At 34.2% G+C, this 57787-nt stretch overlaps 2 protein-coding genes across 2 annotated transcripts; one reads left to right on the forward strand and one right to left on the reverse strand.

Moving 5' to 3' along the window:
* Window positions 1-6185: 6185 nt before the first annotated feature.
* Window positions 6186-29345, reverse strand: LOC124354101 (COP9 signalosome complex subunit 3-like). Its single transcript, XM_046804308.1, has 9 exons — window positions 29102-29345; window positions 19545-19826; window positions 16268-16485; window positions 13934-14128; window positions 11760-11911; window positions 10470-10629; window positions 9097-9210; window positions 8526-8680; window positions 6186-6297 (listed from the first exon to the last, which is right to left on the reverse strand). The coding sequence occupies exons 1-8, from the start codon at window positions 29154-29156 to the stop codon at window positions 8531-8533; spliced, it is 1326 nt and encodes a 441-aa protein (XP_046660264.1). The 5' UTR covers window positions 29157-29345; the 3' UTR covers window positions 6186-6297; window positions 8526-8530.
* A 1349-nt stretch (window positions 29346-30694) lies between these two features.
* On the forward strand, window positions 30695-56215 carry LOC124355663. Its single transcript, XM_046806824.1, has 5 exons — window positions 30695-30835; window positions 40661-40856; window positions 51949-52459; window positions 53698-54943; window positions 55268-56215. The coding sequence occupies exons 1-5, from the start codon at window positions 30695-30697 to the stop codon at window positions 56213-56215; spliced, it is 3042 nt and encodes a 1013-aa protein (XP_046662780.1).
* The last annotated feature ends 1572 nt before the right edge of the window (window positions 56216-57787 follow it).

The raw sequence follows: 57787 nt of genomic DNA on the forward strand, positions 1-57787 counted from the left end.
AATTTCTCAAAGTCAATTTTTAAGAGTTTAGAAATAAATTACAATCAGATATTTGCAATTTAAAAACAACTACTATAAAAATCTGTTTAAAAATGTAAAGTTTATTTTATGGAAACTTTGAAAATTATTAAAGAAGTTACAGATAAACGCAAAACAAATCAAGTATAATATCTATTGAATCAATTAATAATGATTTTGTCAGTGGCTGAAACAATAAGTAGACAAATTTTAGAACCAAGAAAGTACATGTTATTTTATCCCACAAACAAATTTAGTAATAAACCTGCATTAGAGTTCTTGGGACCAGTTCTTGAATGGGAAATATGTAATGGAATTAATCCCGTTGTTATTACGAACAGCTCCAAATGGATTTAACCTGTTTTATTGTATATTATTAACCTAATTTTCCAGTCATGAATTTTTACAGACAATATTAAAGGAGCTATGGTTATACATACATATTTATAAGGCTAAAAAGCTTACTTGTCTTCATTTTCAAACATTTTAAACAATACCTAGTAAAATTTCTTAAGTAAAAATCAATTTTAATTCAGAGAGGGAAGTAGCACAAAGTCTTTTCAGGGAGTTTTCAAGATCTTTTTTTCTGTATTAGTTTCTGTAAAATGTAGGAATCATGTACACACAACATATCTACAAAAATCTACAATGCATGTAGAGTTGTAACAGAATAAGAAACAAATTGTTTACACTGCTAAGTTAATCAGCAAAGTATAAATTTTGTGATAGTTAAAGAAACCTTAAATCACTTAAAGCTTATGTAGCTGTGAAATATCTTTACTTCAATGTTCCTTTAATCATAAACTAATCATCAACTACAATCATAAAAAAATGTTATATTAATCTGAATTAAACTGGAAGCTAAGAGGGATTGAGCGTGTACTTCAAACTGCATGCAGTTTTATTTTCAATTGTTGTAATAACTAGGATTTTTCTAGACGTTTGCCATCGTTCAGTGATACAAAAAATCAGTAAAGCTGCGTTTCAAGATCTGCAATTTGATCTCTTCCTCAGGTAAATAACTAACCTAGCATATTAACAATAACAATCTAGATTAAAATAAACAAATCATACTAAAGTATTGTGACACATATAAGTAAGAAATCACAAAAATCATACTGTGTGTCATCTCCATCCACAGTGTCTCTAAGAAATACACTAAATAAAAACAAAACACTAATTATTGAAACTGAACTAAAGAATACAGGTCACAATTGTATCCAATCTGGAAATTAGTACAAATACACATACTGTAACTGTACTCAAGTATTTGTACTTTTTTCTTAAATTTCGTAATGAAGTGAAACATTGGATTTTTTCAAAGAGGGAAAAGACTTGAATTCTGTTTGAAGTATAGTTTACAATAATAGTTTTTAGTATGCATGATTATAAAAAGATAACTTTTGAGGTAAGAAAAGTATTCAATGTAAAGTAGTTTTGTTATTTTAAAAATTGTATATTTCTTTATATAGCTAATTTGATTTTTTTAGTTATGATAGTATTTATTAAATGTATTAATTGTAAATGTTATATGAGATAAAAGAAGGCTTAACCCATTAGGAAAGACACATGCTCTGGTTACATATTGAGCGGTCCCGGACTGAATTCCAAGCTACATGCTGGTTACGTATTTTTTGTTTAGCCACTCTTTATTATTATGGGCAGATATAGTTCTGAAAATATCGAACAGATGTTATTGTCATGGTCTTTACTAAGAACACTGACAAAGATACATTTCATTACGTTGTTACTGGCAGCACTGAATTGACCACCTGTTTATAGGTATATTTCGTCATTGTTTTCGGTGGTCAGCTGCTAAATGCGAGGTTAGTTGTTAAGTTTTTGTTTAGTTGTGAGATTGATGACAACGAATGTAAAAAACTATAGGATTCTGTTGTTGCTTTATTGGACTGTGATTACAAGTGCCATTTTAATATCAGTGATAGTGATGGAAATATGGGAGATGTAATTATTTCCCATACCCAAAAAAGTTTGCTAATTCACGATTCGTCTGAGGATGAAAAACTTGAACGTCAAGAATCTGTATTATTTAACAATTGTACAGTATGTTTTATTATTTGTAAAGTAGTTTTGTGGACAGTGAATAAAAAACTCTAAATTACCTAAGGAATAAGAAGTTTGAGTAAATGTCCAGCAGAATTATAAAAAACATTACTCATATCTTCCCTTATTTTATTTTTGAGCGTATTATTTTAGATATATGCATGAAAATGTGTGTGTGTGTGTATATATATATATATATATCTCCATGAGGGAGTTTCCTCTTTTGTGACACATTGCATCATAAACCCAACATTACATATAGTTGATTAAGAAACAATACCACCCAAGTCACTTTTTAAAGTTGCAAAAATCGTGTGGGCAGGATAAAACTGGTTGAATATCTCAAAAGAAAAAGAGATTCCTAAGTGTGTCTCTCACACACAGGTGTGTCATGCTTAGGAATCTCTTTTGTCTTATATATCTCCATTGACATACTGTAGCAGCTGTAACACATTTCCAAATTCCATAGCTACTTTGCCATATTAAGTTCCGAACAGCACAAACACAGGATCACGCAAACTAAGTCTATTTCTTTCCCATTTTGCTTTGACAGGAATGTGCGAAAAAGGTCTCGGTCACAAAAAGATTGTTTATCCTTTTGGGATCCCCTACTCAAATTTAAAAAATCGGTTACCCTTTTAGGATCTGTTACCCTCAACAAACGAAACACGTTCAATGAGTGCCACAGCAAACTTCACTTTAAGCTATTGCTCTTGATATATTTGCAATGATATTTATCTGGTTTGGCTTCGGTTTGCCTCTTCAGCTGAGGAGTTTCGTCTAGAAACAGCAGATTTCCAATGCAACACACTCACCTTAAGACAGGTTGCAGATGGTTAACAATAACAAAAACTGTTTGTTTGCATATTGTTCTTTAAAAAAAAAAACACTATTTAATTATGAATAGCTTCTCTTAATTCATGTTTGGTATGTTACATTAAATTGTAATAACATAGACAAATGATTTGTTGGTTCCTTGAAATGTCAATTATAAGAAATACCAGCTTAAGTTGATATCTACAGATAATGATATACAGTAGAACGTCGGTTATCCGAACTAATTGGGACCTGAGGGTGTTCGGATAATCAAATGTTCGGATAATCAAACATAGTTTTAATAATGCATTTGAGGCGCTTACTGATAGGTAAATTGTTGATTTAAGCATGTGGAAATTAAAAACACAACATATTTACGTATACATAATACTTTATTATATTAATCAACTCTTTTTATGTAATTTTGTACTGAAGTTAATATAATATTCACACATTTTATAAAGAGTAATGTCAAATTAAAAAAAAAATAGAAACATAAAAATATGATAAAGTAACATTTTTAATACTGTAATGTATTGCATTGGAATTACTTTGTAAAATAGTCTTTTATTTTGTCTTTTGCTTTAAACTTGAGGACCGTTAAAAAACGGCTAAAAAGCTGCTAAGTCCCTAAGCCCCTCTAGCAGTAAAAAAGCTGAGTTGGGCAGCTCTCCTCTTGCTTTTCAAAGCCAAGACATCGCAGTATTAAATGCCGAAAAAGCTTCTTCATGACTTGGACGATTCTTGGTGCTTTCTGCAGTATCTGTGTTACAGTCTTCATCGCTGTCATGCTGGGTGGTATCTTCAGCCAGCACCAGAGAAACAATTTCCTCATCATTAAGGATCTGGAAACCTGGGTCATTGTCCATTGTTAGCCAATCTTCAGTATCTTGTATGTCACATTCTGAAAATCCAGGAATTTCTCCATACAACTCCAAAAATTCATCAACATCTTCCTGGTCTGTAAACTTTAGGCTCTATGTTTTTCACGAGTCTTTTCTACAATTTTGTTCCAAGCATTTTTTAAGTTGCTTTCTTTCATGGTGCTCCAAGAGTCTGCTATCATGTAAGAACAATCTTTGACATTGAGTTTTTTGGCAAATTGCACAACACTTTCTTCATTGGCATCAGCAAGTAACAAGCGACGAAGAACTTGCTTTTTGTACATCCTTTTAAGCTTTTCTATAAACGCCCTGGGTCCATGGGCTGAAGTAACGCTGTCACGTTAGGTGGTAAATAGGTCACTTTAAAGTCCTCGTCGATTGAGTTCAATATTTCAACATCCGGGTGGGTTGGGCATTGTCTATAACGAGAAGTACTTTCCCCAGCTTATTGTTATCTTTTTTGTACTTTTTTGACATCAGGGATATAAATTCATTAGTAAACCAGTCTAAAAAAATTTCACAATTCATCCACGCATTCTTTTGTGATTTGTAGGTAAGAGGTAAACAATCACATTTTTAAAACACCTAGGCTTTTTAGATTTGCTTATCATTAGGAGAGGCAATGCATGCGTACCAGTAGCGTTTGCTGCAACCATGATTGTTACACGCTCCTTGCTAACCTTAAATCCTGGCGCCGCCTTTTCTCGTTTTGATGCCAATGATTTACGCGGCAGTGCCTTCCAATTAAGGCCTGTTTCATCAGCATTGTATACCAAAATCCAATGAATATCCTTCATCCTTTAACAGTTTGGAAATGTCGCTCTATATTTTTCTGCAGCTGCAGAATCTCCAGATAATATTTCACCTTGTATGTCAAGCTCACGTATACCATGGCGTGATTTAAAATTCTTCAACCACCCTGTACTAGCCTTGAAGTCGGCTGACCCACCAAGTTTTTTATTGATTTGGATGGCTTTTTCACAAAGCAAAGGGCCTGTATTGGTTCCCCCTTTGTTCGCCTTTGAATGAACCATAGATACATCGCCTCTTCTAATTTTTTCATCTTGAGGTCTTTTCATCGATTTCCTTTTTCTAGATCCATCTTCGCTGTCCAGTTTGGAGGCAAATTTAAGGATTTCAGATTTTTTACTTTTTTATCTCTGATATTGTTGCCTTGCCAACGTTAAATTGTTTTGCTAAAGATGTCCCTGTTTTCCACCTTTTTTCTAGTTTTTCAATGATTTTTAATTTTGATTCAATAGAAAAACATTTCTGCTTCTTTTATTAGGTTTACTAGAGGTCGCCATGTCAAATTATAAACATCCTACGGCCTACAATATTACAACTAATCTAACCTTTAAAAACAACAATAATGTACAGAATAAAAGAAAAAAAACTAACTTACTGGATGTTCTTGAAACTACTGTACAGTCCAATACTATTAACTTCACAAATTATAAACTAAACTGTACTGTACTTTCCAAACAAACTTAACTTCACAAAATTATAAAACTAAACTGTAATGTACTTTCAGCGCTGCACACTATGCGAGTGAATGATTGACAAGGAAGCGACTGCTGTGAGTGCCGTCTAACGTCTGCTAGTACGTCGCACGGCGGCGCCGACTACCAAGGTCAAACTGACGACTGTTTATTACGCGGTGACGTTTGGGTCTAGTTCAGGTTACACGCAACCTTTTTTCGTGTTCGGATAATTGATCGTTTCGGATAATTGACGTTCGGGATAATCGACGTTCTACTGTACCACACTAAATATATAGCACAATTACCAATGTAAATCAAACTGAATCATCATAATAAAGAGACAGATCGGTATACCAATAAAGGTTGAAATACGAAACGAACAAAAGAGAAGTTTAACTATAAACAAAACTAGTTATTATATCATGTAATTTAGTATTAAATATGTAAAGTTGAACAAAGAAATAAAATACTTATGAAAGTGTAATGCAAATTTAAATATATGGTGTGAAAAGACAGAAAAAGCAAGAATAAGAAATATTAAAAAAATATAAATACACTAATGATTGAAAACTGGAATTTAAATCTTCTACACAGACTTGCAATGAGATACATACAAATAATATAATAGGTGCCGATAACAGACACACCAACCTCTTCCATCTAATCCTGTAAATCACACCGGAATGGTTCCAGATGTTTCTTAGAAAGGATCCAAATGTACTTAGCAGAGAATATGTTAACAAGGCAATTTTCCAATACAATTTTGTTGTTTTTTGAAATAGTATCCAAACAAAAATATACGTTTCTTTTAATTTCTATGTTGAGATAGACGTTAATTTTTTTTCTAAAATACTTAACTTTTTCTTAAATTGGACCTCACTCACATAGTATAGGAAAAAGACAAATAAGAACTAAGAGATATGTTATAATGAATATATTGATAAATTATTATAATACAGGAAACAACTGAAGACATTAAATCACTCATAAACATCTTCAGCTTTGAGAAGTTGAAGTGACTTCACTTGGATCTAAAACAAAAAAGAGGATTTAATTAATTTAACAACATTGAAATTGTCTTACAAGGTGGATTTATGTCTGCTCAATGTCAAAGACATGATGACAGTATTGATATATTATGTAAGGGGCTATTTTCAGTTAGTAGAATCATGTTTTGGAGTAATTAACACCAATTGTAAATCAAGTTGGATTGTTATTCTATGGATAGCACCAGTGTATCTCAAATCATAAATTAAGAAATTTCTGAAAACGGATCAAAATGGAGTACCAAGTTGGCAATCGAACTTAGACAAGATATTTATAAGATGAATTTTTGTACCAAGTTTCAGAAGTTGTTTTTTTTTAATCGTTGTCACATAGCTTATCACATTATATAGCATAGATTTTTATATATGCTAGCATTTACTCGTGGTTTCACAAACAATTTCTTACGATTTGCACGTGTATGAGCACTGCTGGATTGAGTGAATTATATTTCAGATACCGATGTTGAGTTCTTGTTCACTACAAGAACTTACACAAGCCAAAATTTTAAAAGGTTTTTATTCTAATGAACTAGTTATTAACAATTAATTATATTATACAACTGGTTAAATTGTGAAGATAGTTGGTCAGGTGTGTGGTAAGACAAACAAACAAAGGGAGGGAGAGAGTAGACCAATTGTCCACTCTTCCACGAGGACAGGAGACTCCATCATTTATACAAATTTAGAGATCAATACAATATTTAGTTTTGGCTTGGAACTATGTTACAGAGATAATTTACATGTTTACTTAATTATTATCAACTACAACATTCATATTCAATATCACCAATAAACATTTATAAATAATTCTTTGTACTGTGTGCCGTATAACATACATCGCCAAAGAACAACGTTACTTATTGTTATGCTAGAAGCTTTAAATAACTTTTAAGCTAATTTATACACAATTTTTTTACGGAGAGGGAGAGAGAACTTGACAACTTGTTTATTTATCCTGTGTAGGTTTAGACCAAAGGTCCACTCTATCACCTTTACCGGCAACAATTACACATGTTGAGGGAGAGAAAGATCATAATACTAAATATCAGTGTTATATTAAGTGAGTAACATCTAACAACCAATTTTCAGCATTGAATTATTTGATTTAGTACTTGTTTAAAAATGCAAGCTGAAAAGTCAGGCATCTGTTTCTGAAATTTTACTTATCTTTGAACAAAATCTTGCGCAGTCAAATGTTATCAATCAACCTAGGAGAAAGGTTGTATTCTATGGAACCAAATATAAAGAATAAGTGAGAACTACATCATATTGAACAACTATACCACAACTTCTAAGAAACAAGCTGGTATAAAAAAACTTTACTAAAGTGTGTACAGTTTTCTCACAAATATTTTTTCAATTAATGCAAAAATAACATACATGTGATAAGTCCAATATAAAATGTGATAATTTTGCCCTTTTTCCTGCTAGTTAAATATTATTCCTACGAAGTTCCCTAAAACAATCTTTATTATACAATCACAATTGAAGAAATAATCTTTCTCTTTTTGTGCACACTCTGATATGGCAACCCATTATTTACAGCATTCTTTAGGGTTTAGGTATGTAATACTAAAACCTTTTTTATTCTACAGACAATGGAAGTTCTCTATGACCCACTAAAAAGCTGCAAACTGTTATTTCAATGTATTAAGAAATGTTGTGGGATATTTCTGTTATTATTCGGAACAATAGAATTGTTAGAAAAGATACAATGTTATAGTTACAAAAATTTATCATTTAATTTATAGTCAAAAAGCAGTTTAAACACAGAATTAATACATGAAATGGAGGTTTTTATTCCATATTTAAGTGTAAAAACATGAAAGAGCATTAAATTTGAGTTACTATATCCTTATTAGCAGGTGTAGAATTAGATGTAAATCCTGTAAGAAATAAATTATTAATATTCCTGCTGTCACAAAATCTATTTACTTCTTCAGAATAATCTGGGATAACTATTAAATAAATAAACATACATACATATTCTGTCTTGTACATTTCTTTCCATGTAAGAATGTTTAATTACAGGAGACTGGGTTTAAATAAGGCCCAAAACTAGTGTAGTGTCTTCTAACATTGGAATCTCATCTCCTGAGTGAACCCTGTAATGTCAATGGCCATTATGCTATCCATTCAACCATCCTACACTGATCAAAGTTTGAATGAACTTGTATTTACACTAATCCTGAAAATGGGTTATCTTTACATACCCGAATTACATAGAGTAGGTAGAGATCTTGGAGCCCTGTGTGGGAGTCATATCATCATCCTGAGAGCCCACACATTTCTTGACATATTGAGGGTTTACCATCAGTTCTTCTTCCATGGTCTGGATACGACGGTTGAACTCCATACATACACTCATCTGAGGCAAACCAATACAATACATGTCATACACTATCTGGCAGATTAGACTAGCAAAGGATGGTTAACACAAGTTTGCCTTTGTGCAGAATTTTCAGTTGTTTGTGAAATATGCAAATTTTGAATTGTTGATTGTATTTTTTTGTTCAAAAGAATAGTGCTACAGTAACAATAAACCCAGTGTGCTATGTTAACATTCTTTCCAACTTTTTAAGACCACACCTCATCCCACATGGTAAACTCATTAAATGTTCCCTGTACCTCACAATATATATTGAACTATGTTTTCAGTAGATATATTGTTAATAACATGCAAACACACTAGATGACATGATATTATGGAAATTTGATATTAGAACATATTGGAAGAGAGGGTTCTTTTACATAATTGTATTAGTAAAAATACTGGTGTTTCACCTCATCTTCAAGTCGCTTGAGCATGGCTGGTGAGTTGTACTTCTCAGGATCATCGTGGAAACTAACCATCCCATCCTTCTGGTTGATAGCAGCAAAGATCTCTCCATCCTCTATCTGTAAATAAACACACTTCGATAAACAGATGATTTATAGTAGGTTAATTGCTGTTTTACTAGACCTGACCGTCACAGCCAATCAAACAATTAAGCCTTTATTACAGAGTGGTTCTGTGAGCAGAACTATAGTAAATGCTTCTCACTGAACAATTCCTTGATAAATACATGAAAATTCAAAATTTTCTGCTTTATTACGGAATTTTATAATATAATTTTTGTAAAAATTGGATGAAAACAACATTGCAGAAATAAATATTGTATATATTACAACAAATTATGTATCACACAAAACCATTCCGAAATATTTGCTTGTTTAGTCTTCTTAACTAGTTATATATTTTACAACACACAAATTTCTCTGTGATATCAAAGATACTTAAAGACTGACACAAAAGTGAATTATAAAAATTACTTGAATGGTCATTGTATGTAATGTACATAGCTAATTTTAATTATCATTTTAATAATAACAATTGAATGTAACATACAGTTTTATCTCATCTTCCAGACAACTAATTCAGGAGCTTGTCATAAAAAAAGAAAAAATAAAAGTTAATTTTGATTATATTTTTATTATGATTTGTAATTAAGTAATCCAATAAACACTGATTTTCTATGTAAAAATTATTGGTCTGTTTTAAATAAAAATTATCGAAACAGATAGACAAAAAATATATTGACAGTCGCTTTTAATTTTTTGATTTTCTTACTATAAAAAATTGTAAATATATAAAAAAAAATAAAAACAAAATTATTTGGAGAAAGCAGCAAACACTAATTGTAGAGCAACCAAATAGACTAAAACGTGCTGAAAAATTGACTAATTTATCTGTAACCAAACTCATTATATTAATATTTTAGTACACACATGCATTTTGGCCAAAATCAATTCGTACATTCAGTCCTAGTCAGGGTAATTGCTTCCTCAATGGGTTAAAGCTCACTGCAGACTCATTAATTGGTTATACAACCGGACTTAGGTGCAGCTCTCGTCGCCAGTTCGTGCCACAGTTTAGGACATTTATCACACTCTGAGCCCTATATCACAGATTTTAGAGCCCTAATACATCAGTTTGGAAAAAACATATGGATGTGAGAATTTATTGAGTAGTATATATTGATATTAAGCATTCTTAGAAATATATAGTATCCGGATATGGATTTATAATGACACTAGTGTTGGAAATGTAGATCTTTGCTATTGCCCATCACTGGCCATAGATGGTTGAGGATATGCAATGATGTTAAGCAACTCACCATGTTGAGGATGTATCTCTCTGCGTCGGCAGGACTGGCAAGGTGTACTCGGCTGGCGACATCAGTTAGTGACAACGTCAGAAAGGTCTTAGTGAGCCTCTGGATATTCTTCTTATAGAGGGAAGCAATAACTTGCTTTGTCAAACCAATATTTTTGTCCCTGTCGAACATATAATGCTAGTATTATACTTTGTGTTGAGTAGATGTGTAATTATTGCAATAACCAACTTGAAATATTTAGTGCATTGGGTTTGAAATCTATGTTCTCTTGATTGTATTGTTCCAGAGGAAATCACAATTTTTCTTATTTATTATGACACACTAAATAAACAAGTAACCCAAAATACACATATGCTAGTATTAAGCTCATTAAAACAAGCCGTTCTCAAATTAAAAATGGTTAAAGTGAAAAAAAAAAAAAAAAAAAAAAATGGCAGCTATTCGGGTAATTATTTAGTTTGTGAAAGTTTTAATATGAAATTTTGGTTTGTCTTTGGTCCAGTAATATACATGAAAATATCGGTAGAGAGTTTTGGGACACCCTGTACAATATCAGTATTTGACAAATCAATATCCTTCTTAATGAAGTGGACTTTGGTACTGGAAAAAAATCAGAAAATAAACTAGTAGCTTTTAAAAAAATAACTGTAAAGAAAATATTTGGTCCTATCAGAGTAGATGATAAAAATGTGGTTCGATTTTGTGGTTGAAGCTAGGGGTAGAATGTTACGGTAGGTACGACACATGATTAGAAGACAGAAAGGAATATACACAGGAAGGAGGCATTGTGGAACACCCAAGAAATGATGAAGAACCAAGTAGAGAAAGACATAAGAAAACTGACATGAATGGAAGAGGATGCTGTTGACCGATATGGGATTTGATAAGGTCAAATACCACCTTGGATAAGCATGGTCTTGGTAGTATATAAATAAGTATATATAACAAGTTAAATAATACTTTATTCAATTAAGAGATGGTAATAGACTGTTACCTAAGCAATAATTGCCATTAATTAACTAGTATGTCAAAGTTTCTTACGTGACGTGAATGCTAAAACTTAGGAAACTAATTAAACTAAAATACTGTAAATCTCATGATGGATTTTTAAAATAATGATATATAATATGTAATATACCAATTTAGTTTTGAAAAACACCTAAAATTCATAGGAACTATGAATTTAAAGTCAGTACATTTTATTTTAGTCAGCTTCAACTTAGCAGCACATTTGACAAGACAAAGATACAATATAACATTAAACAACCAAAACTAATTACTAGCACATACCTTGTGAAGGTATCATGGTATTTGGTAAGCAATGCCTGTGCCTCCGCAGAGTTGTTGGCCATGCAAGCAGTAGCTAAGTCGTGATACATCTGGCTCAACGGTTTGATGAACCGAGTCACCGTCACCGTCATGTACTTTGGCACATTCTGGATCTGGACCAGACTTGATTGTCACAAAACTAACCACTTTGATCAACAACTAAATACTAATTTTTAAATAACGAGACACTTATTTTAATTTCCTCTCAAAGCATAATGAGTTTTCCAAACTGACAATTTTCATCATAGTAGTGACTGAATAAATTTAGTCATCATAGACTTTTTTGTATTACCAGAAGTACAAACAGAAAGAAGCAGAAAACAGATTATAATAGTGGAGGATAGAAGGTATTAGCGTAATTATTGGTAGGACTTACCAATCATAATTCCAAAATTATTAACACATTCTGCTTGTCCTTATGAACAAAACTGTGTATGGTTTCATGGTGAGGAAACTGTAAATAATTATACTTTATAATAATGGAAAAGTAATTTTGATGGCATCTGTTACTCTCCTACCACACATTCAAGTATTTTAACTGTCAAGTAAGAGTTAACTAGTTAAAAAAATTACATATGTGTTTGAGTATGGATGACATTAACAGTTTAAATATTTAGGAAATTAATTTATTGTAATTTAATTAAACATTGAAAAAACAATAGAGTTTTTCTTGTTTATGGACTTGTTTTTAGTTACATTTTAAAGGAATGGTGAATTTTGAATCGGTCCAAAATCACCATTCAAAATTCACAGTTCTGCACTGACAGTGAAAAGTACAATTGATAACTGAACAGACTGGTGTTACTATGAGTTGTTGTGCTTTTTAAAGTGATAACATTGTATTTGGGACACTGAATGATTACTAATACATTGTACTGTTTAGGTTTTATTATAAAATTCTATTAGCTAATTTTTAAAAAATCATAAAATTTGTATTATTAAAAACAAATATATGCTTAATTTGAATTCTAATAAAAGGTTTTCAATATTTTCTTAAATTGTTAATAGAAACATTTCGTAAAACCAATTAGTCTATCCTGTCATGTTGTTGCTTGTTTTCATAACAACTGAAATGTTATTTCTGTACTACTAACTATTCTTTTTTAAATCTTAAGCTGAGAAGTAAATAACTTGACAAGGAATAAAAGAAATCTTAGGTTAGAAGTAGTATTCTTGTAAGATATTGATGTTTACATATATTATTAGGAGTAAATATATGATTAATAGTGATAAAGAACCTCCAAAGAAAGCCTCTTAATGTTTGCTAAACAATGTGAATTAAATCATAGCACTTTTGTAACACTGAGTGCTGTCAGATGAATCACTGTAAAGAGCTGTTCCCAACTGAATGAACTGTGATCACAGGTCGAAGAGTAGTAAAAAGATCACATGTAATTATTTCAGTTCAATCACTAGTTTCATAAATATTTTGTTTACAGTTCATATTTTCTATGTCTGCCTATGTTCGTGTATCGCTGCACGTCTGTTGTGTCTATGTGCGGATGCATGCTTCTCAATGGTACACTAACACACGTTTTTCCAATTTTTATTTGCTCGTAATTTCTGTATTTGTACAAATATGTCATCAATAAGAATAAAACATGTAGATCTTAAAATGTTTCATGGCTGAGGGTGTATGGTAACGGTTAAAGTATTATAAAATGGATTTTTTTTAAGTCCTGCAGGTTTTATTTTATCACCATTTTTGTTTGTGTCACACTCTACTGATAATGTGTATTTTATTAGAAAGTAATTAAATTATGACCATATTTAGATATTATTGACTTTGTCAACAATTTCTACACAATTGTATCAGTTTAGCTAATAAAGTTCCACATCAAATCCACTATGCCAAATAACTACATCAAACAGTTAACCTGATAAAACTATGTAAGTCCACAACAGAAGCCTTTTTATTGTTTCTAAAGGTTTATTGTTACAATAGTTTATTGCGTTAGGTTGTATGGAGAAAATGGTTTGATTTGTAAAAACTGTCTGTGAAACCTTCATTAAGATAATGCCAAAACTCAAAACAGTTTTGGGGTTTTTGTAGCTAGACTTCATAATATTAATTGTTAATACTTCTATAATTTTGATTAACTTAAATAAGTACAATTCCTATAATTTGAACTTACCTTGCCATACAGGATGAGCGAAACCAGGATGTACTTTTTATATGCCTCTAACATGACATGGCTCACTGCATAGGCAGGAGTTGTGATCACTACTTCTAGACAGTACAATGCTTGCTCATAGCGTTTCAAAGCTGTGTAGATCATGCCTCCATAGTAGTAGTACAGCAGGAAATGTTTGCTATTAAACTGACTGCCCTGCAAACATCAAATACAAAATTAATATACTTTTATATACATATGTATATATATATATATATATATATATATATATATACATAATCAATATAATGTAATATGTAATGTGTATGTATATGTATGTGTTGGTCTATGTAATTTATGTTACATTATATGTTATATTAATGTAATGAGAGTAACTAAAACCCTTTTAAAATCTTTTTATTGACATACACGTGTTTCGGTTTTTTAACCATCATCAGTGTACATTAACCTCTAAATAATAGGTTTTTAACCTATGATGATGGTTAAAAACCGAAACACGTGTATGTCAATAAAAAGATTTTTAAAAGGGTTTTAGTTACTTTAATTACATTAATATATATAGATAACCCTATAATTGGAGTTAATAACATTATATATATATATATATATATATATATATATATATACATACACGAGGGCTGTTCGGAAAGTTGATTACGTTTTGCGCTGTGGCGCCAGGGGCGGGACTAGCATGGCCATCTTGGTGTCAGGACGTCCCACAGCTCAGTGGCTATCCAGCCGTGCTAGCGGGAAGTTCGTGTTGTAACGCGTCTAGTAACAGTGCCTGTTTGAAATGTCTGCCGCAATTGAAAATCCCGCTAACTGTGAGGTGCGCGCAGTAATTAGGTTTTTGACTGCCAAAAACTGTAAGCCTATAGAAATCTATCAGCAGTTGTGTGAAGTTTATGGGAACAACATTATCACTGAAGGTGGAGTGCGACAATGGGTCATTAAGTTTAAAAATGGCCGAACAAATTTTCATGACGAAGAGCGAAGTGGAAGACCCAGCATAGTGACTGACGAACTTGTTGAGAAGTTGACGCAAAGGTCCGAGAAAATCGACGGTTAACCATAACGGAACTCTCGCTTAGTTTCCCTCAAATTTCACGAACTTTGTTATACGAAATCGTCACTGATAAGCTTGGCTTCCACAAGTTTTGTGCAAGATGGGTACTGAAAATCCTGACCGACGTCCACAAAAACCAGTGCATGGCTGCAGCGTTAACAATTTTGGATGCTTACGACAAAGAGGGTGAATCACTACTCGATCGCATCGTAACTGGCGATGAAACATGGGTGAAACATGTTAACAGTGAGACCAAATTGCAGTCAATGGAGTGGGGACACCTCACAAACCAAGAACATGTTTGCAAACGATGTCGGCAAGAAAGGTTATGGTGACGGTTTTTTGGGACAAGTACATTACTTAAATATCAGAATCAAACGTAGGCATACTGTTTTTCAAAAATACCACCCATAAATACTCTTAAAAGTAATTTAAGGAAATTTTATTTACTGTAATGATAGGCAATATTTTTTACAGCTGTTTAATGTAACAGTGCTTACGAAGAGGTAACTAAAAGAAACCGGAATAGCATTGCTGTGGGCAAAGCTTGTGTAGTACGCATTTCTGTCGCTAGGTATGTATAGCGTATGTCTGTATTGTAAATATGGCTTGTCCTGTTCATCTGCAGTGCAGTAACTGTTTTTGTTCTTGTTTAGTTTTTTATGATGGTATGTTTAAGTGAACAACGTACAGTTGTGAAATTAACAATATGTTTCAACTCAATGTTGCTTTTGATTGTCAGACAGTACCCGAGGAACAAACTTGGAAGCAACCCTTTTCGTTCACAAATCTTTCATTAACAGTTGCTGAACCGACTCTAAGATAACCCACTAATCTCTGACAGTGTTGTCTATCGACGGTCTGTGAGCACAAGCTGTCAAATTTTTTCAATATTTTCGTCGATTCGGGCAGTTGATGGATATTCAGAAGACAATGGCAAAAGATAATGGACTGTACTTGGATAGAGGTGGTAGGGAGTCCTAAATAAAGTTAGGGTTACTTTATATTTTTCAGCTAGAAAATGTAACATAAGTAATGTATTTTAATGATTTATTCCACTGCACTCATAGGTCAGTAAAAATAAACTAATGACTTTAGATTAGGAAATATAAACATATTTATGCTCCATATTACCCCAAGCCCAAAGTCACTTTTCTTAATTGACAGGCAGGTCAAAGACACCATCTGCACAGTTGTTTTGTATTAACATGTGGAGGTAAAAGATTCCCTATTAAACCCCTAGAAAGTTTAACTGTGTAAAAGCTGACCTCTTCACTGATGGTGGTGATGTCTGTGTCCAGGAACTCAAGTGCAGGTTTGAAGCATTTAGCAGAGAGACAGAGCTGACAGAGATCTGCATGTATTGATGTCAGCTGGCACTCGGACACCTGTATCTTACGGATCGCTTGCTTCAGTAGCTCGATACCACGGATAGGAGTGTTCAACTCGATCAGGTTCCGAGTCAGCAAGTGACATAGTTCTGCATCTATAATTTATCCAAGTATATTGTCTTGATTATTAATTAAAATTCACTAATTAATATATTAAAATCTATAGAATAAAATAATCCATATCACAAACGAGGAATGCTGATATGTCATGAGTGAATTCTTAAACACATAAATAGATCAATATGCCAAATTGAATAGCTGTTTTAAAACTAATGCAATTAAATATTTGGCATCTACAAAAGCTTTGGTTTTAAATTAAGATGCCAATGTCGACTATATTTCAGCATGGACGGCTTCAACTATTTCAGCTATTTACAGCCTCAAAAAACACATTTCTTTCTGTTACAAAACCAACAAATCTAGTATGTGTGAAAAATGTGCAAAATTGATATTTCTGTAAAAATTACCCAAATAGCATTTTTTAGTTTGATTAGAGTTAACATCTCTGAGCCCTGTGAGCATACTAGCAATTCAAAAGTATTTAGCCCAGTCAATAAAGGCCAAAAATTACCCAACGTAACAAAGTCCGGAAAAGCTGAAATTTTCTCAGTTTATATAATTTACTCTTATGAAAGGTATATTTTCTCAACAGTTCCCACTTGTATCCCTTGTGCTAATCCCCCCTTCCCCATTCACCCAAAGAATTACAGTGTATAAAAAGTATAGAGATTTACTTAATCACTATATTGTACTCTGTATTAAATGGTATAACTCTAGGTTATTACAAATTTGTCTCAAATTGTAGCAGTTAAAGAAAAATATATTAATGCTAAATATCACAATTTTTTCACTAAACTTATGCATTCTTTGGTCTGTAATTCTGTAAACAAAATTAGAAAATATGTTTTAAACAAAAGTTTAACAATAAATTCTTATCTATAGAATGATATCGGTTTCATATTGGTAGCATGTGTTAATTGTAGCATGGTTGAGGTGCCGGGAAAATAATCCCAAGCCAGCACCGCACCAGGCAGCTGGCACTATTTTGTTTAATACCGCGTTGTTAGAGAAGAGTGAATTTTTATATTTATAGTACAATCAAGCTATATTTAGAATCATAGTCTTATATCTCAAGAATTAATATAAATTACGTAAATATGACTTACTTCTATTTTTTCGCATCCTTTAATAATTGCAGTACATAATGAACAAGATTCTGTAATATATATACACATATATACATGTATTATGAAGCCAGTAATAATTCTAAAACAATTTATAAGATGCTACCTCTTCACTTTGTAGGGATAACTTATTCATAAAAGACTTTTTAATCTTATGAATGTTTAGTTATTTATTGCATTTGTACGAGTACGCATTTATACAATTCCATTGATTGTAAGGAATGGACAAGTGATTATTTAGTAAAGATCTACACCTCCAATGGTTGAAAGGGGTGTGGGGTTTACACAAGGGGGAAAAGTGTGGACTATTGAGAAAATATACATTTATAAAGGTCTATAACCTGAGAAAAATTCAGCTTTCCCGGAAGAATATATATGTACGAGGGGTATCCAAAAAGTAAGTTTCCCTGTTCTGTAAAAAGACGCGTACGTAACACAGCGTGCAGCTGTGGGTGGGGATATGTAGCGCGGTTCGGTTGGCAACAGGTGCGCCGGTCACTGGCCCATTGTCACGCTTCTCAGTCAGTTGCTGCCCAAACATCATGGAGACTCCACTGCGTTCTGCCGCCAGTTGCGAAGACCGTAGTGTTATTCGTTTCTTGACCGCCAAAAACGGAACTGCCGTTGAAATTCATCGTCAGTTGTGTCAAGTGTATGGTGAACATGTTATGTCCGTTCAGATGGTCCGTCGTTGGCGTGCAATGTTTTTGGAAGGAAGAGAAAATGTTCATGACGATGAGCGTAGTGGCCGACCGGCCAATTCTCGGCAACCTGACGTCATTAATGCTGTACGAGCAGTTATTGACAATGATAAGCGAGTGACTCTCGATGAAATTATGGATAAACTGCCGTCAAGTGATGAAGTTAGCCGGTCATCTGTGCACAATATCATGACAGAAGATCTTCAGCTTGCAAAAGTGTGTGCAAGATGGGTGCCTCGCTTATTGAGCAATGCCCATAAACAACAACGAATGGCTGCTGCCCAGTCTTTCTTGCGATTGTTTGACGATGAAGATGAAAACCTTTTCAGTAGAATAGTCACTGGTGATGAAACATGGATTCACCACTCAACTCCAGAGACCAAACGCCAGAGTATGGTGTGGCAAAAAAAAGGAGAGGCAGCTCCTCAAAAAGCCAAAGTTTTTGAGTCGGCAGGAAAGGTAATGGCTACAGTTTTTTGGGACTGCCGTGGAGTGTTATTGATTGACTATCTTCCTCGTGGCGAAACCATAAATGCAGAAAGGTATTGTGAAGTTCTCACCACACTTCGGCGGGCAATACAGAATAAACGGCGCGGACTTTTGTCACGCACGGTTATGCTTATTCAAGATAACGCCCGACCACACGCTGCTCGTGCAACAATGGAACTTTTGAGGAAATTTAAGTGGGATGTTTTTGGTCATCCTCCATACTCACCAGATCTTGCGCCTAGCGATTTTCATCTGTTTCCGGAGCTGAAAAGACACCTTGGCGGTTGGCGATTTGCCAACAGCGATGACCTTCAAAATGAGGTGGATACTTGGCTTAAAAATTTGGCGGGTGAATTTTGTGAAGCTGGAATAAAAAAACTACTTCCTAGATACCAAGAGTGCTTAGAAATGGATGGTAACTATGTAGAAAAATAAGGTATGATGTAAAAAGTTGAATAAATGTGTTTCAGTTATTTTTTGAGTCTTTTTAACTTTTTCATAATTAATGGAAACTTACTTTTTGGATACCCCTAGTATATAAGTAAATAAAAAATCGAGAAGACTAAACGTCAAAACGTTTTCGAGACAAGGACCGGTACTAACTTTGTTACTATCTAGGTAACTGGAGTAACTCATTTTCATTATAAAACTAGCTAAACCATTAAAAACAATACATTTTAAATACTGCATTAAGGCTCAAGATTTTCTTTCACTAAAAACTTTATCAGTTAACAAAGTTAGTTATCTTATTGAAGTAATAAAATACAAATACAAACTCACAAGTCTCTGTGGCGATCCGAACTTGTTCTGCATTGCAGCCGAGGATGAACTCCTGCACTTGTGCAAAGAGCATTTCATGATAGTCAGGGGCAGCAGGTTGCCCTGTCGGAGGGGTGGGGGCAGTTGGTGGAGGTAGGGTCAGTTTGACTACCAACACGAACAACATGCCCAGAGAGTGTTGCTGCAAGTCCAACATCTCCAACACTGTATCCAGCTGTGACCCATTCCTTGCCAATATGTCAGAAGATTTGGTCAACATGTTGTGTAGATCACGATAATTTCCTGAGAACCCCAATACAAACAGTTTTAATTTTATCCTTCAAACAGTCAATCCATGATATATAATAAACAATAACATTTTGTAAAACTAATATGAACATTTGTTCTATAATTATAATGTTTAATGACAAAATTAACCAAATTATAACATATGATTTCAATGGTTTATTTATGTTAACATGTATAAGTGTAGTTTGACATTAAGATCTACAAAACAAATTAAGAGTAATATCAATTATTGTAAATCTACAATTAGGGTAATGCATCTTAAATCCAACAATGTCACATATCATACATGTAGAATCAATTACAAGATACAGCATTATACTGTGAGCCAGATTGTGGGTCAGGCATTGAAACTGAATTTGTACTAAAATATATATATATATATATATATATATATATATAGGAATTTTAATTTGGGACATCAAAATACATTTACACAGTACTATAGAGTTCACAAATCTTGACCTTTACTGGGATACACTGTACACATTGATTTTGATCTATACTAGTAAAGGTTCTGATTTAAGGATTATCATATAAACGAATCTAGTCACAATTTCATTATAATACAAAAACTTTACAATTTTATTGACATTATTAGAGAAATTATTAGAATACTAAGAAATTATTTTGAGAGTTAATTTCTTCACAGTATCGCAAACTGCATGATTTGCCTAATTTACATAGGTTAAGATTGAAAAAAAAAATCGTTCATTTTGCATTTAATTTTACTGATGAAATATTTAAATTAATTCAGTGTGTCCATAAAGTATGGAATATACAGAAAATGTTAATTACTCTAGCTAGAATAGTACTCGAAGAGGGAACAAGCTCTTGATCTTCAACTGAGTAAATAGTGTGCTGTGCATTTCCTCAGGAGGGTTCCCTTACAGTTGAACCTACACTGGGTACAGCAAAAACTGATGTATCACCTTCATCTGAACAACTATATGAATATCCAGGAGTGCACATCACCAACCGCAAATATTAAGCAAGGGTAGATTGATATGTCTAGTGTACACCAGGGGATGACTGTTGGAGGTTGAGGCTACCCCTGCCTGCTGTTACTAGAGAGTGTGGTATAGAGGTGGCCTTTCTTTCTCGCAAGGATACATGATTGAGATTAGTGGCAAAAATCCTTCTTCATGGATTTTGACAGGAAGAGATCCCTAAATATGATTTAAGTTTGAAGACAAACCAGTTCGCCATTTTCCTACCGTCCCAGTTGACTGGCTTTGTTTTTTATTTCACCAAGTTTAGTATACAAGGGAACAAGCTCTTGATCTTCAACTGAGTAAATAGTGTGCTGTGCATTTCCTCAGGAGGGTTCCCTTACAGTTGAACCTACACTGGGTACAGCAAAAACTGATGTATCACCTTCATCTGAACAACTATATGAATATCCAGGAGTGCACATCACCAACCGCAAATATTAAGCAAGGGTAGATTGATATGTCTAGTGTACACCAAGGGATGACTGTTGGAGGTTGAGGCTACCCCTGCCTGCTGTTACTAGAGAGTGTGGTATAGAGGTGGCCTTTCTTTCTCGCAAGGATACATGATTGAGATTAGTGGCAAAAATCCTTCTTCATGGATTTTGACAGGAAGAGATCCCTAAATATGATTTAAGTTTGAAGACAAACCAGTTCGCCATTTTCCTACCGTCCCAGTTGACTGGCTTTGTTTTTTATTTCACCAAGTTTAGTATACAAGGGAACAAGCTCTTGATCTTCAACTGAGTAAATAGTATGCTGTGCATTTCCTCAGGAGGGTTCCCTTACAGTTGAACCTACACTGGGTACAGCAAAAACTGATGTATCACCTTCATCTGAACAACTATATGAATATCCAGGAGTGCACATCACCAACCGCAAATATTAAGCAAGGGTAGATTGATATGTCTAGTGTACACCAGGGGATGACTGTTGGAGGTTGAGGCTACCCCTGCCTGCTGTTACTAGAGAGTGTGGTATAGAGGTGGCCTTTCTTTCTCGCAAGGATACATGATTGAGATTAGTGGCAAAAATCCTTCTTCATGGATTTTGACAGGAAGAGATCCCTAAATATGATTTAAGTTTGAAGACAAACCAGTTCGCCATTTTCCTACCGTCCCAGTTGACTGGCTTTGTTTTTTATTTCACCAAGTTTAGTATACAAGGGAACAAGCTCTTGATCTTCAACTGAGTAAATAGTATGCTGTGCATTTCCTCAGGAGGGTTCCCTTACAGTTGAACCTACACTGGGTACAGCAAAAACTGATGTATCACCTTCATCTGAACAACTATATGAATATCCAGGAGTGCACATCACCAACCGCAAATATTAAGCAAGGGTAGATTGATATGTCTAGTGTACACCAGGGGATGACTGTTGGAGGTTGAGGCTACCCCTGCCTGCTGTTACTAGAGAGTGTGGTATAGAGGTGGCCTTTCTTTCTCGCAAGGATACATGATTGAGATTAGTGGCAAAAATCCTTCTTCATGGATTTTGACAGGAAGAGATCCCTAAATATGATTTAAGTTTGAAGACAAACCAGTTCGCCATTTTCCTACCGTCCCAGTTGACTGGCTTTGTTTTTTATTTCACCAAGTTTAGTATACAAGCTGTCTATATTTACGAGTAAAAAGTGAATATCTCTGAGCTGTTTGATATCCTTTAATGTAAAAAAATATATGCCTTTTTATTTCAGTTATAATAACATTAAGTTTTTTGTGATATGAGTAGGCTATAAATGTATTATTTTCCATAAGTTATTTATTTCAGATTAAATCTCAGTATATTTTAAATATACTTGTTCAAAATAATATGCTCTATAAAAATATGTGGAGCAAACAATTCCTATTTTATTTTATATTTATTTTGCTATACGAAATCATTTTTTATTCAAACTGTACATTCTTCAATTTTTGGCAACTTATATAATTTGTAGAAACTGCATAACTATTTACAATACGGTACTGAACTATACCAAAAGCTTTTCTTTAGGCTAAAAGTTACATATATCCAATAAGTGGTTAAATAGACACAGTTACTAATGTTTAGTTTGTTCTAGGGCGTTTTGCCAAATCATTTTTTTCTTTGTTGATGGAAATTTCTTTATTGATGGGGAGAAATACTATTTTCCTAATAAGTTTAGAATTTTTAGCATTTTTCAGCATTTTTTGAAACACAAAGATTTATAGACTACATTTCTTACATATTTGTGTTATCAAGGATAGTTACTAGGATCAACCATATCAATTAAACAGTTTAACATCAAGTGCTAAAATACAGGATGGCCTCAAGTTGCCAGAATTGTGGAAAAAGCTACATAAAATAACACAAATATAAATACAAATGTGTCTCTATCATCCACATATTTTATACATAAGTTGAATCCATTGTTCTAAGCATATTACCACACAAACACAACACAACTCAAATACAAAATGGCTAATGGCGAAGACAAAACACAAAAACAATGCCTTTATTTTGAAAGGTACAATGTATAAAACTGACCAATCACGAATAGGGAGAAAATAATTAAATAAAAAGATGTGCAAATACGATGAATATAGACAAACAAGACCGAGGACACAAAGAAAAAACTAAAATCAAACTTTACCATAGAGGTCAAACTGTTACAAATATGACGAAAAAGAGAAAAAAGTATAGAAAATTCTTACATTATCGTCATATGCAGTTGTTGGTGTTACACTGACCTCCAAAATTACTTGTACTTTTCTCACATGAATATCGGTGACCTGAATATCCCTCTTGAACAACACCTACCTCTCCTTAGCTTTTTATCCCTCCCACCACCCAGACCCTGATTCTCCTCGGTCCCCTAGATTGAAGGACTATTGTATTTGGGATATTAACTAAATTTCAAATATATCAGTTATTTTGTAATCATGGATTACAACCAACTAAAAATTCTTTCTAGAAATAAAGACATACTACTCTTAAGTGATCAAAGTGGTTTAAGATCGGTATAGCTAATGTGGCTAATGTATAAAAATTATCCTACAAATGATATAAGTTAATTACTTGTCAAATTAGTTCATCAGTATTTTTTAGTTATGTCAATAGTTATAATTAAATAATATCGTTTGTTGATAGCAATATAAAAACTAAACTCGCTTGTCCGTACTCTACTTGCAAGCTACCTTCCACTATAAAAAATCCTGCAAAGTAGAGCATTTGAACGTTAGGTGTCAGTGAGGTTAACGGCCAAAGTAGCCAATCAAAATTGAAATGTTATTAACATATTAGGCTCAACGTCCTGAACAAAAATAAATATGATTTTAGGGGTGGAAATCACAAATAACTTTGTTTTTAAAAATTCAAATATAAATTTGTGGCTATATTTGTATAGCCTACTGTGCTTCTTATTATCTATTATTTTCAGCGTTATCTACTTCCGATAGCTGTTCTGAGTGTTCTGTGGTCAGAACACCTTAGTTATGCAACATCAATCGCCCGTGCAGTACTCTTCACTGCCTCTTCGATAACAATGGCGTTTATTATTCAATCACAGCTTGTTAATACTAATACAATTAATTAGTTTTTTATTCGTTTAATTGCAAATTACTTGAGCAGATAAAATATTATAAAATTAATTTACTCCTTTTCAATTGGTTGTGTGTTTTAAAGCGAGAGTATAATTCATTGTGTAATCGTGTGTTATTTTTAGATCAAGAAAACCTATTTTTATGTGATTGGAAGTTAACACGTGGTATGTAAGTGTATAGAACATAAATACAAAGTTATGGTTACAATTGTTTTGCTTATTTATTAAACTTATAATTGTTTTTTACACTACTTATTGGTTTGTCGAAAGTTTGAAGTTCAATTTGTATGCAATATTTTAAAATTAATTTTTATCAACACCAGAAACGAGATTCATGTTATTAACCTATTGCTATTTTCCTACTGAACAAAAAAATATACGGTTTTAGGGTATGGAAATGACAAATAATGAGTTTCAGAACATTAAAATTGGAACTACTTTTCTTGCAAGATAGTAGTAGGTTATGGTTAGCTGAATGTACAATATTTATTTATTTTTTTCGAGTTGTGTTTCCTATAAAACAGTATTGGCTAGTATTGGCATTCGTGATCAGAAGTTTTAGAATATGATTATTTTACTGACAGTTACTACCTCAAGGCATGTTTTACATATGTCGCCATCAGCACAGCCTATGGCCTGAGGAACTTATGTCAGGCTAATAATATGAACTTTTATTCTTAGAAAGTCTAAATTAACAAACGTCTTTTATTTGGGTAAAATTCCACCGACTTCGGCATTACTGTTATTTTACATATCCAAAGATGGCGTAAGAGCTGACGTCAGTAGCTACCGATAAGAGGTTGTCTTACGATCATAACAAGACCACGTGATGCTCGTAGAACAATGATATACTACTCCACACTAGAAAAGTAGTTCCACTTTTAATGTTTTATAACTTCGATATTATTTCCACCCATTAAACTCGGAAATTAAAAGATTAAAGGTCGACCTGGCAAATCACGAATTTGACGTTATCAACGTATTCTGCTCATCCTCCTAAAAAAAAAAATATATATATGGTTTAAGGGGTGCAAATAACATATAATATGATTTTAGAGGGTATATAGGCTACTTAAATAGTTAAGTTCTTAATGTTTTAATGTTCTGTTTGTGTGCTGTGTCTGGATATATGTAAATATTATCTGCGGGTGGGACTGATAGCGTTATCTGTTAACTGAACGCTTGGGGGCAGAAGTCAGTGCTTCACTAGATATCGTGTACTGTAGTTTGGGTCGAGTGAGTGCGTGACGATCATTGATCAACCATCCACTAGTTCGACCAATTGTAGTGAATTGGTGTGTCGAAGTGTTTTGTCGGGCATGTCAGGAGTTTAGGTTTCGACCGAAACGAGATTATTTAGTTTCTGTACATTCTGTGCAACACACTAATGGTAAGTGTTCTCTATTAATGTCCATTTATATATGTATTCATATTAGGGGTATTCATGATTTATTAAGTTTTTTACACGGTACATGTACTACCGAATGAACGCCTACAAATCATCTGAAACCAATGTGTTAATTAAAAAATGCCTTTCCATTACAATTCAATTTATATTTCTGATCAGCTCCTCTAGAATTTGATATTTTACTGATAGGCACTATCTCGAGGGATGTTTTTCTTTTGTTGACATCAGTGTCTCTGATGGCCAGAGGCACTCGTCTCAACTCGATAACAACTAATTAATTTGTAGCTCGAAATTTAACCCTTTGCACGCCAGCCTATTTTCCAAAAGTACTACCCAGAAACGCCAAGGGCATTTTCAGCAGTCTTACAAGCTTTCACAAAATGTGTCATAACTTTTTTATTTTTGAACAGATATTGATGATGATTCTTTTACCATTATTTTGCTTATGAACAGCCCTTGTTCAGTTGGTAAATTGTAGTTGCATAAAAGTAATTTAAGCTTATAAAAAAAATAAAAAATTTAGAAAAAATTAAAATTTTCAAAAATTTTTTTAGCACAAATAAGTGGTTTCAAAAAATATTTTTGCTGATTTCCTGTTATATCCTAGTTGACTATATCTACCCCTTAACCTAATTACAAAATTTCAAAAGCCTATCTTATATAAAAGTCCAGTTGTGATTGTTTTCACTAAATGTGACACAGGCACAGTTTTTGTAAGTTGCATGGACGTTGTATGTAATGTTACACTATATTCACAAATCAATATTTGACACTATACTAAAATAAATTGGTACTTTAGGATTATACCGACCACACCAGTATGAAGAACACAAAAATATCAATTTATAGAAACAAACATGATACACCGAAAAAATAACTCTTTAATTACAAAATTACAAACTTACAACGATTATCAATTGTTAATGGGGTCAGATTCCGTTATATGCCCCCAACGCTTAAACTTTGACTTTTCAATAAACTTAGAACGTTATAAAACGATGTAGTTGAGTAACAGAACTAACATTCCATCAATCAACAAGCATTTCCAGGTATTGTGATCGGTATTGTTGTCGCTGTTATCTTATCTTTCTCGAGAATCCCGATTACCTCAGGCCGCACGGCATGATTATTTAAGTTTTTTGCACGGTACATAATTGCCTTTCCATTACAATTCAATTTATATTTCTGATCAGCCCCTCTAGAATTTTATATTTTACTGATAGGTACTATCTCGAGGGATGTTTTTCTTTCGTTGACATCAGCGCGGGCTTCGGCATCACCTTCGATCGGAAGCACTCACATTTTGGGTAGCGGAGTGTGATCAAGAATAAAAACAAGTTTTGTGTGTTTTTTTCAATAAAGAGTTTAGTTTTTGTTTGGTAATGTTTGTTTTTGTTGAATTTTTGTGTTTGGAGAAATGTAGGGGTAAAACACGGAAGTACAACAAAGCGACGCACCAGCTGAACGGGCGGCGAGACTATGCAATCACGTTATCTACTAGACCGCTCGACTTTGACCTCTGTCTGAGGATGGGGAGGGGTTTGCGATAAGACAATTCCTGTTTTATACTGACGAAATATTGTTCTAAAACGCTAATCTAGTAATCAGTAGAAGCAGTCAGATCAAAAGTCCCTCCAGTGCTGAGAGGTGTGCCACAAGGTTCCGTATTAGGACCAGTGATTTTCATTCTCTTTACCAATGATCTACCCCAACACCTAGGAAACTACTGCACACCTCTAATGTATGCAGACGACACTACCTTATTTCTGACCCAACGTTCAGCAGATGGCCTTGCGGTCTCATCTTATACAGCTCTCAACATGGCCATCCAATATTGCTATGGAAATGACCTTGTAGTAAATCCATCAAAGACTAACCAGATCGCATCCAAGGACCAATGATGTACACCACTACAACACCAGAAATGTACACCTCTACAACCTTCCTGTACATCGTCTGAGGCTTTATGAGCGAAAACCATCATATATGGGAATGAAGCTCCACAATCTCCTACCACCTCACCTGCTGTCCAAAAGAGGAAAGGAACTCAAGATCACTACAAGAGCACTACATCAATGGCTTCTAGACCGGCCATTCTACACGCTGGAAGAGTATCTTCAAAAAAACCTTCTCCTGATGTTAATGTATTTAATGACACTGTTTATAATCTCAAAGATTGTAAATAAAGATATTCTCATTCTAAAATGTCAAATAACGATTCATATCTGGGTGTGGTCGGTATAATTCCAAAGTACCAATAAGGTACGAATGTGGTCGGTTTAATCCCAAAGTACCAATAAATCTAATAAAAGGGGCATAATAAAAATGCCCTAGCAACAAAAGTAATGAGAGAAATACAAACGTAAACAACGCACAGCAACACGAACATAACCTCACTCTCGACCAAACAATCCAACAGCTGTGAAGCTCAAATACGACCAAACAAACAGTCCATAAAGGAATAAACAACTTTGTGGTTTCAAAGCAACTAATCGACTATCGATTAGTTAAAAATTTCGTGGCAATCAGATGAACTATAAGAAAATTACAGGCGAAAAACGTGACGTACCTATATTACGGCCGTTGGCGATTTTCAGTTGAGTAGCTGACAACCGTAATATAGGTACGTTGGCGTGCAAAGGGTTAACAAAAACATTGTTCATTTGGATCAAAATTCTGCTCATTTCAGTATTATATTTCATTTACGTTTGCAAAGATGGTGCCGCATCCGATGACGTCATCACGAGGTTGAATCATGGTCACAAAAGGTCACGTGATGCCCGATGTGGATGTAGAACATGGAAATATTGCTCCGCGCTTGAACAGTTGTTCCATTTTTTTATGTTCTAGAACTTAGTTATTTCTCACTTCTACCCCGTCAAACCTTATATTGTTTTGTTCTGAAGGACGATTCCAACAAGTTAATAACGCGAAACTCGTATTTTGCCACTCCAGCCGTTAATGTGACAATTACCTTAAACACTTATATTTTGTTCAGGAAAAGGATACCAGTAGGTTAATAATGAGATTGCAATAGGTTAATAACACGTAACTCATATTTTTCCACTTTGGCTGTTAAGTTCAAAATTAATCATCATTCACCTAAGTTTAAACAAATTTTGTGATCAGATAACTTATTAAAATGGAATGTCTTACAACTTTTTAGTGTTAAAAGAGTGGTATGAGCAACCGCAAATTAAAAAATTATTCAGGAGAAATTGGTGAAGGGTGGGAGTCATTAACTATTTTAATGTTCACTCTTAATAAATTATAAGATACTACAAAAAAAACCAGTAGCCTACAGTAGCTTACCTTGCTGTGAATACGTCCTAACATGATTCACAAATTGTTCTAGGGGGGATGCCATTTTACCGATTATTACAATATTGTTAACTATATGACTCAATAAAAAATAAACATTTCTTGTAAATTCAAGAACGGTTACTAATATTAATTTCTATGTGCACAACAATAAATGTTTCACCTCTCTACTTATAGGTTAACTTGGACGCAACAAGCAAAATGGTACAACTCCAATACCAAAACCAAATCAACTCACTCAAGTAATAATTCATATCTCATACTATCATAGGCCATACAACACATACATCTCAAGTAGAAAGTAGGAAGATATATCAGGAACAAAATTACTTTACTCGTTCACGGTGGGGTATTTGTGTTAGTTACTAATCTAACAATGTAATTTAACGTCTTCTAACTGTTATGTGTTTTACAATGCGCTTATACATTAGAATTACAATTCTCTAAAACTCTCTTGTATTGTATTTAATTTATTTATAGTAAAATTAAAAAATCATATTATGTCATCGACTATTCACAGCGACTCCTTAATAAAGTTATAGTTTAACTATTTGATACTCATGATTATTATTAACGACAATTAACTTGAAAGCACTGAATATGTAAATACAATATTATAGGGGTTACAAATTTAAGGGGGTTCATGCTTTGAAGGACTGTGTCAGACACAACTATATTTTATAATAAGATAATGTAAAAATTGTCATCTTTAATCAAAAAATAAGATTTAAAGATTTTTATGTTTTATTTAATTCTTGTTTACTATTTATATCTGCAGTTCTTGGCAGTATTCAAAAATAAACTCTCCCAAGTATTAGTAGTACAAATTGTGCCACGAAATCTTCGCGCAGACAGCCCTGAATTGAAAAAGAGTCATAAATTTCCCCCCCCCCACCCGCGGAGAATGAAAGTGATTGACTTAAAGGGAAGTATATCGCAGTCTAGCTTCGTCCGCCGAGCTAATAAGGCACTCTGCTATGTTGCTCCGCGAAAACAATCTTAGCACGCTTCATTGTGTCACAAAGTGCGAAGTGTCGAATAGCAATTGTTGGAGTGTCTTTTGTTTTCTTTTTAATAATGTCAAGCAACTGCAGTATTTTGAACAACATTGTCCAGGTAATGAGACTGATCCGTCAGTGAAGTGTGTCAGGAGATGTGAAAAGTCGTTTCATATTCGATGTACAAAGGACCATTTAGAAAGTACGAAAACCCCCACTCTGGACGTCAATGGAAATGTAAGGACTGTCGTGGCACATCATTAATCCACACCAGTTTTGGTTCAGCAAGTACTCCTTATCTAAGGATTTCTTAATCAGACTCCTAGAAGATTTTAAGTCTGATGTTTTTGGTGAACTAAAGAGTTTCAGAATCGAAATAGCCGATCTATCTATCTCAGTTAAGTTCATCTCTGACAAACTCGACGATTCATAAAAACTTATGAAGGAAATGAAGAACGACTTCACTGCTCTTAAGAAAGGAAACGAAGAGCATCAACAAAGGAATGTCAGTATGTCCGGTGAATATATTGAGAGCTAAGTGATAGTGTTAGGGGAATACTCGAGAAATGAAATCGCAATCAGCGGGATGTATCTGACACAAAATGATGACGTTGTCAGTTCCATGATGGACATCGGAGATGCTGCGGATGTAGAAGTCCACGAAAATAACATCTCTATAGCACATAAGGTACCGTCGTTCCACAAAGACCACACTCCGTCGTTCGGCGTAAGATTCGTCCGAAGATAAGATTTGTACGAGACAGCATCCTCAGTCAAGTACAGGAAGAAGAAAGAAGACTGCGAGGGATGTCAACGCTCTCTTTCCTCAACAAAGGCTATACATAAACAAACACTTTTCACCGGAAATAAGGTATTTTTTCGAGGTTTAAAAGTAAATGTAAAGATATAGACTACTCCTACGCCTACGACAGATACGATGAACTTGATAAACTTAAGTAGGTTTGTTTTTCTCGTATTGCTGTCATCCATAAAATGGGGTACCTATTTGTGTTTTACAGTATTTTATCTGTTTTTAAATTATTATAATAAAGGAATGTCTGTTATTTAATTATGTAGAGTAAGAACTTTTTTGTAACATTTCATTATAATTTATGAGATTGGTTAATATTTTGTCCTCCTTACCAAAACAACACCTCGTTTAATTTTTTAACCAGCTTAAGGGTTTCAACATGATTTCAATAAACATAAGAAATATAAGAGTAAATTTAATAATTTTCTTCTAGAATTGAATTTCATAAATCGAAAAGTTAATTTTATAACACTAAGTGAAATGTGAATTAGGTACTATTTAAGAATTATGTTTGTATAATATTCCTGAATATAAGCAAAGAACCAGACGTGATATTATTTTATGTTGATCGTAATATTGGTTGTAATATGCTTCAATTAAATCTGATGTCAGCCGACGCCCTAATGTTAAATATTAAACTCGGTAAGTATTATTCTTTAAAACTGTTTTGTGTCTATATATTCCATAATATCACAGAAAATGTATTCCTTCATGAATTATTTAATAACTTGGTAAGTTGAGCAATAATAATCGTGTGCGTATAAGAGACATAAATATTGATTTGGCAATTTCAAATTAATACCATATCCTATCAAATAATAACGGGTTTGTTTCCTTAGTAAATTCCCCCACTAAAATACACAATTGATCAAAAACGTGTTTAGATGAAATTTTCGTAAGATAAGAATTATTTTGAAAGTTCTGTTTTTGATAATGGTGTGACCGATCATTGTATTTTAGGCCTTAACTACAAAATTAAGATTACTTAATCTGATCTATTAAATTCTTGTTGCCCCAATCTGTTAGAAAAGAGTTTTGTTCGTTGTAATTTGGTTAGATCCAATGTGCAGTTAGCTAATTGGGAAGAGATATACGTATTTAGAAGACGATGTAAATATATCATATTATCGTTTTGATAATATTTTAAGTGAGTGTATTAGTAAAACTTGTAAAACCGTTACTAGAAGCAATAAATTTTTAAAAGCCAAGTCATTGAGTCCATGGATAACAACAAAAATTTTAAATAAATTAAATGAACGCAGAAAATTATATAAAATTTGGAAACAAATACCTAACGATTAAACATTTTTCAAGCATTTTCAAAAATTCTGTAGTGATTTAAATTTTAGATTGTTATTAGAAAGAATAATTGTTACTGTATTTAAATAAAATAATGAGTTGTGAGGGAGGTTCGTCTCAGCAATGGAGAATAATTAATAGCTTAACTGGTGGAGATTCAAGTAAACAAGTTGACAAAATTGAAGTAGCTGACGGAAAAGTTATCACCAAACCGAATAAAGTCGCTAATGAGATAAACAACTACGTTATCTCTGTACAACCTGATCGGCCATATGCATTACCTAAAATATCTACTGGTTTTGGTAATAAAAAATGTGGATCTATTAAAATTTATCATTAACGACATTACAGCAGTATTAATACACATTGTTAATAACAGTTTTAGTTAGGGCATTTTTCCTGAGCGCTTAAAATTGAGTTCGGTATAATAGAGTGCAAAATTACCCGAAAAATTGATCTTTATGTTGCTTACCACTATGGATTTATAAAAGAGAAATCAACTTTAGGACGCTTGAATTGTCGTGACGCAAAAAATCAACAACAGCATAAATTCAAATTTAAAATATCAGGACTCTTTGTTGATTTCAAGAAGGCTTTTGATTTGGTTGACCACGACGTTCTCTTGAATAAATTAGAAGCTGTTGGAATAAAAGGAGTTGGTTTTAAATGGTTCAAGAGTTTTTTTTTTACAGAGAACATCAAATGAAAATAGGCACATTTTCTAGTTCACCATCAATAGTTCAATCCGGTATAACTCAATGCTCGATAACATCTGCAATATTATTTCCAATCTTCATGAATTATTTACTTGTTCTTAATTTTCATGGGAGTATCAGCGCTTTTGCTGATGCTATAGCTCTTTCTTATGCTCACAAGGAAATGATTGGTATTGGTGAGCTAATTAATAGTATCTACAACTGTTGCTAAGGGATTAGTCATTTGCAAATAGAATGCATGGCAATGTAGATAAGACCAAATACATTGTTTTTTTTTAATTGCGTGGGTTTGATGTATCCTTACCTCTAAACTCTTATTCGAAATATTTAGATTTATAAAGTTCTGTCTATCAACCTTTAGAAAAAGTGAATAACTTAAAATATTTAAGAATCACTTTAGACGAGAAGTTTACTTTTGAAAAATCACATTACAAATCTGCACATTGAAGTTAGGTTAGTAATAAGAAAGTTTTGTAACACCTTTTTAACGTCTTTTACACTACTTTGGACTTATAAACTCTAGGCTGCAGTACGGATTGGCTTGTTGGGGTGGGACACATAAATATTTAACTGAAAAATTGAGAACAACACGAACCAATTATTTACATATCATTTCAAACAAACCGAAACGAACCAATTCAGCATATTTTATCTTTAAGGTACTTCAGCTCTTTAGCAGCAGTGGAAACGAGGGAAGCAATCATCTATATTATAATACGCGGTACGTTGTCAATACAAACTTTCGGCTCCCCAAAGTAAACAAATCAATATTTCGTCAGTGTTTTAAAAAGAACTACTTACACGTCCTAAATGTTACAATTAACTGTAAACTGAAATAAAAATAATTGTTCTTCAAAAAGTTTTGTAAAACACTTTTACTTGGCTTTTGTCTATGCAAAATGTTAAGTTTTTATTTGATGTTCTCTCATGCTTATTTTTACTATCATATTGTTTTTATTGCCATGTTGTTTATTATTGTCGTATTGTTACATTTCAGTTTACAGTATTCTATATTTAGTTATAACTTGCAAAATTGTTCTACCAATATTTTACTTTTTAACATAAAGTTACTGAAAAAGGTGGCAGACAAGTTTCCTTTAATGTTAGGCTCATAATTTTTACTCTGTTCTTTTAAATTCTATAATTTCTTTAACCTGGTCACATTATTTTTAAAAGTGGCACTAAGGTTCCAAACAAATTGTGCTCTATTGTAAAAGTTTACTATAATTGGAGATAAATAAATCATTTTAGTATGCCTATGCCTCCCAAAATGACAGGTGAAATAATAAAGAATTCACTACTAGGTTTGCTATGCATGACTGGGCATGAGTGAGTGATGAAGCAGAGAAAATTTACTTAGAATAATGGGAATGCAAGTAAGCAACATGAATTCACTCTCAATGAAAAGGGCAATTTCATTTGGCTGATTTATGATAAAATTTACATTTACTTCGACTGCGTTTTATCAATATTTACTATAAATTAATAGACTTTTAGTAAATAAGGGAATCTTTGATAATTTGAGAACCAATATACTGTTCACGCGTATTGTAAAACATAATATACATATGAGCAAAATAAAATATTATCGTAATATACATAATACGTCGCAAACGACGACCTGTACCGAAAAATTACAAAGAAAATTCAATTAAAGAAAAATATCGGCAAGTGACATTATTTTGCTCCTGATATGTCTCCTATCCCCTACATCCCATCCAATTCCGTCACATATAATGATGTAAGTACAATATCTTTGATTATACTAGATACACATTATGTTACTAGTAAGCTTATAATAAAAAATAATACATATAAGTCTATAAATGTTTTGCTTTAAAGCTTTGGATAGGATTCTGTAAGACAGTGGTGTAAATCAATTAAGAGGAAGATGACTGAGGGGGGATGAAACCAGTCTTCATAGGTACCCCGTATTCCCATGGTTCCTTCAGATTATAAGTTTTCATTAAAAAATAATACAGTTCCGAGATAAACTCGCTTTTTCTATTATTGTGAATAAAGCTTACGGTCAGTCGCTAAAATGGCTGAAGTTTATTTAAGAAGCCCGTGTTCCTCCCACGGCCAGTTATTAGTACCTGTGGCTTTCGAATACGCTCTCTTAACAGTCTCATAATTCTGCAACACGAGATCCCCACAAAAAGTTTCGTACCTCGAAGTTTTATATTATACTTATAAATATTAATGATTACTACTTTATTACAGTATTAGTTGGCACATAACAAACTGAGTGAACAAAGTTGTTTTATGATCCCGTAGCAAAGCATGAATATTCAGCACACGTGATCTATATTACTTTAAATAAATAATTGTAAAAACAACTTTTTTAACATGCCCCTATATTTCGATGAATACTGTCTTCTAGTGCATAGAGAGTATAAAATTAATACTCTAAACAGAGAATAAAGATGACATGAACCAGTGTTTCTTTCATATGTAGTTGTATTAAAATACAGCATTTAGAATTTTTAGCCAAGTTACCTGATGTTGAGTCCTGTGGAATGTTGCTCTGTAATACCAATTGGTGTTCTTGTCGAAGTCTTATGAGATAGATCGAATTTAAGCTTAATGCACTTGCCAAATAGGTTTTACATAATATATGTTTTTAATGGTAATAATTATTGAGAACCATTAGTGAGAACCTCCTGTATGAATGTAAAAAGGGCCGTTCGTACCCAAGCCGCAATAACCCTGCCTGTTGTAAAAGTGTTTGTCGGTAAGGGTACGTATCATAATGTATTATTAGACACGGGAAGCGGAGTGAACCTGATAAGTGAAACTGTTTATGACTCATTAGTAAAGAAAGGACTGGCCAATGTCCTTGACCATACTGATATTAAATGTTTATCGGCAGATAATAACGAAATATCGATCCTGGGTAAATGTGTTTTAAAAATAAAGATAACATGTTTTTCTTGGAAGGTTCAATTTCTTGTTACGAAAAATTTGTCTTGGGCAATAATTCTGGGTTCGAATTTTATAAAAAGAACTGGTATAGTTGTGGATTTAAATCAGGATTTGTGTTGGTTTAAGTTTAAACCTGAAGTTACAATTGAGTTATTTCAAAATAATACAAACCTTACAAATAATGTGAACCAGAGTATTGTTGTAGGGTGCAATAAGGCAAAGGAGGGTGTTTTAAAAATTATTAATGAATTCCCACAAGTTTTTACCAATAAAATAGGGCAAGCTATTGATTTCGAAATTGACCTAGAAGTCAACGATCCCGAGCCAGTAAGATTGAAGCCGTATCCGCTATCACTCCCAAGCTGCAAGAATTAAGAAAAATTTTGGATGAACTGTTGGCACAGAATATAATTAGACCAAGTGTGTCAAATTATGCTAGTCCCGCATTTTTAGTAACCAAACCCGGAAGTGATAAATCAAGGATGGTAATTAATTATTCAAAATTAAACAGTAACTTGAAGAGAGTGGAACATCCAATTGGAGATGTATATGAATCATACCACTACCTAAAGGGATGTAATTATTTTTCAAACTTGGATTTGAGTAATTCGTTTTATCAATTAAAACTTACGGAAAAAAGCAAGCATTTAACTGGTTTTGTTACACCTTTCGAATCATACGAATTCAACCGTGTACCGTATGGGTTACACTTGGGAAGTGGAACAATGAGCCGATTATTAAATGAAGTGTTGCAAGGTGTAAAATTTCAGTATGCTTTAAATTATGTAGACGATATAATAATATTTAGTAAAAGTTTACCAGAACATATAGAACATGTTAGAGATGTTGTGGAGAGGCTGGCCAAACATGGACTTACAGTTAACCTGAATAAGTTGAGCTTTGCATGTAAAGAGATCAAGTTTTTAGGTCACCTAATCTCTAAGGACCAGATAAGAGTCGACCCGGATAGAACTTCGGCCATTAGAGATGCGAGAGAGCCAAAGGACGCAAAAGGCGTAATAGATTTATTGGAGCGGTGAGTTATTTCGCAAAGTTCATACCAAATTATGCAAACAAGGCAGCATCTTGAACGAATTAAGAAAAAAGAATAGGAAATTTGAGTGGACTCAGGAGTGCCAGGAGAGCTTCAACAACTTAAAGGAAAGTGTAAGTACACCACCGGTATTAATAATACCAGATTATAATAAGCCATTTATACTATGTACGGATGCGAGTGACAAGGCGGCAGGAAGTTGTTTAATGCAGGAAATAGAAGGTGAGAATAAACCAGTGGCTTATTATTCAAAAACATTTAATGAGTCAGAACAAAGAAACTTGATTGTGTACCAAAAGGAAGCACTGGCAGTGGTATGCGCAATAAATAAATTCCGCAGTTACCTATATAGAAGTAATACCTTTTACGTTAATAACGGACAATAGTGCACTAGCGTGGGTACTAGGTAATTTCAGGAAACTGGGAAAGTTAGGTAGGTGGGCAGCTACAATTTTGAGCATACCGTTTAAAATTAAGCACGTTAAATCGAAAGACAATGTGGTGGCAGACTATTTATCTAGATTATTCGAATGTAGAGATAAAATGGAAAGTGTGGAGGAAATTGAATAATACCAGTACGGTATACAAAATGATAGTGTAATAGACAATAGCATAAGAGTAGCAATTAAGGGAAAAAAATGTAAATAATGTATTAGTAAATAGCATAGGTAATTTTCCACTAGCTTATACGGACTTTAATGTTCATCAAACCCAGGACAATGTAATACGAAATATTTATAATAGTATAAAAGGTGGTACTAACTCGGAAAAATATTTCTTGTGTAAGGGAGTTGTAATGTATAAAAGTAGGCCTACTAGTAAGCCAGATATGTCTACCAGAACATTTAGTAGATATGGTGTTTAAATATTATCATGAATCGGAAATCGGGGGCCACTATGGGATATTAAAAACAACCAGAAAGATATGCGATTTATTTTATCATGCGGATCTAGCAGGGCTGATAAAAGACAAAGTAAAAATGTGTGAAGCTTGTGCGTTAGCGAAAACCGGTAAGGTTTATCGTGGCAAACTAATTTCTGGAGTATCAGCTAGGCCTATGGATAAATTATTGTATATAGACATTTTTGGCCCATTAACCAGGTCTGTTAATGGAAATAATAACATCCTGATTGTACTTAACGACCATTCAAAAATGGTATTTTTAAGCGCAATAAAGGACGCAAAAAGTAAATCTATATATATAAAAGAAAGTCGTGTTAGTTACACTATTTATAAGTCAAGAACGGCTGAACCGATTTGGCTGAAAATTGGTAGGGAGGTAGCTAAGAACTGGGAGAAGAATATAGGATACTTTTTAACCCGTTACCGATTCAGGAATCTGCCCCACTGGTCACTAAAAGTTCAGAAATACCCGTAAGAAATGCATTGCAGCAAACATATGTTATTAAGTGAAAGAGCCTTTTCAAATTTAATCAGCTGTTCTTTGTAAACATATATAATGCGACAGAAGAAATTTATATGTTTATAATATAATTTAATTACTATTTTAAATTTCTTTACACTTATAGTTTGAAAGCATAGAGTAAGCTTAAGAGAAACAGCAAATTTTGTTTCAACTGTTTCTGCAATCACTGTTAAACATATACTTTACTATCCAGATAATACAATTCAAATTTGACGTAAAAATTCACCTTTAACTGCAATATTTATCTAATATAAACCATGCTCATGCTTGATCAGAAGAGCAATGCAGATATCAAAATTACTATCTTACGTTGGCTACAAATATAAAGAATGTTATAAAACCAACCTTAGTTGTTTTTTTTTCTTTTTTTTTCTTTTTTTTGACAGAAGTATAGTTTTCAAAACTCCGTGTGTACATATTCTCTCTATCGAGACAACAAAGCAATCTCAATCATGGCATCGGAGATATAACTAATTTCATCCAGAAGTGATACATGCGAGAAGCTTAAAATAAAAACCATACGCAATTTCGCTTATCATCTGAAGCTCATAATCATTAGACTGTAATAATATGTACCTAAGATATGCCTATTTTCGTTTCAAAATTACATTGAGCGCCATCATTTATTACATTGAATTCCGCGCTAATGAATTCCGACTTTTTGACTCCTGTCCACGATGGTCTAATATAGTTCAATTGTATACACAAATCATAGAATATTGGAGAAAAATCCCAGTTATTTCACAGGTGCATATTGAGACGGTTTTAAAATTTAAATCTTAAATAGATCATGAGCTTGGAGTATCTGTCAGTGACTATCATTTATCTCAGAAGGGTAATAACGACGTTTTAAAGAAATATGCTCTCCTACGTCCCAAGTTTTCTGTAGAAAATCGCGTGCGAAGCCGTGGGTAACAGCTAGTCCACAATAAAAGTGTTGGAAAGTCAAATTTAAAAAAATTTTGCATATTGCAAAAATCTAGTGTCGGACAATGCACAGTGTTTTAGGAGTGTCGAACTAAAAAACTATTTATTCGAACGAGGAATCAATCATCAATTTGTAACGCCATTTGTACCACAGGGAAACAAAAGTGAACGTCAGTTGAGGACTGTAAAACAAATGTTAAAAATTTACTTTAATTCGGATCAAACTAAGTGGGACACCAAATTAACTGAATTACAATTAGCAATAAATTGTGCGACATCGAAAGCTACTAAAAATTCACCATATCAAATTATGTTCGGAAATAGGCCTAACTTGGAACTGACCAATAGATGGAACATTAATGATTTATTGGACTGTGATGTGTCAAAGCCGGATAATTTGGATAGATTCCAAAGAACAGTGTTAAACTTAAAAAAGTCTATTTCAGCTAACAGGAAGAGGGCAGTCTATAGTGAAAAGGAATGTCAACACCCATTCAAAGTTGGAAGCTTAGTATATGTTAAGACACACTGGCTGAGTAATAAAGCGGAGAAATTTCAGGCAAAAATGGCAAACCGGTTTTGTGGACCCTATAGAATTATATACAAGTTAACAGAAGTGACCTTCATAGTTCAGGATGTAAAGGACGAAAGGTCAGTGAAGAAGCTGCATGTTTCTCAATTAAAATTGAAATACGAAATGTGAAATATGAGAACTTTATAAACATTAGCCCACCGCACAGGTCTGTATGTTTTATTTTCAGCAAAAATTATATTGTCGAAAAGGAATAGAAGATGGGTCTATAACAATAAAATTGACAATATAATTTATTTCTAAATTAACTTCAAGAGTATTGAATATATATCTATGTATTAATTTGGCCCAAAACGTAAAACAAGTTAAGTATGAGCGTCAAGTACTTTATTATAACAGTAAAAATCAATGAGAAGTCATGAAATAAAATGCCAGTGTAAGTGTGTTATAGGAGTGTTATAAACCATGTAATTTTCAGGGACAATGTATGGCATATATGGTGTATGAACTTAATACGCTGATATACAGTATTATGATATTTATTTCCCTGTTCCTTAAAATAGAGAAGGACAGGGTAATATTTATTCTGATCACTATTAGAGGATTTTTGTGTGTGTAAATAATTAATTGTGCCATTGTAATCCCTGTAAATTTATTGTGTTGTAAATAAAAAAATCCGGTAATGGTTTACATTCGTGACACTGGCGCAGGCGTACAATTAAAAGACTGACAGCCATACAATTATACGGAGGGAATAATATGTAAAATGAATGTCCTCCAAGAGCTAAATGCCTCGCGGGCTGAAATTGTTATTAGATCGTCTGAAGGGAGGAGCAGGTAGCAGATGTACTATTGAAACAGAGCCGGTCAACCACAAGGTCACCAAGGCTGCCGGACTTCACCGGCCACCTGGTCATTGGGGAAGCTGCGCCTCAACCCCTCGCCCATCACATCCCTCCGCGATGGCTACCCAACGGAGAACGCGTACATCTGAACCCCTATTGGACATCGGGCAACCCTACCACATCACCCTTGGACTACGGACCACGGCCTCCACGTAGTGCTAAGTACCAAACATTGTTATTTAAAAGTGTGAATGTGGAGGGAACCTATTGTATTTAGACTGGGATGAAAGTTTTAATGGTTTAGGTTCCTACCGTGATTTCAGCTTCGGGGTAGGGAAAGATATGTACCGTAGTTATAATCATTCTGCTGAATCGCGGTAGGAAGTAGGCTCTATGTTAACTAGACGCGGTACGTGGACATTATTTTGTTGGTTTGACCTCTCCAGCTGTTAGAGATGTCAACGGTGATAGGTTCCCGAGCCGGTCGCGGTTGGTTTGAAGAGAGGGGGTAGTCTTCTAGTCGAGTGCAGAGCGTCTACACGTGCAGTTCAGAAGCGATAGTACTTCCTCTATTCCTATACATTTGGGATATAGAGTTAATTTTTACCCGGTGTGTTTTAAGTCAAGTTTTAAATTTCTTTTTTGTTCTTTCCTTTAATGCGTAATAGTTTTTCAGCCTCCATAGTCTTCAAAGTAGTAAGTCCCGTACCAGCGTTTAGTTTAACATCTTTTGCTTCATACTGTTGTGTTAAATTTTGCCATATAACAGAGTCTGACAATTAATTCAACTTTTGAAGTATTGTAAATTAGATTTTGATCCTAAAGTTTACATCAAGCATTGTGTAATTTTGATTTTGAATATTTTGAGAAGAGAACTTTTTATTTTATTTTGTTAATTTAAACCTTTTTAGTTTAATTTTTAATTTTGATCAGACTCTAAATTAGATTTGACCGATTGAGAGAAATTTTGAAGAAAAGCAAATCAAGATTTTGTAAAATTTTGTTAAATTTTGAGTGAAATTTAAGATTCGGAATAAATTAAGTATTTCCAACTTAGTTTTTTCGTCAGGTTTTTGTGATCTAGTGACTAAATCCCTCTTCAAGGCTTCTCTATGACCAAATGGAACAAAATAATCTAATAGTCCTTTGTGTACTTCACTAAAATTACTAGCATTTACCTTAAATTGAAGCATTTTATTGTAGAGTGGACCAGTGGCATATCCAAGACTCATACTTATGATCTCACTATCACTTAAGCTGGTTTCACCCTTAATTTTTAACATTATTTCAATGTAACTCAATAATTCTGAAACATTTAGTCCGTCTGTAGGTTTAAACATTTTTTTAAATCGCTCTAGGGGATTTGGCAATTTTGCAAAACTCCCTTCTACACAACATTTCCCCTGGGGAAGACTCAAACCTAAAATATCCTCATTTCTTGTCTGAACCACGGGCTTACTCATCTCTTCAACTTCCTCCTCCTCCAGGCTTGTATTTAAAAGGCTACTTTCGAAATTAACTATCTCCTCCTCGCTTACGCCAAGTTTTCCTAGTTTTGCCTTAATTTCGTTCAAACCATCCTTAAGTTTTGAAATTAAGGTTTCAGACGCTCCTTTGGTAACCACGATCTGCTACCAAAAAAAAAGTTATTTACCGTTATTATAGTACATATTATTTATAAAGTCTGGAGCTAATTTTCTATAAATCAGAACAACCTTTCGGAAATACTTAATTTATTGCGAATCTTAAATTTTACTCAAAATTTAACAAAGTTTTACAAAATCTTGATTTGCTTTTCTTCAAAATTTCTCTCAATCGGTCAAATCTAATTAAGAGTCTGATCAAAATTAAAAATTAAACTAAAAAGGTTTAAATTAACAAAATAAAATAAAAAGTTCTCTTCTCAAAATATTCAAAATCAAAATTACACAATGCTTGATGTAAACTTTAGGATCAAAATCTAATTTACAATACTTCAAAAGTTGAATTAATTGTCAGGCTCTGTTATATGGCAAAATTTAACACAACAGTATGAAGCAAAAGATGTTAAACTAAACGCTGGTACGGGACTTACTACTTTGAAGACTATGGAGGCTGAAAAACTATTACGCATTAAAGGAAAGAACAAAAAAGAAATTTAAAACTTGACTTAAAACACACCGGGTAAAAATTAACTCTATATCCCAAATGTATAGGAATAGAGGAAGTACTATCGCTTCTGAACTGCACGTGTAGACGCTCTGCACTCGACTAGAAGACTACCCCCTCTCTTCAAACCAACCGCGACCGGCTCGGGAACCTATCACCGTTGACATCTCTAACAGCTGGAGAGGTCAAACCAACAAAATAATGTCCACGTACCGCGTCTAGTTAACATAGAGCCTACTTCCTACCGCGATTCAGCAGAATGATTATAACTACGGTACACACATGACAAATAGGTTTTACATAATATATGTTTTTAATGGTAGCATTGTGATTTAGATCACAGTGACAACAGTTTTCTTTAAATCTTGTGATTTTAATCGTTTTTTTTTGGTTACCTGTCATAACTTGTCATCAATTTATTTGCAGTTGACTGAATATAAATTGCAGGGCATCCTTTATATTGAATTTTGTATATATTTTTAGATGCATAAGACAAGTTGTCAATGTCTTGCTTGTTTTGTTACTTGGTGAATTTTGATAAATTTGGAAAAACATTTTACAAACCAAACATCTAGATTTGTCACTTGGACGAGATCCTTTTTGTTTCTATAATTTTCTTCAGTGTTTGTAATTGGTAATTTAGGTTAGACCAATAAATCTTTAATAATTGGATGTCTTCTAAAGATTACTCTGGAGTAAATTAGTTTCAATGAAAATAGCAATCCATTAAACAAGTCTTTATTACCATAAGACATTTATATAAAGAGAGCATATGGTATGGTCAAAAACTTTGGAGCATATGTAGTTTAACAATTTTCAAGAGCATAAATAAATAAAATGACTGCACATGCACTAACTCATTCATGCTATCTACTTGCAAATTAGAAATATATATACTTGAAAGTAAATAACTAAAATAGATAAAAACGCAAATAAAGAGTTAGATATATGTGTAAAACATTTCTTACAATTATAAAAAGAGTTTGAAACAAGCCAATTACAAATTTTAGCACTAAACCCATCCAGGGGAGTAGGTGTACTCACAGAAATTTGTTCAAGCATCTTAAGCTGAGGATTTTGTAACTCATTTACTTTTGGTTATGACTCCAATGCCATAATTGAGGATTTTGTAGAAAAGTGCTGGACCATTCGCTTCCAGAGAGTACTGCCTGTCTACTATTCAGGAGATATGATTTTAAAAGATTTAAAGCTGAATTTTGTGAATTCCAAAAAACTCTAACTTACGGAGCAAAACACCATGGTTGACACAGTCTATGGCTTTCCTGAAACTGTGTCATTAGTTAAACTAGAATTCTGTAACTAACTGCTATTCAAAATAGTTGTTAATTTTGTGAAGTCCTGGATGGTATTAAACTATTAATTTTCAATCATTACTGTTTTAAATCTAAAATTTATAGTTTTTTTTCTTTAGAAAGTTATTTTTAGTAGTTTTCTTGGATACAGGAAAATACAGTCCAAAAGGAATCTTTTATTAAATTCAGACAAATTTAGTTACATTTCTCTTTCTACAAAACAATCCAGATCAAATTTCAACACTGACATTTTTCTAGACAATGACTGACTTAAAAACGTAGACCACACAGATTTTAATACATAAGAATTGGAATAAACATGTACATCTTATTACTAATAAAATGTCTACTGGTCTATATGCACTGCTACAAATGGCAAAAATTAGTAAATTAAATACACTTAAATGAATATATTTATCATTGATCCAATTACATTTAGCTTAGGGAATAAGCATACATGGAGCAAGAACAATAATCAATTTAGAGAGCCATAAAACATTTAAGATATACAAATTCTGTAAAATATATTTTTTCTGAACTTGGCATTTTTACAGCATACGGATTAGACATTTTAGATTCAATAATTGATGTAAAAAAATTGTTTGATCCTATACTAAAGAGAGGTAAAAGGGAGGAATAGAAAACATTACATTTTTGTAAGATCAAAGTTACATTGTTACAATTAAATATATCTGTCAAAGTTTATCCACAACAAGAACACATCCACTGTGTAGAGTAGTTGTTGAAAAAAACTCATCTTTTCAATTGGAGTCTGAGTTAATGGTTATTCCGACTCTTCAACTCATCTGGGAGAAGTTTGCAGAACTTGGCACCGGCATATGCTGGTTTCTTACCTTACGATGACGTGAGTTTAAGTAGAAGATTGCAGTTGTTTGAAATCCATTTGTACAAGCAGACAAAATCACTGCCAACATGTAGTGAGAAACCACTGTCCAAATTTCTACATCTTGAAAGGTCTTCCTGCAGCTATCACGTATCCTCAATCCAGCCAATGTTGAATTTTTGGGGACAAGTAAAACCCTTTCTAATTTGGCGCAAAACGATCCCCCCCCCCCCCCATAAGGTAATTCCATAGGTCATATAGCTCTCAAAAAACTTGCAGATTCTGCTATTCTCCTCATGGCATACAATGAACTGCTAAGTTTTTTTAAAGAGGATGTCATCTACTAACAAAATTTATAACTGAAACAGATGTTAAATTAAAAAAAAGAAGTAAAGGATTATTTAACCAAGTTGTCTCTGTACTGTTTTAAGGAATGTTTTAGTTATAAAAACTAATGAATTAATTTAAAGAATTGAAAACAATTTGTTAACATTTAAGTTATGGTACATTTAAATAAATTAATGTTACCGTTAAAAAAATTTATATATTAAAATTAATTTTAGTATTAAGTTTTATTGAAGTGACCCTCTTCTTTGTACCTTGTACATATTATGGCATATATTGGTTTGACTATGCTCATAAAGTCTGCCTGGATTCATTACATCATCAATGTATTTTTTTCTGAGTTATTTCATCTCATGTATCCAATTTAAAACAATGTTATAAATTAAACGTTTTAAAACACAAGTTTATAATTTTGTTGATGAGAAAATCCGTTTCTAGTTTTCCCATAAAAAGGTTGGCATATGTCAGAGTCATACAAGCCCCCATGGCTGTACATTTTGTAGATAAAATTTATCTTGAAAACAGAGGAAATTCAATGTAAACAAAGAATGCATTAGTTTTGTAATAAATGAAGTACTAGGTTTTGTATCAATTTGTCTTTGCTTAAGACATGTTACAGCTTCAATTCCTTTACCGTGATCTGTTAGTGTATAAAGATGTGACTTTTTTTGTTCTCTTAGGACAAGAAGATTATAAATTGCACTCAGTCCTTTAAGAACCTTAGCGCTACTTCCAGAGTGACAGGATATTCAGGATGGGTAAGGTTATGGAGTAGGGGCCGCCTCCTATAGAGATCCATGAGGAAGAATTAGGCGAGATCCATGAGGAAGAATTAGGGCACTAAATCTCAAAGTCATGTCTCCCCGGAAGAAGGGGAGGCCAGCTCTGAACTAGCCTCTCCAGTCAAAGTAGGCAGGGGGTGGCACACCCTTGTTGAGGCTAGCAAGAACCTCTGAGGTGAGGTTAGGGAACAAACCCCACCAACTCAAACAGTCATCTCCCGCAGTAGACTATACTTATCGAATTGCCCTTGAACTCCAGAATCTCAACATTTACGTTTAGTGATGTACCGCTCCTGGACATCCATAAATTGCCCAGATTTAAGTAACACATCAGTTTTTGCTGTGCCCAGTGGTAGGTTCAACTGCAAGGTTCAACATTAAATACTTGTATTATAGCTAGAGAGTTATTGTATGGAGTTTCAAGCCCGAAGCACACAACTAAACTAAAACTATCTCTGGTAAGTCTTAAATCAGTAACTGGATGACCCAAAATCTTCTCTTATTAACGATGCAGTTTTGTAAGCAAAGAAAAAGCACGTCTTCTTTTTACTTTCAGGTCTGAACTGACATCAAAATGGGAAGGGTGTTTTGCACGCAGTGGCACTGCATGTTAAAAACCTGATGTTTGCATCAGTACTAACATGTTTACTGCGGCAGATATGGTGCAAATGCTATGGTGTTTACTACATGTATTATAGCTAGACAGTTATTGCACAGCAGTTTAACACATCGACTGTGGCAGATGTCATAGTGCACTACCGTGCTAACTACATATATTATAGCTAACCAGTTATTTGTACAGAAGTTATTACATTGACTGTAGTAGATGCCATAGTGTGCATTCTATTGTGTTAACTACATGTGTGTGTTATTGCAGCGCTAGAGAGTTTTGTACTGTAGCTTAACACATGGACTGCAGCAGTCATAATGCTCAATTGAGTTCTTATTTAACAATTAAAAACCACAGTGCTACTTTGTAAATAACTGCATTTTAATTAAATGACACAGTCCTTTACTAAATTGTAACATGGAAATTAGTGAGAAATTAGCAGTGAGAATTTACTGTACAATTTAATACACTTACTTACCTCAAAAATAACAACTGCAAGTTTGTGGAAACATTCTCAGAAAGAAAATATAGTCTTAATTTATCTTAATAGCGTCAGCGACGTAACTAGGTTATTCAGCACCCCGGGGCAACACCTATTTTGGCGCCCCTCCCCCCCCCACCAATTGAACTGAAAACTAATTCCTTATAACTCCTCTTAAAAAGTGTGGTGTGTCCATCGGGTACCGGGTACGCTACATTAATACTATCTTGAATCTTGATCTTAAAATACTCAACCTCAAGTTCAAAGTATATAGGCCTAAATATATTTGGTAAATAATAGAATACGTATTTTCAAAAACAAATAGTTTATTTCAAAACAACACCATTTATACTACTAAAAACACTTTATGATAGTAAATTATGTAAAATATTGATTTTAACATTTAATTGTTACTTGTTCTTAGAATTTAACTTTTCGGGCTTTTCTTGCAGCAAATGTACTGACAATCTCACTGAAGCATAGTTTTGAGGCTACTGGTGCTCAATGGAAATAAATCCCTAGGTTTGTCAGCCTCTGATATTGTTGCCCTGTCAAATTCCGTAAATAATTTTTTATTATTTTAAGTTTACTAAAACTTCTTTCATTCGAAGCCACTGAAACCGGAATTGTCAAGAAGATCCGTAAGGCAGTCATTATGTTTGGATATACATCCTCCATTTTGTTCACACACAAAAATTTCAGAAGATCAATCGAATTGGCTGTTTGGATATTTGGTACTAAATCCAAACCATGGTATTTGAAACTTTCCACTTCAGTTGCCAATTTCGTCTTTGTCCAAGTCTTCTTTATATTTGGAGGCTAATTCAATTGCTTTAGCCTTTAGGTCATCCCCACTCATTGTTCCAAAGCTAGCTCCGTTGAGAAAACCAAACAAATGATTTATGTTTTGAATAGAGTTGAATCTTTCTCTGAGTTCACAAAGAAATGCGATCGACGATTTCTAATAGCTGCTGTTGAAATTTCTTCTCTTCTGAGAATTCAGGTGCTTCAATCTTCGGCATTCTCATCAAACATGCGCTTTTTTCTTCTCTTTCCGAACTACTTTGAAATGAGGATCAAGGCCAAGATTTGTTGCCATTTCTTTGGCTTCTTTCATTGCAGCGTTTGAATAGTTTGCCCTTTCCGAGTCTAGTTCAGAGATCAATCGACTGATGTGTGTTTGGCCGACTATGTATGGTGATATTCTCACTTGTAGGAGCTTGTTCACAATGTCAATGCGGGTCAATTGCTTGTACCAAAAACAGGAGAGAACTATAAACTCAAACTGCTTGACATTTTTCAAAAGATTAGCTGCTTCAGTTTTTGTTTCATCTGAGGTAGTTAGGCTGGTTCTGAGGGTCATTTAAAGCATTTATAATTTTACCTAGATGCTTGTATATAACTTGTACAGCTTCCCTCTTAGTCGACCATCTGGTGTTACTTTGTAGTTTTAGAGATAGAGGGACATGTTTTAATAAAACCTCCCATCTATTGGTCGAGGAAGCAAAAAAAATTGTACAAGCAGTTAAGAGTTCCAAAGTATGACTGTACCTCCCCTGACATACTAGCAGCATTTTGCACCTACTAAATTTAAGGAATGAGCCGCGCAAGGCACAAAATAAGCCAGGTTGTTTTCGGCAAGAATCCTAGATTGGACGCCTTTGTATTTGCCAGCCATATTCGAACCATTGTCATAGCACTGGCCCCGGCAGTTCTTCAAATCTAAGCCATCTTTTTTTGATTTTCTCTGAAATCTTCTTGCGAAAGGGACCCAATCCAGTTTTTTCACCAACTTTTACAAAATCAATTAAAACTCTCCACTACCTCCGGACCCTGTTCGGTGATTTTCACATAACGAAGGACTTGAGACATTTGCTCCAAATGACTTACGTCGGGAGTACAGTCAAACATAATTGAAAAGTATTTTGAAGCCTTGATGTCACAAAATATGTTTTCTCTGACTTTTCCTGCAATAATGTCTTAAAAAATTCATTCTGGAATGAGCGGCGAAAAGTAACTGACTTCGGCCTTTTTTATGGCGAAGAATGTGCTCTTTCAGAGGTGCATGGTAATGAGATACTAGTTCAATAGTGTTCAAAAACCTACCGCATCTAGGGTCACTGAAATCCAGGTTTTCATTGGAGCCTCGTAATGGGCTGCCATCTTTTGCTAGGTGTAAGATTACATCAATGATAGCATACAAAACACCCTTCCAGTGTGCCTCTTCAAGTGCAATCATGTCTTGTAGTTCTTTGTCAATGCCAGAACGTTTACTTAAACTAGATTCTATTATTTTTCCAAGCACAAAAGCACTGTTTGTGATTTAAGGAGTTCTCATGCTCAGGATAATCCGTTCACTCAATTTCTTCCACTGAGTGAACCCTTCAACTTTGGCTAAAGCAGAAATCTTATGTGGATGTTGATGTGATCAGTGTGCGAAAAAAAGTTTGCATGGATACAATACAAGGAATTGTTTGATTTGCTATTAGACTAGCCATGTTCGATGTACTTTTAAGCCATTAGGCATAATTTTTGTAAACCACTCTTTAGTCAACTGTCTCCCATCTCTTAAAAGTATTGTTAAGATCAGGTTCTATTTTTCCCTTCATTCAATAATCTCGATACGAGAAAAACATCTGTCTGCATCCGAAATGGTATTAGGCCACTTCCCCGGATCTTTTAGATCAATAGATTTAGTAGACTCACCATGGGTTGGATCAGTTGTCAAACTCGTAGACGTACCATTATTATTATACTTTTGCTCCGGTTGAAACATCTCGATCTCTTCACCCTCGACGTCATCCTGGGTGACCGTTGGTACAACTGGAAGTTCTTCCAGCTGAAGATTTTCCTGTACCAAGATTAGCATTAGTTTGAAAAACAACGTCTTGGACTGCATCAGCTGATGACCCTCCATCTTCAAAAAGTCGTACTTGTTACTACAGCTGATTTCATCTGAAAAAATAAAAAATTCGAGTTACCTTCATTCGATAAAATAATATTATTGGTATATTTGTCAATTTGTGGTAGAACTTAGCTGTTTAAAATTGATGCCGTATTTATCTAAAAGCATAGTTTAACGCTAAATTAAAACAATACTGCCGACAAAGCATCTCCTACTATACTATTTTTTTTAAATAAATTATGACGTTCTTAGTTCTTGGTTAAAGCGAAATGTCGTCTTCAAGTGTGACGATGACTAGATTTGCTGCTTGTTAGCGTTTCTAAGAAATAGCTTAAGAAGAAGAAAGCTTAAAAAACCCTGTGTTCAATTATATATTTTTAAACACAGATTCATATCAATAGTTACGCTGCTACAGTTACAGAAAAGTTAATTATGATATATTTTTTAAGGTTTCAATAAGTTAATCATTAATCTGTATTAGTTAATAAATACAAAGTAACAAAGTACTGTAATATCTATCTTACTACCTTTACTGTTTGTTTCATTTAGCCATGATGATAGAGAGACGAGGATTGATGTGCTTCTTTTTTTCTCTCTTTAGCTCTTTTGCGATTTCCGCACCAGACAGTTTTTTCGACATGACTAATATTCACAAACACGAAAATAATATTGCTAGTAACACTCAAAGAAACAGCTCCGCAACCACTTTACGTGAACCGAACCACTGATGATGTATATAATGAAGTAGAAGTATGAACTATTGTCAACAATAGTAGTGCACAACTGCACAACATACGCAGTTAGTCTGTTAGTCAAGGTCAGGCCAGCGAGCATCGATGTGTTGTGTTTGTGGCAATGTGGCATGTGTGGTGCGGTTGAGAGGGATGGGGGAAGCTGCGGGTGGGAGCCGGGAGGGGAAGGAAGTGTTCTGACGCCGCGCCGTCCTAGTGAGTCATTCCACAGATTAACACAGTGTGCCCATACTCGTTCTGTACAAGTTCATGCAGACCGTAAACATGATTCGTAAATAGTCAGATAGCATTCATCATTTCACTTTGCATTTCTTAGACTTAAATCAAATAAAAAATAATAAATATAATGATTTTTCTTTTGCAACACACACCTCGCATTAAAAAATATTTTCAACAATTTTTATTAGAAAAAATCTGTGGCCGTGTTGGCGCCTCCCCCAACAACTTGCGCCCGGGGCACATGCCCCGCGTGCCCCCCCCTAGTTTACGTCGCTGAATAGCGTGTGCAAAATAATAAAAAGTGCAATCACCAGTTGAAGCATTTGTATAAACCTGTCTGAGAGTAACCTTGTCCTTGACTGTCATCTGATATCAGGCAGTGATAGCTAAGTGGATTGAGCACACACTTTAGTAATCTGACCAGCCAACAGACCCAGGTTCAAATCCCAGGCCTGGGAGAATCTTTTTGCTTCCTCTGGAACTTGAATAATAATAATACCTTTGTACTTTGTAAATAATATTTGATCATTTTCACCCCCTTGATATTTAATCATTGTTGATATTAAGTATAAATAAGGAAAGACATTTTTAAATGGACATAAACTTGACAAAATAAAATGAATGTTACTCTCTCAGAGAAAACTGTACATGGGCTAGAGAGATGCCATCAATCAGCTCAACACAGGAATGATATAAAGAACCAGGCCCAAAAAAAAAAAAAAAAAACAGAATTTTTATTCTCTGACCTAAAGAGTTTTAACATAAAGAACTAGCCAAATCTTAAAAAAAAACTGCTACAATTTGAACTGCTTGACAATATAACTTAAAACCACACACAATAATGCCAAAATACCCCTGTGGTGAATGTGGTATAGGGGTAAAGTACTCAGCCATCCTTTGTACAGGCCCCTGTAACTCTTGGTACCATGGTGGCTGTGTTAGTATAAGTGACAGATGCTTAAAAAAACTGACAAAGGAAGAAACAAATACATGGACCTGCAAAATCTGCAACAACACTGCCAAAACCACCACAATCGGAGATACAGACAAGAAGGAATTACCAGAAGAAGAACGCTACCAAGGCAGTGGCGAAGCACAAATCCAGTGCTTTAAACTACCAAAAAAACAGAGCACCCCCAAAAGCTCAATGCACGATAAGTCTAGTCCCATTCTTAATGACCTACAATCACAACGTTATACAGGTGAAGACAGCCAAAACCAGTCACTGGATGAGCTCACGCAACGCCTACTGGAAAATGATCCATCCGAAAGAGACGACAGTTTAGCACTTGCTGCTAAGATAGGTGCAGCATTACTAGAAGAAAATCAGGCCCTAAAAACTGAAAACTCTAAACTGATCACCAGAATGAAAAGTCTAGAAGCTCAGGCAGAGGAACACGAGCAAAGTGAGGCCAAGTATTTTCTAAAACTGGAAGAACTCCAACAAACAGCATGTACCCTTGAATTAAAGCTGGAGCAAGAAAAACAGCATGTACACGAAATAAAATTAATTTTTGAGGACCATGACTATAAACAAACAGAAGCCATAAAAAAAATGGAAAAAAATCTCAAAGAGAGAGAGACAGAACTGTCCACATTAAGAGGAAAAATACTAAAACAAGAGCTATACCAAGAGGTTAAAGATCTACAGACCTCTGGAACACAGACAGACCCATTCACCTTTACCACAACACAACCGAGTACAGCTGCGACAGAAGTGAGCTACTTGCAGAAAACTCATAGGCTGCTAGAGGAAAAATTTAAAACTCTGGAAACAAACTTAAATACATCCCTAGAGAGAGAAAGCTGCTGTGAAACAAAACCTACAAATCAACTCAGGAAGCCAAGTAACAACCTGAGAGGAACAGGCTGGGAAAAATCCCCCCTGCAACAAACAGTCGTGAATAAGAAGAAAAATGTGTTTAGTGTGTCCCTACAAATAGCTAAACACAGGGAGTCTGAAAAATCTAGACAATTAACTACAGTGAAAGAGAATGCCTCAACCACATTGAAAATAACCTGCAACACCACACTAAAATCCCCTCCAATCTTAGCCAAAAAATTGGGGAAAAACGAAAGTTACGAAGAACTCTTCAAGAAGAATATAAAACATTACCAACAAATTAATGAAAATTACAATATAATCCATAATTCCATCCGATCAAGGGAAAACGAAGCCTCAAAAAGAAGCAGTCCAATCAAAGATGAAGATACCTCACAAACTCATTTTTTAGGGAAACGCCAGGCGCAAGAGACGAGATGGAAACTCCACAAAACAAGAATTGTAATAAACTCAAGACTAAGAAAAGAAAGTCACTAAAAATATTTCACCAAAACATAGATGGCCTAGTGAAAAAAACTGAGAGACTCACTCATTGCTTGCACAGTCTAAAGCCAGATCTCGTAATACTTACAGAGCATGGCCTAAACCTAGAGAAACTGGAAAACACCAGAATCCATGGCTTCACTCTAATAGGCGGCTTTACCAGACAAGTACATAGAAAAGGGGGAGTTGCGGTTTATGCAAGCCTACAGCTAGATAACAAAATTAAAGTAACATCCATTTCAAGCGCCGCAACAGAACTTGTATGCGAAACTTTTCTACTGAAAATCAAACTGAAACACAGGCATTTTCAACTGCTGGGTGTCTACAGACCTCCAGACAGCAATCTGGAGACATCCATGGACCTGCTGTCATCTGAACTTGATAAAACCATCTCTGCCAACGACCTGATTCTGGTAATGGGAGACATCAATATAGATAACTTGATTCAAGACAACAAGAAAATCAAATTTGAGGAGATGCTCTATAGCCATGGACTGGCCAGACTTCCCCTTCCTCCAACAAGAATAACCAGCCATAGCCAAACCTCGATAGACTGCATCTGTACAAACACTAGAGAATCTGTAGTGTCCACTGAAGTTCTCAAAACTGGCCTATCAGACCATACTGCCCAGATATGCACAATCTCAACAGAAATGGAAAGGTACTTAACAACTCAGTCCAAAAGAAGACACTTCAGTGAAAAAGCAATAGAAGAACTGAGACGTAGCCTACAGGAACAAGACTGGTCACACATCATACAGGCGGAGAGTGTTGAAACTGCTTACAATGCATTTAATGGAATCATTCACTCAACAATAAACGCAACATGCCCTCTGAAGACAGTCAAACACAAAAGAAACCCCACCAAAAATATATGGGATGCCGAAAGCCAGACTCTAAAAAGGTCCTACTTAGAGGCACTCAACAGAGAACTCACCACTGGACACCCCGATGACAAAAGAGAAACAGCTCAAAGAAAAAAAGCCTATGATACAAAACTAAAAACCCTTTGGAAACAGCAAAACGCAGATTTTGTAGAAAGGTCAGAAAACAAGTCAAAGGCCATGTGGAGGGTAATAAATAATGAAAAAAAAGAAAAATCAACCAAGAGTCAACTGGAAGAACTGAAAATAGGAGAAGAACTCATACACTCGCCAACAAACATTGCCAATCATCTAAACAACTTCTTCGTTACAATAGCCGACAAAACTCTCTCCCAAAACCTAAATGGAAAACCTCCAACACCCATAACTGGACCAAACAGACAACCTCAGATACCACTACTAACTTTCGCAGGAACAAACGAACAAGAAATTGGAAAAATTATTGACACTCTAAAATCTAAAACTTCTGCCGGAGAGGACGAGATGTCATCAAAAATAATCAAAAAATGCAAAAAAGAAATTATCACACCACTCACAGATATAATAAACAAATCACTTACCCAAGGAACATTCCCTAGCCAACTAAAACTAGCAAAAGTCTACCCGAAGTACAAAGGGGGCCCAACAAATGAACCAAGCAGCTATCGGCCCATATCCCTCATTTCAACATTCTCAAAAATTTTAGAGCGGGTAGTACTGAATAGACTCCTAAATCACCTCAAACAGCATCATCTACTAACTCCTAAACAACATGGTTTTGTCAAAAATAGATCAACAACAACAGCAATAGTTCAATTAATAGAAACTATCATCAGTAATATGGAAGAAGGAAATATAACCACAAGCATCCTCCTAGATTTCAGCAAGGCTTTTGACTGTCTTGACCACAAACTAATAATAACAAAACTTCTATCACTTGGAATCAATGGCAAGGAACTGGAATGGTTTAGGAGCTACTTAAGTAACAGAAAACAACTGGTTGAAATCACCTACACATTAAACAACACAATCCAGAAAATTAAGTCCGAACAGCTTCTGGTGAATAGAGGAGTGCCTCAGGGCTCAGTTCTCGGCCCCGTCTTATATATATTACTAACCAACGACTTCCCAAGTTATCTTGAGAACTACTGTGAAATGGTTATGTACGCTGATGATACAGCCTTGATTGTAGCAAGCAAGAACAAAGACCAGCTAGATGTTGACTCGTACGTCACTTTTAATATGGCGAAACAATATTGCCTCTATAATGACTTGGTTCTAAATGCCTCCAAAACACAACAGATAATCAACACGCCCAGGCAAAACTACCATGAAGGCCTTCCAGAAGTAAACACAATAGACTCAGGAAAATATCTCGGCATAATCATAGACCAAAATCTATCCTGGGAACCCCATGTGAATAAACTCTGCAATAAACTAAGTAGTAGCCTCTATGTAGTAAGAAGAATAAAACAAATTACCAACCCTCAAGTAGCCATGACAGCGTACTACTCGCTATTTGAGTCTCACATGAGATATGGTCTGATAGCCTGGGGAGGGACAACAGCCACAAACCTCCACAGAGTGCTTGTCATCCAGAAAAGAGCAGTCAGAACTTTGAAAGGCCTTGAACCACTGGACACATGCCGAGCAGCCTTCAAGGAACTGGGAATCCTGACCCTCATAGGACTCTACATTCAGGAAACAATCCTATACGCAATCAAGACAGGCCAAACAAGAACAGGAGACAGACACCCCTATCACACCAGACACGGAAGAAACTTCCTACTTGACCAGCACCACCTGAGCCTGACTGAGAAAAAACCATCCTACAGAGGAGCTTTATTCTTCAACACACTGCCCGACAGCTTAAGAAGGCTTCCAGAAAAGGAACTCATCCCCCCACTAAAAACCTGGTTTCTGCAACGTCCATTCTACACTATACAAGAATTTCTGCAGTGGAGGACTGGAACCCATAGCTAACAAACATACACTCCTACATAATTGTAACATAACCACGTGACCTTTACTCTGTTCTCTAGGAATATGAATAATAAAAAATTTCTGATTTCTGAGAATTGGAGAGTCCCGTATTTTATTGACCCTGTATTATCCAAGGGTAGGACTGAATCAGGGGAGCATGATGTGTATTGTTATCAGTGCATTATCTAAATACAGTCCTGATACTAGCTTAAAATTAGATGACAAAATGTAATTTATAGTTGAAGATAAGAAGCTGATCAAATAAATTTAACATTGAATTTATAACTATTAATCAGATGAAGGAATAATACAACGCACATTTTGTAATTGGAAGTAAAAACATAGGCTTATAATTATTTTAAGCTGAGAGGAGTCATGAGGTAAGCAGAAAAAGGAAAAAAAAATATATAAACAGTAGTTTTATTAAAATTAACAACTACAAATATATATTAAATCTGATACAGTTAGAACCCCAAACTTCACTTCGATACAAATTGGAGCTACATTATACCAAGTCTGCCGTGTACACCATCCCTACCATGTTCAATTGTGGTAGGACAACAATTTTGAGTAAACTTCAGCTAAACCTCAGTCTTCAAAATCGATCAGGGGATAATGAAGTAAAATATATTTTTTAGTAAGTTGTGTCATTATTATAAATCTTCATATGTTTATTAAGACTTGACATATTCCAAGGAATATATATTTTGGAATTGTGCGAAATTGTTTAGAGTTACGTAATGTATAAGGAACCTGTATTAACATTCTTATATGACAATTAACAACTCCAAATTATTACAAAATAAACATATAAATAATTAGCTATTCTTCTACAAGACTAACACCAATAAACTAAAATTGGAAGTTCAAATCAAATTGTAACACCAGTTACCCTTTTAAATTGATCATCAATAACAAACTTTAAAAAAAAGAATAGACTTAATCAAAATAACTATAAGCAAAATCACAGTCAATATACTATCCAAAAGATAACTAAAATATAAATTTTGATCTTTTTGGAGTCCAATATCTCTGGAACTATTGGACCTTCAGATCTGAGGTTAGACTTAAATTTTAGAATATTTGATCTATATAAAAAAGGCACAAAATGTGACTTTTGTAAAAACACATCCTTCACAAGTTATAAGCCAATTATCATCGTGCCATTTTTAAATCTAATGCATGACTGACACATTCCATCTTCAGCAATCACATTGTCCCCATAAACTTCAGAGTAAGTGATAAATCTCAATTGGCTCATTGTGCTTAGCCAACAAGAACCGTATTACAGACTGGACTTTACAACTCGTAGGATTTTCAATTGCGTCACAAATTTCAATCAAACTGCTATTTCACAACAATAAGGAGCAACAGTAACCTCTCACTAGCACGGCTGGATAACCACTGAAATGCCCTGACATCAAAATGGCCGCTCCTAGCAGCTACAGCTTTCTGGATAGCCCTTGTAAAAAAATAATTTTTATTAGTAGCAAATGTATGGGAAATTTTAATGTACCATATTTTCCGATATATTTCAATTTACATAGATCAAGAAATATTGCATGTAAATTT

This window comes from Homalodisca vitripennis, chromosome 2 (assembly GCF_021130785.1).
Source record: "Homalodisca vitripennis isolate AUS2020 chromosome 2, UT_GWSS_2.1, whole genome shotgun sequence".
NCBI lineage: Eukaryota > Metazoa > Arthropoda > Insecta > Hemiptera > Cicadellidae > Homalodisca > Homalodisca vitripennis.

Bases quoted from the DNA above. Each gene is read 5' to 3' on its own strand.
- LOC124354101 (XM_046804308.1), bottom strand. From the start codon at position 29,156: ATGGCATCCCCCCTAGAACAATTTGTGAATCATGTTAGGACGTATTCA. The intron at 16,486-19,544 runs GTGAGTTTGTAT...GATAAATTATAG, and splicing joins TCGGATCGCCACAGAGACTT to ATGCAGAACTATGTCACTTG. The intron at 10,630-11,759 runs GTATGTGCTAGT...TATGTTCGACAG, and splicing joins TACCATGATACCTTCACAAG to GGACAAAAATATTGGTTTGA.
- LOC124355663 (XM_046806824.1), top strand. From the start codon at position 30,695: ATGTATCTGACACAAAATGATGACGTTGTCAGTTCCATGATGGACATC. The intron at 40,857-51,948 runs GTAGTGCTAAGT...TCCTTTGTACAG, and splicing joins CTACGGACCACGGCCTCCAC to GCCCCTGTAACTCTTGGTAC. The intron at 54,944-55,267 runs GTAGTACTGAAT...AACACAATCCAG, and splicing joins TCTCAAAAATTTTAGAGCGG to AAAATTAAGTCCGAACAGCT.